This window comes from Onychostruthus taczanowskii, unplaced genomic scaffold (assembly GCF_017590055.1).
Source record: "Onychostruthus taczanowskii isolate IOZ18803 unplaced genomic scaffold, ASM1759005v1 scaffold45, whole genome shotgun sequence".
Classification (NCBI taxonomy): domain Eukaryota; kingdom Metazoa; phylum Chordata; class Aves; order Passeriformes; family Passeridae; genus Onychostruthus; species Onychostruthus taczanowskii.
Genome location: NW_024502014.1, coordinates 1,281,880 through 1,353,968, shown reverse-complemented (window position 1 = coordinate 1,353,968; position 72,089 = coordinate 1,281,880).

The window sequence follows — 72,089 nt, the reverse complement described above, 5'->3', positions numbered from 1 at the left end:
CCTCTTGATTTCACCAGGAAGGAAACAGAGTCAGGATAATTTTTCAGGTATTTTCCTAGTTGTTCCAAAGCACAGACAAGAGTACAAAAGTGCAGCACACTAAAGTACTGCCTCATTGTGTGGGGCCCTTAAGAGCTACTGTGACAATAACTGCTGCTGAAAAGTTTCATGCTTGGCTTTGGCTGTGGAAATCTGACAAGACCAGCAAAATGTCATCTGCTAGAAAACACAGAGGTTTTATAATGTCCTTCCAACAAGCTGGCCACTGCTGGAGAGGGCAGAAAACATCTGAATGTTTTTGAGGGAGTAGCAGCGAGCTGTCATCTGTACTCCTCATGCTGAGGGTAGATCAGAACCAGGACTCATCTTCATCACTCACAAAAAGAGCCCCATGGAAGATGCTCTCTCTTCCTGTCTTTGCATTCCCCAGGACAGGCTTCCCTGACTTCAATCATCTTCATTGTGATACTTGGCTCCAATCCTGTATACGTGGACATTGTCTTAGCACTCATCCTCATTTGATGACTCCTACTTATGCTTTCAGTTAGGAAATTTAAAGAGTATTTGAGATTCTCAGCTAGTGTACATTGATGTAGACCTGTAAGCTTGTCATCTTTATCATATCCGCTCCTCCATGCCTCTATTAGAGGAAGTGGGAATGATGAAACCACCTGTAAAATGCTTTGATGAAAAATGCTTGCAAGAAGTGAGTATTTTATTATTTTGACAACTTTTTCCAGCTGATAATATCCATGAGCATTTCAGTATGTTTCACTTCACCTATTCAAAATGGGGAGAGATCTGGGGTATAAGGAAGGAAGAAGCAATTTATTACTAAATCTGGTCATTCCTCCTTAATAATGATATACAAAGGACTGGACTTTTTGACAAAGTATAACTGGAGAAAAGACATGTTTTCACCAGATGCATAGAACACAAACCAAGGTACTGTTGAGGTATTTGTCAAGAGATAATTTGGGATACTAAGTGTGCATTTATGGTGCTTGCTTTTTGCTTGAGGATTTTTTTTTCTCCCTGAGAGGAGAATAAAATATCTTTAGGGCCATCTAACTGTTTTCAAAAGGATTTCAGACTGTTTAGACTGTGTTTGAATTATCAAGTTCATGCTGCCCCAGGCCTAAATGTTATACCAGGTGGTGAGGCAGGAATCTATAGGAATATAATGTTTTCTAGTCACATTTTGATTAAATTTTGGAAGAAAAATTTTTATTGGGGAATTATTTCAGTTTTTTGAAATTGAAAAGCATCTTTTTTACAGAATATTGTGTTAGAGCTCTCATATCTGGAACAGACTGATTATATTGGCTATTCACTACTCTAAAAATCAAAACACTTTATTCTGATGTTCTGTAATCTTACTTCTAGAAACGGAACAGAGAAATTACTACAGCTTTACATTTAAAATAAAACATCAACAGATAAAGTGCATGAATAATTGTGAGTGTGGCAAAAAGTGAATCAAGCTGAGGGTTGAGAATATTTCATAAAATATTGAAAGCCTGCAACTCATGCATGCTGCATTACAGTGTATGTAGTTAAGTTTCTGTACTGACTGGCACCTCAGACCAAAGTGTTTATATATCTGGCAGCCTTTAGAAAGCATATGAGGCATTAGGTCTTAACCTTATCGCACTTATTTTAATGATTATATTTTTATGTTTAATTTAACTATAAATCATGTTAGTGGAGTTTTGACTGCTGTGTCAGAGAGCTTAAAAACTGAGCTCAAGTTATTTCAAAAGCTCTGAATTTGTCTAGCTGTGATGTTTAGTCAGTGTGATCCACTCAAGTGTGGAGCTGTCAGACAGGACACCAGCGGATGGTGCTTAATCTGCTCAGTTTGGAAGGGAAGTCGGACTCCGAGTATGAAGTTAAGTTTTTGATCTATCTTAGTTACTGTTAAATAGCCAATTTATGGATTTGTTAAGAGCATTAAGGGAGCCACAATGGCCTACAAAACACTGTGCCATGCCATAGTGCATTTTCTAGTCAGCTCTCCATGGAGTGTTTGCTTTTGCTGTATGGGAAATGGTTGTTTCAGTTTAGTTTATTCACTCTGGTGTCTCATACAGTGCTGGGTAAATACTTCAAAAACCACACTGGCAAATGTTGGTTCAGATGAATCCTGCACACCCATATAAGCAATCATGAGGCTTTCTGTTTGCTTTCTTTGCCACAGGCATTCACACATTCAGTTTCTGTGTAGTCCAAGAAATATAAATTTAGAATGACTCTGTCGTTTTTGCTGGAGCATTCTTGTAGATGCAAAGTCACCCTCTGCCTTCTTGTCTCTGCTGATGTGCTCTTGATCACCTCCCTGTCTGATCACCTTCCCCACACAAATTAAAAATAAAAATCTTCCTGGGGAACCCTGAAGAGTTTATGGTCAAGGCAATGACCAGACTGAGGTGAACCACTGGTAATGTTATTTTCTCTCAGCAATTTCTCACCATGCAAATGACACACATTCAACAGGCAGATTTTTTTTTTCCTCATAGATCATGAATACGCAAATCTGTGCACCAGGTTAGGAAATAAGATAACGTGCAGGACATTGGTGGCATTGCTTGAGCAGGAAAAGCCTGTTTAGCTGATTTTTTGGGAATGTGTTTTTTGTGGCAGAGGTTCAGATTCAAATCAGTTTTCCTGACAGGCTATTCCAACAATGTTCCAGGAGAAACTGAAGCACAACCATCATGGTATCTTCAAGGAAAACAAGAAAAATATCTTCCCCATCTTTTTGTAAAAATTGTCTAAAAGTTCTTGCATTTAAGAATAAATGAGTCAAGAAATGTCATGAGCCTGAATTTGGGTTTTATTTTGCTTCATTGGTTGGCTTGCTTCCTTCACCCAACCTGCTCTGAGCCTTTTGAAAACTGCCAGCTCTGAACTCCCACCTATGGGACAGCAAAACTCCACACAGCAGATTCAAATGGTGTTTTTATCAAATCTTAGTGCTTGTTGGAAGTTTGGTCTGGAAAATATTTTTTCTGAGTTTGGACAAACAGTATTTTCACCAGTGAAAGCCATTGGTTTATACAGCCTAAAAGGACCTCTCCCTACAGCAAACCTTTTGCAAAGGCATACAAGGTTTATTAACCATCCAACCCACTATCACAGTTAGAGATAATGTTACACAATCGTGGTGGACCGTGCATAAATACAGTGTCTGAAAAATTCTTGCTTCTACCACACATAAAAGGATTTTTACCTGAAAGTAAATGAAATATTTGTTTTCATTTTGATTCATAAAAGTACTTGCAAGATTTTAAAATGGCACTTGAAATTGCTGGAAGTTGGCCTCTTTCCTAATCAGTCTTTATTTTTCATTCTTATAAGTTACAGGATATTGTCTATGAAAAAATTATACATGATCCTCATCTCCAGGCATGTTTTTTCCAGGGAGAAACCAGTAGAACATTTACAGTAATTAACATATTTCTGTCTTCTCATTTTGTTAATGATATCTCTTTGAAGGCTGTGCAGTAATTACTGCCCACAGACGTATGTACTCTGAAATAAATTAATGACCAGTGACCAATAATGATTATAGATGTAATCATCCATTGTGGAATATAGGTTAAAATAGATACTAGGAACAGTGTTGGAAACAAAAGTAAACTGCACTGTTAAGCACTGCTGAAACTACTTTAGAAATTGATCAGAAAAATTTAGAGTTGCTTATTTTATAATCCTATGTTAATTTTACTATTTGTTCAATTTTTATTTCTAAAACATTTCCTCAACAGACTGATACAGTAATAAGCAAAAAAGCTAATCTTACACCACCTATGTATTTTTGGTTAAACCTATTTTCGAGATATGAGTTTATTGTTAAATGTTCTTATTGGATAGATGAATTTTCAAACCAGAATTAGAACTTAAATTTAATTTCATATAAGCATAAGTCTGAGAATCTCAACCCCTAACTTCTTTTTTGGCAATTTCACTTGTTAAAAAATACTGCAGATGAAAAAAATCTCCTGCCTGTGCATGTTCAATTTTGAAATGATATTTGTATACAGATTTGAAAGGATTAAAGATGGAGTCTCCAATAGATTAATATTTTCTTGCCATTCAAAGAAAGCATAAAACATACACCCAAAGTTTCTTAAAAATAAAAATTTAATAAAGCAAGCTCTTGCTTTTTGTTTAAGGCAGCAATTTATTTTTAAAATAGAGTTTTAAAAAATCTAGTGGCAATTCTGTAAAAACTTCTCTGATTGAGAGCATGATTCCTTCTCAAACAGCATAGTTTAGAAGCCTTGTTGAAATCCAATAATTTGGTTGTTCACCAGTAGGAAATAGACATCTTAAACATCTTAAATATTTGACCCTTTGGCCTTGCAAAGCACATTTTCACTTTAGCAAACTTTAATATGCCCAGGGTGGTTTGGATTAACATTTGTAGTGTGCTTACCTGTCTTTAGGCATCTTGGGTTAAAGAAATACAGCTTTAGAAAGTAGGCTCACCTGGGGGAATTCTGTACTTTGTACCATACAGCAATAGGCAGTGTAAAAGTGGCCCTTTTCTTAAATCTTCAGCCTTCTCATCTTTGAAACCATGAATTTTGGAGGTATGTGTGAAAGAAGAGATGAATACCCATTGAATTTTGACCCGAGACCTTTATATTCTTAAATTTACCCAAATCAATGGATTTAGTTGCATTTGAGCATTAGTTAAGATACACTATCTCACAGTGGGTCAGATTCTGATTTTTCTTTCTAAGTTAATGCCAGCATAAATAGAAAACATGCACTGCAAGTGAACAATATGGGAGAGGGGGACTCTATAAAATCCAAATGTGCGTACGAGCAGCCACAAGTCCATTATCTGAAGTGGTTATGTCATCTTACACCAGCAGAAAACTCAGCCCCTCTACGTTTGATTCCTAAATCTCACCTTACATCAGATGTTCAAAGGTTCAGATGAATAAGATATGTCTCTGTACAGTGTGTTTTAAATTAAAAGCTAGTGAAAAGCATGTCTCTCGATTTCTGGATGACAGTCTTGGAAAATGTGTTTCCACTGGCAGCTGCCCTCTTCCTTCTTGCCTCCACCCTCACCTAGAAACCAGCATCCAGCAATGTCAGAGCTGATACACTCCACAAAACCAGTAACCTCGCTTTGCTGCTTCTTCCCTGGCTTGTTCTGGGTGCTGAGAGGTGGCTTTGAAAGGGCAGCATGTACAGGGCAGAAATATTTCTTGAGGGTATGGGAGGTTGTTCTCTCGTCTGAAGGAAACCGCGACTTCCAACTGATTTTAATTTTATTTTTAATGTTCATGGGAACCAGCCTTACATGCCTGACTGAATTCAGAGTTTGGATTTTTGGCAGGTTTTTATTTGAGCCCAGCTTGGCTGTTTTTCAAAATGTCCAGATTGCTCACATTAAATCTGAATAAGCACTACCCACTAGTTTAATCAGAGTCATCTGGTATACCTCTAATTAGCGTTAGTTAAAGTTGAAATTCTTAATAACACAAAATGCAGCATTCTTGGGATGTATTTTGTAAACTAAGTGTAAAAATTGTCGGAGAGAAAATATCTTTTGCAGTATTATTCAAAAATTGGAATACATGAATAATGATGACAATAAAAAATGGTAACAAAATAAGGCTAAGTTCCCAAAAAATACCATCTTTATCCATTTAGGCATGCATACACATATACAGTATTTTTTGCTACAAATGCATTTATGAACTTTATTTGTTGTCCCTGCTAATACAATAATTGACTGTAACTGTATATTGTGCACAAATCAGTAAAACATGTACGCATCTGGGAGTATTTCAGCAATTAAATAAGCATGTGACACTGTGGGTTCAGATGTAAATTGTTTCCTGGTCTTAACCCATTGCAATAAATGATATGTAAACAAAGTGTTATAAAAGTATCTTTCCGTTTGAGTTCAATCCATGTTTTGCCTGAGCCAGGGACAGACCATTACTGTGTTACTGTAGGCTGGCAAAAATGAAGCTTGAAAATTAATATACTTGTGCAGTTATTGGCTCCTAAAGGATCAAGACCCCCTACAAATTTAATTTTTTGTATTATGATCTATACCTATGTGGGGCTTGTTTATGTGGAATTTTCCCCTGAATTCTTGCCTTTGAAGATGTTTTAACTTTTATTATGTCAAGACATAATAAAATTTAAATTAAAACAGCAAGCTCTCCAGTTTGATTGTTTTATTAAAGTGTTTCCCCAAATCAATAATGCTAGATTTGACTTTGATTTTTCAGGTGTCTCTTCTAAATCTTAAAGAACTGGTGAACTCTTATATTTTGTAGATGAGCTATTGTTTTTACATTTGTAATGTAACAATAGTGCAAAAAGCATCTGTTTTCTCAGATTTATGTCTTCAGATGCTCTTGTTCTTCAATCATTCTTCAATTGATACTCTGGACATAGAAATATAATTTGTATTTTTTTTTGGACACATTTCAGTTTCACTGTTCAAAGATTCAATGGATTGTGATTACAGAGGTGTTTTTTTTTTTTTTTTTTTTTTTTTTTTTTTTTTTTTTTTTTTTTTTCCAAGGGCATCTGTTCTTAGCCACAGCTGAGGATGGGGCCCACTGAGCTGACTGGAAGGATCCACCTAGAATTTGTTGAATTAAGTCCTTGCACCTGGATATAATTGTCATGCTGCTGTGCTGGGGTTTTCTTAAGCTACTGGTAAAACAAATTAGCTCAATTTAAAGTGGCATCCAGTAGGGAAGCAACAACTCACCTCATATAATGTTTTTCAAATAATTATTTTTCTATTGCCAGTTTTGCTTCATGAGTATTTTCCTAAAGGCAGGATGAATTGTTAGATATTTTTTTTTAAAGTTAAATGCAAGAAGCAAAAAAAGCATTTTATTCTGTGTATCTGCTGAGTTACAAGTACCAGAGTGCTATGTGATTATTGATTTGTGTGACTGTCTTACATAAATATGTGTATAAATAATATATAAATATACATTAAAAAGAAGGCAACAGCAGATATAATGCATTTAAAAATGCTGTATCACAACACCATCTTTACCCTTCCAAAACCTCCAAAGCAGTCTCTGCACAGACACTTCATGTCCTTTTTGCCAGATTTAGCACTATAATGTTATAACTGCTGCTACATTTGGGAAAGATTCATGCAAGTTTGTTTTTTTGTTGAACAGTAGACAAAGGTAGCCGTTTATGTCTGACATGGGAATTTGTATAAATACCATGGGATCTCATTTCCTTATGTATTTTAGAGCTGTTTGAACTTGGCAACAAAATTCACAAGCTTCCTGGAAGGTCCACAAAGGTTCACTGCCTCAGTTGGACACACAGTGGCAGGACTTCACATGAATCCCTGGAATGTGTGCATCTGTGTTAGCTTCAGCTTTTCATAATATCCTCCAAATGTAGACTCTGGGGGAAAACAATGAAAAATCACCTCTGCAGCTGAGCATTTCAGGATGACTTCTGAAATGGAAGAAATAGTACTTTTACTGGTGCTCTAAACATTGCTGTTATTTTGTTGGTAGGTGATGTGCTAATTTGGAGAAGAGTTCACTATGTTCACCATGCATGGAGGGTGCTTTTGGATGTGCATCTGGAATAATCCCAGCTTCAGCTGTGCCCAAAGATGCTGCTGTTTTGACTTGGTCATGTCACTGTGGATACCAACTTAAATTGCTAAGACGCTTCTCAGTTGGCTGAAAAATAACATGGACTAAAGCTGCTTTTTGTTTTTCAAATTTTAAAGTAAATTTAAGAATATAAAAGGAGTCTTGGTCATCCTCTTGGATATTGTGGCAGAAATATAGATGTACACAGTATTATAAAGCATCCTCTAAGCTGCACTCTCTTTTAATATTGGGAAGACTCAAATGCAGCAGGAATGTGAATTAGGAAAGCAGTTCTTTTCTAAAGAATGGGCAAAATATCCAGAGATCAAAAGTTACATGTAGAAGCTGCTGCCAGTCCTTCAGCTGTGCTGTGAATCTCAAATTTTGGAGAGTGTATGCACACAGTGGCAGGGGCAAGCAGGGAGATTTCTGTGGCTCTCGGGAGCAGTTTAACTCGTGCAAGCATCAGCTCAGGGTGTTCTGTGTGTGTCACCAGTTCTGTGACCTGCAGAGCTGCTCTGTGGCCCCGAGGCCAGTGGGGAAGTGCTAAATGCAGGCTGTCCTGCATGAAGGCAACTTTCAAACAGCAGCTGATTCCAAACTCAATACACTTTAAGGGTGTAGCACAGTTGGCTGTTTTTAAATCACCTCTTTTATTAAAAAATAATTTGTTTTTTAACTGCTGAGTCCGATTCTTGCTTGCAGTGCAGCCTGTTTTGTCCAACCCAGCAGTGTAACAGGCATGGATTTGCCACTGGTGCTCTGGCTGAAGGCTCTGCACAGACCTGGGGTGCAGAAAATTCACAGAGCGAAAGGGGCCAGCACATAAAGTAACACTGAGTTATTACCCCTCTTCTGTGGAAGAGCAGGTCATGGGAGAGAGCTGCCGTACCCTAACCCATTGTGCTGGTGCTCACCCAGAGCAAAGTTTTTCTTCCAACTGACATAGCCCTGAATCAATGCATACGAGCAGGAAAGCAAGTTGCTTTCATATAATATTCCTTTTTATAAGTTCATTTTTCATGAGCTTCAGGGGAAAGAAGAAACCTTCGGTCTTCCCTCAGAGAAGAGGTTGTAACAGCTGTGGCTGGTGTAAAGGTTGCCTCGAATTCTTTCTGTGCTCCCACTCCTGTCCTGGCTTCCAGGGAGGAGAGAGTAAGAAAACACCAGTAGCAAAAAAGGTTTAGTATTTTTTTTTTCTTATGCAATGATAATCCTAGGACTACACTTAGAGAGAAACTTCCAGTGGGAAATTAAGCTAAACTGAAAAGCATAACAAAACCCAAATGATCTAGACTGCAAGAATTCCTCCAGTGTTTTGTTCTTTAACGCTTATTAACAGAGACAATACCAAACCCTTTTTGTTATAGCATGGATTTTAGTCTAGCAAACTCCATGTCATATCTTCTAATTTAATTATTGAACTCACAATGTCAATAAATGTACAGACATGACTAATAGCATTCTCTTACAAGTTCATTACAGAGTAATAGATGTGGTTTTTAAAAACTGATATTTTTTCCTTTGTGTTACAGAATGTTTGTAATATAAATGAACTCTCACATCCTGTCTTCTTTTTCTCTTTACCCTCTTTTAATTTCTTTTTAGATTTGATTCATAGAAAAATGTGAGTGCTGGGTGCTATTGATTTGGGTCATCTGCATGCAATTCAAAAGAAAAAGATGACTTTTTTTTTTAAACTGCCTGTCAAATAATTGGGAGAGGTGTAGAAATTAGTGGATTTATGCATAAACCAGAAAAGTTCAGGTGAAAGAATGGACCTCTTTTATCATTGTAGAAAGAATCTATCTTCAATAATTAACAGTCAGACTATCCCCACACTGTTTCCTCATGACATCTGAGAACTGCTGCACTTCTTGAACCAATAGCTGCTATACAGCAACCAGCATCAATCCTGAATGAAAAAATTGTCCCAACTGCTGGTGAATGGCACTCAGTGGGTTTCCCATTGAACTGTGCTGCGAAACAATGATGCACATTGGTAAATCACTGTGTGTGCCTTTCAGTTCTTATGCATATCCCATACTGGACAGCTTCCATTCACTCTGGCACCCACTGCAAACAAATGTAAGTATGCATCAGAGATGAAAGTGAAAATGCATATGTTAAATCCCAAATGGAAGCAGAAGAGTGTAATATATACATAGTTGCTTAGCAACAAACATGTTTTGGCCACAGGAATGGTGACATCAGTCAGAGGAGCGAGAGGGAAGCTGCTCTAGCCTCCTTGTCTCTCTCCCTAGAAGCTTCAGAAAGGTCTTTTCTTATTTCTTTCAGAGCAAAAGGGCGAGGGCTATTGTAGCCATTTGTTTATGCTGTTAATGCCCCAGCCTGTAGGACAATCAGGCTGGGAGCAGGGAAATCTGTTTTCCCTCTGGATGTCTGCGGCAATGGCGCAGGCCCTCCTGAGCAGGCAGGTGCTCCCACCCTCGCTGCACGGCTCGTGCACAGCCCCTCTTGACCAAAACACTCCAGCAGGAGAAATGAGATCTGAAAATACAAACTTCTGCAAATAAAACACATTTTTGGTATTACTCACTCTGCCTTTGACCCTATTATGTCCTCCATGCTCCTGTCACAGGTCTCTATTGTGACCCTTTCAAGCTCCTTTTATTTTACTGATATTTCACATTCATTGGGCTCTAAGTTTTTTTAGGAAAGCAAGAAATGTTGATTTCAGTAAATCACACACTGTCTATGGCTAGTGGACAGGTATTTATTAATTCCTCTCATTTCAGATGGTTTGAATATCTTTTGTCTCTTTTCCCCCTTCCTGCACTGTCCTGCCCTCTGCAAAGGGAGGCAAAGGAGGCACCTGGTGAATCCTGGTTCCAGCAATGCGCACCCCTCCATGCAAGTGCCTCCTACAGACACAAGTGTAACTCACACACACTGTGCCTCACGTTTTCAGCAGCCTGGCTGCTCCCCTGGCCCACCTTGCATGTATAGAGAAATTACATCTCAGGGATCAATTCCATCTGCCACTTTGGATTGCTGCAGACAGATCCCTGTATACACTATTATTCAGTACTTCCTTTTAATTTGAGGTAATTCATGTGTTGGATCCCCAGTGGGGGAAAGAACATATCAGGCATGCACTTCTCTTTGCAAAGACAGCTTTCTTGACCATGTGAGAGATGTGTAGGAATGCAAAATATACTGAAGAACTCAAGGGAAATTAAAATAATAGATGAAAGCAGGCTTAAAGGACAATTATGGTAAAACAAGGTATTTATTTCCATTCATGGATCTTCTATGTAGGTAGTTTTGTTTGCTCTCATTTTCGGTGAATATATAGAGCCCCTTTTTCACACACTAGCACATATCAAACTGACAAGGTATTACCAATAATATACCACTTACTATCAGATAAGTTTTGGGACAAATGTTCATCACTCTGAAAATATGGTAGAACTTGAGAAAAGGTGTGGCAGTGCAAATGAGATCCTTCTGGCAGGGTGGATCAAACCAGAAGGGAAAGACAAAAGACTGGAAAACAGGAAAAAGTCTGTCATTGATTCTTTCTGGAGAGCTAGAATATATTCTTCTCTTCAAATGCCAAGAAAAAGCACCAGGAAGTATATAGTTTATGTCCTCAGCAAACAGTTGAGGTGAATTCTTGTCTTCATTTTCAGCCTGTCACTGTAAGCAGTTCTCTAATATGGCTTTCAGCCTCAGTGGCAGTCCTGGGTGATCCTACAGCAATTAAGTGAACATACGGATCAGAAGTTCATGGCTGGCTCCTCAGTTTCACCAAAGGTGAAAGTGGGCTCCCATATCTAAATTTTGTGAAGCTGGCAGCTTCAGCAATGAACTAAAATTGGTTGTCTGAAATTCCCCTCAAGAAATTCTCCTACCATACTATGGCACTATCTCCCTGTAAATAAACTCTTCTTTTTTAATTTGTGAAATGAATGACTATATAGCTGAAATATAATTAAAACCCAAAATAGATGCTTTAGAGGCCTGTTAGATTGCTGGCACTTTAAATGTGAATAATAAAAATTTTTAGTGGTAATTGTTGTCATTGAGTAACATGAGATTTTACAATTCACATTAATTACTGAACTCTAATTTATTTCCCAATGTATACATTCTAGTTTATATCTCTGTGACCCTACTCTTTAAATGTAGGCTCAATCAGTTGTCAAGAGTTGGCTTTCTTAGAACTATAATTTATAATTTTCCGAATGGAAAAATAGGACATTTTCCTACTCCTATTTTCTTATAGTTAACCACAAATGGGCAGATAGTTTCCTTTTTAAAAAGATACATCTCCTTGTTAAGGAAAGATTATGATTCTATCCATGCTTTTAGCAGTTGTGTTGTGAAGCTCTAATCAAGTGTCTGTAAAAGATATTGAAAGTTCTTAACGAGTTCATATCTCTAAGAGTAAAGTTTGAGTTTGAAGAGTAATAGTGAGAGAAAAGATGGAATGGAACCATGCAAGTTCAGAGTTTGAGTCAGTTTTCACGAGTTAAGGACACTTTCATGTCACTTGGAGTCATGAGGATTTCCTTAGCAGCTCTAATGGTCCAGGGACATGACTGGGGAACTTGGCTTTAAGCAAGACTTCTGAGACTCTTTCACTATGCACAGAGGCCTCATCAAGAATTATTAAATGTCTGATAAGAAAAATTGCAAATACCACAAACCCCGTTTAACTTCTCCCTCTCTTGACAAGTCTTGGCAAATTCATAGAAAAAGCTAAGAAAACACAGTTTTGGTGAAACCTTCCAAAAGATGTGTATTTTCCCACTTGGAAAAATATATTTGGAGATCAATTATCAATGAGACACTGCTCAAATAGAAATCTGTACCAAGCAGGATCCTGTGTTGTGATCTGTGCTCACTGCCTCGTGTCAATGGTGTCCTGGGGGCAAGAACCAATTGTAATCATTACAACCACAAGGAATGGCAGCCTGGAAAACTGCAGGTACGTTGGATAGTGGAACTGGAAATCAGATTGGAGAAGTGATTAGAAAAAACGTTATTCATCGTGGAGAGAAAATAAAAGGTACTTACTGAATATATAGAGGAAAAGTTGGCAGCAGAAGTGAGGGTAAAGTAGTTGATTCTAAAGAAAACAATACAGAAGTTAAGAGGGGTTCAACCTGCATTTAAGTCTTCAATGATACAATGTTGTGAAAAAGAAAATGTACTATTGAGAATTTTTTTAAATGAATGTAACTGGAAGACAGGTGTGTATGTCCTTCTACCTTCCTCAGCACGGGCAAGCTTTGGGCATTACTTTCCTAAAAGGACACGAAGGAAAGGAGAGAATCCTGAGCCAAGTGGTCAGAACCAGAGAAATTGGAAAGATGGGGGCTGTTTACAGTGTACAGAAGGGAGCTCAAAAATCTTCAAGTACCCAAAAAAGGTGCTGAAGAGAGGAAAGAAAAGAATGAACATTATCCCCCCTGAATTGATAAGAAAATATAAACTTAGATTACTCAAAGAAAAATTTAGGTTAGGCGTTATAAAAGTCATAATTAAAAAACAGGTCAGATGGCATTGGGAAAATGTGTGCATTTCCACTTCTGAAGGACTTTACAAAGTGGTTAAATAAACAGCTGTCAAAAATAGCACAGGTACAGTTGAATTTTGACCTCTTAAAATCTGTTTCAGCTCTGCTTTCTGTTATTTTCTCCAAGTGGATTCTGCCTCTTGGATGTTTGTTGGTAAAGCCAGCAATCAAAATAATAATGTAGAAGCAGAGGCCTGTAAACACAGAGGATCTGGTATGGTTTCCAGTCATGTCATTCAGCCTCTGGTGGAAAGTGCCAAGATATGTGCTTTGGAAGGCTCGTAGGGCACATAGCTGCATGTCAGCCTATTTCAATTAGCGTGTTGAAATGGCGGATTACACATCTCTATAAAAATTAAATTGGTCTCATCCCTGAAATTATAAAAAGCCTGAGGATCCAATGGAAGAATGAAATCTTGAGCACCTCGATTTCAGCGGCCACTGGAATGAGTTGTGCCACTGTTTCCGTGGCACCCCACTGCCATTGCTTGTCCTCTCTGAATGTCCCCTCTCCCACAGTGTGGGGTCACAGAGACAGCGAAGCACGGATGCAGAGCAGTCCCTCACAGATGGCTTTCTGCTTGGGGTGTGTTAGCTGCTGAGATGTCAGGGAGCCCTGGGAGCCTTGGTTCTGCAGTTTTCTGAAGAGAGGCTTGCTCTCTTAAGTGCCTGTATTCAGACTATTTAAACTTGCAGTTTAGATGATTTTGAGTGTTTAATTGTACAACTGTCCCCTCTGCAATACTGAGCTTGTGGCACCCTGTAAGTCACCATGCATTCACTGTCATCCAGGGCCCCAGCTAGGAGGGCCCATTTCGCTTGTGTGCTTGGTCATTTCCCTCTTTTGAGTCTTCTCCTTCCACCCCACCTGTGTCTCATGCCACCAGCCAACACATTTGCTTCCCCCAAGCTCTCAGGGAATCTATAATGAGATCTGTATGAGACTGAAAAATTTCTCAGATTTTCTTTTCTTCATGCCATTTAAGGGGGCTGTCAGTGTCCTTGAAACTTTTGGTCACCACTGGTCCCTTCTACCTGTGCTGTAGGTGGGTAGCAGCCCTGGGCAGAGACTCAGCCTTTTGTGTATCCATTCCTGAGGCAGCCAAGTCTTTCCTGGTGGCCTCTTTGTCCCCAGTGAGCCTGCAGTGATGGGTGAGTGGGTCATGGACAGGCTCTGAGAGCCACAGAGCTCCACACTGCTGTCCAGAGGGAGAATGGCCTCTGACAGACCTTCCCACCCTGTGTTGGGTGGTGACTAATCCTGTGGGGAAAGCAAAGGCAGGGAAAAGATTGGCAAAGTTCACACAGCTTCCCTGGGGAGGGAGCTTAGCCTTCCATGTGTGGATCCATGCTCTGTACATGAATACAGTGACATTTCTATCTCTCTAACGTCTCCTCCTAAAACTGCTCCAGGATGTCTTGCTTGTCGGATGTGGGTGGATCTGGCATTGCATTTCTTGTGGACCAAGGCACAGAGTTCTTGGGAAATGGTCTCAGGAGTTGTTATTTCCATAACTCTCATTCTCCAGGGACTGGGGGAAGTGGGGACAGGAAGAATTGTGAGAGTAGCTATTATAAAAAGAAAAAAAAAAAAAGAAAAAAACAAACCAAAAAACTGTTTTCTCTGATGCTGCATGCTTGAGCTCTAAAAGTACTGTCTTCTAGATGTCTATAGAAGTCACTGAATTTGTTGGCTCAGCTTTTAATTCTTCTCGTGGTGAGAAAGACACTGAAAGGGTGGGGAGACAATTCCAACAACTTCTACCAGCAGTCCTTAGGCCTGGCTCACCCCTCACTCCCCCTTTGCCCTCCCTCTCAGCCCCAGTGCCACACCAGCCAGCACGGGCAGCGCAAAGAGGTTTTGCACAGTGCCAGAGTGGCTGCAGTGCCAGGGAGGGACGGCAGCCACACCACAGAGCTCTTGAGACCCAGCTCTAGGTGACAGGAGGGAATCACAAAAGCTGCGTGTGCAGGCTGGGTCCTCTGTGCTTACCCCTGTGCTGGGTTTTGATTGACAGACGAGAAACAAAAAGCAAACATATTTTAGGAGGTGCAAAGAAGTAGTGGCAGCAGACCCAAGGTTCAGGGGCTTTTCTGGACTGCAGTCCAGTTTCCAAGAGAGGAGCAATGGTGGGATGGCAACTGATTGAATTGCCCCCCTGCCTGATATTTTCTTTGCTTTTCTTTGCTCTTTTTTCACCAGAGAAAAACATTTGGTGTGGGTGCTTCTGAAATGAAAGGCTTGGAGGCCTGTCTTCTGGCCTCCAACAAAATAATTTGTATTTGTAAAAATTTCTGGGTAAATGAAACTTCTGCATTACTAAAGACAATATCAATGTGCATGAAACAAAATTAATTTCAAATTGAACTTTTTGAAATGAAAATGTTCTTTATAGATAAAGTCAGAATAAAATGCTTTGAAACTTTTCTGCTTGGTTTCGTTTAGGAAGTGTAGTACAGCTGAAATGGACCTATTCCTCCAGGAGTTTTTTATTTTGAAAAAGCAACTTTTACTACCTGAAAAGCACTGCCCCCCTCCAGTTAGAAGCCTAACAGCACTACTGGTTTGTGGTGGGAATTTTCTGAGGTGCATAAATAACTTGGGTAGTTATTTGAACACTTTACCCAGAACCAGATTTATCATATTTAATGTCTTAAATATTGGTGGAACAACTCATATTAAATCCCGTGTACTATAATTTTTTCCTGATCAATTCCATATTTATAGCATTAATCATTTCTCTGCAGTTAATTAAGAGAATTGATGGCTCTCAGGCTTCCTTAAGCTGATTCTTTAAATAAATATATCAAACAAGATCTCCATTACCCAAATCAGACTCCGTCACAATAGCTGTACAGGGGCCAAAGGGACAGGAGCACAGATCCAGAGAGCATCCACAGGGACTTGACAAACAAAAAAGTGATATTTCAAGCTTGTGTCTCAGTGGAATGGGGAAATAATAGCAATATAATCAAGGGAGTGTTTGTGTAGCCCTTATGGTTTAAAAACCTTTTGCCTCAGCCGCGCTAATACTCTGAAACAAGGATGCTGATTATATGACCAATTGTTTGGCATGTGTTCCTAAACTGGTTTATAATTACCAAATTAATCTCTCTGAGGTATTAAAAGCCTATTTGCACAATCTTTGTAAAACTAAAAGGGAAGTGAAGCACTTTACCTGTGTTGATACAGAGCCCTGCAAATAGCAACTATTTGTTTTTGTAGCTGTTGTGGCTCTGGGAACAAGTAAATATAAACAGCAGGAAACACAAATACAGAGGCAGTGCAATTGGAGGCTGTCAGGAAGCAGTATGGTGGCTTCAGGAGCTGAATTCGGCTTGAAATAAGCTTTGTCTCAGTATGCGTAAGAGGCTTTGGCACTGTATCAGACCTCTGGGGAAGCCACTCAGCAGGGTGGGGATTACTATAGTTTGTGCTTCCCAATTCACAGCAAACTTGCTTCTCTGTCATACCCGTGCATTAACTCTCTGTGTCCCACCTCGGCGCTTTTTGTGGGGATTTGTTTGCTTTCTCGCGGGCAGCCTGACATCTGCTCGGAGAGGAGCGCGGCGGGCGCGGAGCGGAGCGGCTGCGGAGCCGGGCGGGCACGGAGGGATGGAGGAAGCAGGGAGGCAGGCACAAAGATGGCTAATTTTGCCAGGCTGGGTGGTTCTCCTCCGCAATGCATGTGCTGTAGCTGCTCTGACAATACCATCTAAAATGCAAATGAATTATGCCTGCGTGGAAGAGCTGGCGGTGAGGGTTTTGTAGACCTGCTGCTGGCATAAACTTCCTCCTAATGGGGTTTTTTTTTTCTCTCTCTCTGTGTGAACACATGGACTCCGCTCTCTCTTTTGAGGTTTCACAAGGGTTAATTCTCTCTTAGCTGTGGGAATATTTTTCGTTAGGAGCAACTCGATGGTTATTCCTAACACATGACTATCAAAGAGTCAGATTAGCCGAGGGGGAGGGGAAAGACTCCTGAGTTTGCACTTCCTGTCTCTTAATAAAGCTGAGATTCCAGAAGTATTTAATATCATTGTGGTTTACATAGGAAATTGTCTGAACACTTTTAGTAAGTAACTGAATATATGGCTGCTATATTGAATACCGTTTGTCCACAGTCATTTTTCTTTCGGTTATGTTAGATATCTAGAAAAAGTAGTAAAAGCGGGATCTTGTTACGGTGCACAGCTAAATGAGGAACTATAAAAATACAGTTTTAAAAATTTAAATATTTAAAATGTATTGAGAAATGTGAGGTGCACCAGTACTAAAAAAACAACAGCAATTGTTTTATATGCACTGCTAAGGCAATAAAATGTGGATTCCTTATGTAGGTCCAAATGTAGCAGCTGGATTTGGCTTTATGAACCATGAAAAATAGTTCCCATCTGGAAGTTGATGTTGAATAAAGATGCAACAGTAAGGCTGCATCTTACATGTAACATTTATACGTTTCCAACTCAATACAGCACTAGTACTGGAGAGGAAAGAGTGAGGGAAAGGGATATGGGAATATACAAATCAGAAGCCTCTGGCCAACATTTTAATGTGCATTCTCTAATTTAAGAGCCTCAGGTTTTGGCTGCTGGGTTGGGTTTTTTTGATTGTTGTTTGTTTTGGTTTGGTTTTTTTTTTCTTTTTTCAGAAAAACCCTACCAATAGTCAATGGTGTACAAATAAAAAAGGCTTCTGAATGTCTCGCACCACACTCACTGCTTCAAAGATCATTGTCGCCATTTCCCTGTCAAATAAGCAGGAAAGTGATAATGTTACTATTCTCTGATATTCATCCCCCCAAGAGTCCTTACAGCCTCCCCACCTATCAAATTGGCATTTAAAAGTACATTCATGGGGCCTGCAAATCAGGAATTCTGTTTCAAAGTGGCTGGCCCCTTGCTCTTTACCTGCACCCTGCCATGAGCAATGTTTGCAACACGCAAATTCCTCATTTTCATATTCCAAACTCCCAGTCATAAGATGCCCAGGAGATCCTACTTCCTCTCACACAAAAATATAAAGGTCAGGTTTAGAGATCTTTTAACAAAATCTGACCCCAGACAAAACTCTATTAATTCTTAAAAGATTTTGTCAGATTTGTGATGCCCCAAAGTTTTTAAAAATTCAAATTGCATACAAGCATAGTCCATGCTAAAACCTTACACTGCAAATTAGGTTGTAAATTCTTATTAATAACATAAGGCAACAAAAAGTCAATAAAGGAATGAAGTTGGAACATTTTATTGGCTCTTTTTTGCTTCCTCGAGCAAGAATTATTTCTAATGCAAGATGAAGTGTTAGGAGACGTGATGATCCCCTTTTTGCCTAGAAGATGTTGTGAGGTTTCTTTAACTGCAAGACTTTCATGGTGGCCCCAGTGCTGCAGTGCATCTGGCTGAAAAGATTTCCTGTATTTTCTAAAAGGGTGCTGTTATTGTTTCTGCTGCTCTGGTTGTTTCCATGAGCCTTTAAAACGAAACCAGGTCCCACACCAATTTGTGAGGCAGACATTTTAAATGTTGGGAAAACTTTAAAATCAAAGTTGGATTTTGCAGGCATTCATTGTCATCAGACCATGGGAATCTTGAAATACCTTTAATCCACATTTACCTTTCATTTGAAATAACAACACACCCCCAGTGCTTGCAAACTGTATTCCTTTAACATAGGAAATAAGAACCACATATGTTTAATATACTGACATGTGCAGCACTCACTTGGTACATGTGGCCCACTGATGTGATCATAGGCTTTCCTCAAGTTAGCTCTTCACATCAGAAGGTAGTGTCACCCTTTCACCTCTGGATATCCTGAGATCCCACACCTACACTACTCCTGCCTATTCTGATCCCCTGCTCAGGGTAGCACTAGGGCACTAGTAATGGAGAGGAGAAGAGAAAGAGGGAGGGGGTGATGGAAATATAGCAGAAGCCCCATAGCAACACTTTGATGTGTATTCTCTAATTTTGAAGTCTTAGGATTTGAGTGCTTGTTTTGTTTTAGTTTTAGTTTTTTCTTTCTGTAGGATAACCCTACTACCAACAGTCACTGTACAAGTAAAAGGACTTTGAATGTCTTCCACCACATACCTTCCTCCAAAGCCCATTGTCTTCCTCTCTGTGTCAGTTAAATAAGAAAGTCATGTCCCTGTTTTGTGATATTATACCGCTCAAGCATTCCTACAGCCTCTCCACCCATGCTTGGGGAAGGCTCTGGAGGTTTGTCCCAGGAAGGTGTGTGGCACAAGGGAGGCCACAACCCCTTTGACAGAAGTTTTGCCACAGCCTGAATGTCTGCCATAGCCTTTTTTGATGAAGTTTCTGAAGCTGAACTGAATGATGTGTTTGTGTGCTGGTGTTTAACTCTAGCAGTCTATTTTCCATGCAGGGATCTCCTCAGGCTGGAATCCAGACAGCTTGTCTGAGCACAGAGAAAACACTCTCCTTCGCTCCTCAAAATATTAGGCAAAGGCACTGTATATGCAGCTCCTGGGATAAAAGCATCCCTAATGGTGAGTGTGGTCTGAAATTAGCATGATGGACCTGCTTCAAGGGGGATTCACACTTGTAGGTTTAGTGTACCCACAGCAGCCCAGCCCCTGAAGGGAAGGGGTCGTGGGCTGTGTCTGTCACCTGAGGGTGGCACTGGGCTGGGGCAGGTGGGCAGCAGAGGCAAAGGGCAGAATGAAGGCAAATTTGTGGCTGCAGAGTGGGAACAGGGAGGTCAGAGGAACCAGTGAGGCTTGAGGAGGGAGGAGAGGCCTAACAGCATCCCTCACTCCGTGCCCTCCATCGTGGGACTGTCCCAGCTCTGCACTGCAGCCCCTGCACATGCTCTGTGCCCCTTGGCCTGGGAGGATGAGGGCAGCCAGACTGTTGGATGGAGGGCACATTTCTGTTCTGTCTGCCAGTCAGTGGGCTGCAAGTCTTCAGCTTCCCTTGGCCTGGCAGGAAGAGGAAGAGCACAGGGCTGCATCCACAGGAATGGGATTTTCAGGGCTAAGGATCCAGTTCCTCTCTTCTCTGCCCAAAGCAGAGCAGATGATAACCATTGCCTACTTTGTCTATGCCTTGAGTATGCTCTGGATTCAGTACAAAGACCATAAACGTTCATTAACTTCCCTGTCCAGCCTCCATGAAAAGATTCCCAACACCTGGAGTAAGCCTATAATGTTGGCTATGGCATACAGAAAGGTTGCTGCCTCTCTCAACTGTGTGTATACATTTATTGTTCAAGTTAGTTTTTGTAATTAAAATGGCATTAAAGAAATTAAATAGCTAGGCTTTCAAGTCACAGACCCATTTTTGTCCTTAAACTTGCAGGGGAAAAAAAAAGATTTTTGAATGGAGGAGTTTTCTATTCTCATTTGCAGAATCTCCAGCCTTTTCATTGTTTAATTCACGTGCATGCAAATGTAGGGATTATGCAAGCCTTGGCAGGGCATGCTCTGGAAGTTGCATCCACTGCTGAACAATTTGAGGAGCTAGGTTTCATGGAGTTTGGCAATCCCTTCCAAAAGTGCTGAATCTAGGCCAGGATTTAGGATAGACTTGCATGGTGCTATTGGAAAGCATAGGTTGTGTGCAGTTAGCCTGGGAGCTGGAGAGCAGAGCTACAGACCTGCTTCTGTCCGGTGGCCTTCATAAAGATTCCCATTTATATTCATTACTGCAAGCAAGTCCTGCCTCTAATCTATCGCAGGGGACACTACAGATATATTATTTCTTTGTAGTCTCAAAATGCTCAGATGGTTTTTAACCTTATTAAATCTAAACCCCTTAAATGTGCTTCTGAAGCAAAAGTTTTAGCAATAAGCCTTCCAAAAAGTGCAAGATTTACAAAGCAGATTTATGGATGTGTGGTGAGTTAAGTAGCGTTTCTCTCAGAGTATCATTTGCCAAAATTAGAGGAAATTCCCTACTTCAGCTGAACAGGGAGCATTAGGAATGTGTATTGTGCTGGTAGATCACACTGTTAGTGCTCTAAGAAGCAAGACAACAACGTGTTAATCTACCTAGATGATGTTCTGATGGTTGTTGCATTTCAGGAAATAATAAAACTTTGAATTACGGAATGCTTCAAAGTCCTCAGGATTTCACATTTACTCTATGAGAATAAAATTGGTCATAACCTCCCAGAGTCTCTATCTCTCCAAGAAAACAATTATTTCAAAAGGTTAAACCACACTCACATGTGCTGTGGCTCCATGCAGCTATGTGATTGTTTCTAAGTGTGCAGGTACTGTCTTGGTGTTTACAAGTAAAGGATCAGGCAGAGCGTTTCAGAGCCGCTGTGGTACATGGTGCAGCATCATGGCCATTTACTTCACACGAAAAAAAGGCACACAGGTGCAGAAGTTGTAGGTATTGATGAGTCTGAAACTAATAAACAGATCCTCCTAGTCAGTTTAGGATTTTTTTTGGTCAGAAATGATATAAATAATGGTTAGCTGAATGAGAACACTCAGTGTTACTAAAATAATATGCTATCAGGTTTTTGCTATATTGTGTAATAACTAAGCGGACTTTTTGGCTACAGAAAGAGGAAACACTGCATAGACTGGACTTTGATTTCAGCATTTGGTAAACAGTATGATAATGCAGATGTTTGTTCATTTTTTATCTACATTTTGGGGCCACATGTTTTCAGTCAAGATTTGGAGACTCATTTTCTGAGTTAGCTGTTTTCTTCTAACTGGATTCTTTAAATTATGATTTTAGACAGACACAGCTGGAAACTAAGGGGGAACTGCCTAAGACCATCTCTACACTCAGTAGTTAATTTTATTGTATCAGTAAAAGCAAAATTCTATGAGAGTATAGAATTAAAAGCCAATCAATGGAGGAAAAAAGTGACCTTAGAAGCACCAGTGTCAGTATCTCAGAGGCAGGAATTCCCCTTTCTGTATTCTAGGCAAAAAAATTCTAGAGTGGAGCCTTCTCCCAGCACCTGGCCTGGGATAGGAGCATGTATTCTGGCAATTTGGCTAAATAAGCAAGCTGAAAAATGAGCAAATCTACACTGTAAAATCCTGTAGCCAGATGCAACAGGAAAGCAAATTTATCTGTCTCTAGGCAGATTGGTACAAAATGCAGTTGAGGGATATTTTTTCCCTAGACAGAGAAAGAAAAATTTGGACGAGCGTTTACTCCATCTGCCTGTTTTGGACAATGGTGTTCAAGGTGACCAGGAAACACTTCAAAATAACATACAAGTGTTCCTCTGGAGGAATTTCTGTAAGTTTTAAGTGCATTAAGTTCCTAAATGGTGGATACTGATTTTATATCAAGGAATGTGTCTCCTAACAATGTGGTGCTACTGACAACAGGTCTCATCAGCGTCTTCCATACAGCAGTCACTGATAATTCCAGGGAGAAGAGATTTCCTTGAGTAACAGTGATTTATAATATGAATCCATTCAAAGTAAATTATTTCTGTAGCTTTTATATTAAGTGGAAATGTGTTAAATACAGTATGAACCAATTGTTCAAATGGATTTTTAATATGCATTTATATAAATGTGAAGAGTTCCCAAAAATTAATTAACAGAAAGTTTGAAGTTAGGTCTGTATTTATTTGAGGTTTCATTAAAGTACTAGAAGTTGAAATTTCCACTTTTGAAACTGTATTCTGGGCTGTAAGCTTTTAACTTGGAAGTAGATCTCTCTGGAGTGAAGTCTGTATGACTTGAGGGAGAATCTTGTTCTAAATATGTATTGCTTTGAGAGCAATAGATATCCTTGGTTTGGTTTGGTGATAACTTCTCAAATACTTTGAAGAAAGAAGTCTCGGGGTACATTGGCACTTGGCAGAAGAGGAACTGTGAAGGCACAAAATATTGTAGTGTCAGGCTCTTGGTCTCTTTCAGGTGATATCCAAAATGCACGAGGGGTAAAACAGCAGACTGCCAGAGTGATTAATCAGTGGAAGCCAAGGACACAGATTCATGTGTGACCTGCAGAAAACCCATGGATGTACCCAGCTGCCTTCAAGCAGAAGTAACCCCTGGGGGGAAAGGCAGGGTGCATGTCTCTACTGCTCACCCCAGAGATAGCTTTAAGCTGTTCCCAGCTCCCCTCTATTGGGGTCTGTGCTTCCCAGGAGAAGGTTAGTTGCACTTCAGGCAAGAAAACCCCAAAGACACAGGCTTTGCTGTGGGGATTCCCTGCTGTGGAAGCCCTTCAGACACCAATATCTGTCTTCTTTCCTATATGGAAACTTAGGAAAGGGTTGAAATATATCTGAGGGAATTCTGCCAGATATTCATGTATCTACATTTTCTACTCACTCAAGGGGAGCAGTGGTAACCAATGTACTAAAAGTCTTCAAATGCTGACAAATACAATTTAGCTTTGAAGGCTGCCAGCAATTCTATGGTAGTAAATCCCATTTGCAATCAAAGGGTGAGTCATTAGCCTTGACATTTGAGAAATGGAGATTACTATGAATTTATGAAAAAGGTTCCCTAAAATGTTTCCTTAGCAACTGCTGCTGAGGAGCCTGGGGCATCTCTCAGGTCCCCAGGCTCAGGAAAGCCAGCAGCGGTGGAGCAGATGGTTTCCTATCCACTTGCTGTATGTAGTGCTAAGGGTTCACTATCCCTTTCTGCTCAAGTCTTGTCCAAGTGAGGAAAAAATGGTGTTTTCTTATGATCAGTTATCTTTACTGAGCTGCCTTAATGCTGCTGGAACTGTTGCAATGGACACAGCTTATTATACAACTCAGGGTCCTGAACAGTATCCTACACAGTGCTATGAGCAACTTGACCAGTTCCAAACATGACCCCAAGTGAAGTGATATGGCACCTTGTTACCACCATGAGAAGCATACTGTTTTATTTTAAAAGGGTTTTGTAAAAAAAAAAAAAAAAAAAAAAAAAAAAAAAAAAAAAAAAAAAAAATTAGAGACAGCTTATAGTTTTCCATTTGTCCTCTGTTCCTGAAATGCTCTTAAGTCCTCTACTCAATCTTTTACTTATAGCTGTGAGTTTTTCTTCTAGGTCAAGAGGTCAAGAAGATAGAGTAATGAAGACCTTCCATCTACAGGAAACAACAGAATATTTCTTGAATTGCTGTAAAATCACAACCATCAACAATATTGTATATTTTGTAACTTAGTCAGTAAATTTAATCTCAACATATTTAGTTTGGTTAAGCCAGAGAAAAGTACTTTTCTCTTAGTTAAGTAGGATCCCTAGATGGCTGCCACATCAACAAAAAAGGTGAGAGACCTCAAGATGAATAGTGGGAAGGTGGGAATGGGGGAGAAGAGAGCACCATGTGGAGAGACCTGGGTGCTCCTTGGAAAGGCAAAGGGGATGGAGGTAGAAGGCACTGGGGTTATACAGAAGGAGAAATCTCTTGGGCGTACTACAGCAACAGTGCCTTGCTGCAGTCAGGTAGGCTGTGAAACCAGAGATGAGTCCCAAGAGAAGCTGGATGATTGCAAAGCCATGGAGGAATGTCCTTACGGCATCTGCATGGACCAGTACAGAAAGTTTCTTCTGGACTTAGGGAACAGGTCTTAGTGAAGAAATGTGCAGCACCTCACCAGCACATACTGTATTTTTTCTTGTTGTTGTTGTATTAAATTAATTCCTTTAGTAAAGTAAATTTTAATTTTCTGTTTCCAGTAGTCAATATTCTATTTGCATGACTTCCTATGGTGGTAACATCTCACGAGTTTCATGTATATGTGATTTTTTTTTTTCTTCAGGGTTTTTCAGATCTGAGTGAGACCAATAAAAAACTTAACAGCTTCTAAAGAAAATATAGTACTGCTGGTGTAATCCACAATCCAAATATGAGCACAGTTCTTAGCAATTCTACTGCAGAATATTTTCAGGGGAGTGGTTTCACTTCATGACATTCTTACAAAAATATGAAGAATATTATTTTTTTCCAATGGAAAGAAATCCTTTCTTTTCTCCTCTGTGAAACAAGACACTCCCCACGTTTCTATTGCTCCTGTGCTGTACATCCACTGAGAATGGCCTGTCATTCTGCAAACTCTCATGTATTTTACAGAGTCAACATTGCTATTCATCTCATGCGACCGCAGCCAATCTCAGCTGCCAGGTGAAACACGACGTTGAAACAGAGAAACCGTCTCAAAGAAATACAGGCTCTCAAAGCGTGAATGGCTCTGTGGATCAAAGAAGGCATTTTGAATTACACCTGGAAATGAAGCAGAGAGCGGCCGAATCCCCGGAGTGGGCGCAGGGTCGGAAGGAGGAGCGGTGGCGGTCCCAGCCTCGCCGGTGAGGCTCTTGCAGGTCGGCTCTGAGCGCATCGGAGATGATTGGGAGCAGCTGCAAGCTGAGCCCAGTGCAGTGCTCCCAATACATTCCAGATGATGAATATGATGCAGGCTTACTGGAAAAGAAATATATTTCTGAAGAGAAAAACAATTACTTCTCAAAGCAAGACAATGAAGCTGAACCGATGCTACATGGGCATAAAATAGAACAGAACTTTTGGGCAATGGCTTTAGCTTCTAATAAATCACCCACCTGGAGATACTTTTGCAGAGTGAGCTTGGATGTATCAGACGCCAAATATTTTCAGAGGTATATAAAGATGAAAAATTAGGCATTTAAACCTTTATTTCTTCCCAAAGGGACAGATACTTTGTCGTGTCATAGACTCCGATTTTCATGTTAGCAGAAAGGTGCCCTTGACAGTGCAAACAACGCGTGAGCTGTCTCGTGGAAGTTATGTAAAAAAGGCTTGGAAACACCACTTGATACAGTGGGTTTCACTGGCTGAATCTTCAGAGAGGACTTCAACGAAATTTGCAAAAACATGTCAAAAGTTAAGTGGTGAAAATCAGCTTAAATGCCTAATTTTAATTTTGTTTGTGCTCTTTGTTTTTTCATTGTGGAGGGAGGGAAGAAGCTGTCTTTTTTCTCCCTGTCCTTTCATTTTGTTTGGGAGAAAATGGATGTTGGTAAAAAGAAGAGAGCTCTGGCAGGGACTGGAAAGAGGTTGTTTATTCTGTTTTGTTTTCTTTAGAAAGGGGCAACTCTTCTAAAACTGGTGATGATCCAGTTAAAGGGGGACTCCGGGTGGGGAAGAGAAAAGAAAACTAATAATCAGCCTCTAAATGACAAGTTTTCTCTTGAACAAAAGAGCAACAGGAGGCAGTGCAGGCAGGGGGTCAGTGCCCAGGGGTAACATGACCAAAACAATGGCTGGAGAATGTGTGTAGCTTTTGCCACTCCAGAAGCTGCTGCCCCAGTGCCTTCACTGAGGGACTGCAAGGATCAAACCAATGCTGGGCAAGTGTGGCGCCACTTCTGGAGTCCTCCAAAGAGGGGGCAATGACTGACTGTGGGAAATGCAAGCAGGAATTCAAGAATTGCGAGGGAATCGCCCCAGTGCTGAATGACAGGTGTGATTGAACAGCCCCAGCCAACAAGGCAGAGCCCTACCAGCAGCGGGGCTAAAGGTGGGGTTTAAAGTGACTTCAGTTAAAGATGGAGACACTTGGCAGTGTCTTTGCTTCTCTTGCACTTGGTTAATTTCCTGGTGGGGAAAACCAGTGCTGGATAAACTGAAGCGAGATGATTTTACACTGTTATGAGTATTCACGCAGAAGTTCATTCTGGTTTAGACTAAATTGGTTTTAATTTCAATTCATGTAGCTTCTGTGTGGACGAGGCCTATGGCTTGCCATTTTGCAGCAATGGTGAATTTATAGCATATGTGCTGCAAATGGACTATCATGCAAATTCTCCTGGTATTTGCTCCAAGTCCAGTTCCAGCTGTCGTGGAGATGGAGGAACAGAATAGACCACTCACATGGCCTCCCATGTAATGCAGATTGGATCTATTGTCAGTCAGATGGACTGGTGGTGTGGGAGCAGTGTGAAGCCAGTTCTTTCACTACATGGTGTGTAAAGCAATGAGGCAGACAAAAGCTGGATTTAAATTAAGGAATATTTCTGCCAAATTTCGTTCTCTGAAGCAGAAAAATAAAACACTTAATGTGTCTGGCAATGTTTATTCTGCGCACAGGGTTTTAGCTGATCATAAAAGAAGAGCTACGTGTGAACATTATCTGGCAACTTCATCATATTCTGAGGAGATGAGAGAGTATGATTCCACCATGGCCTGAAAAAGTATTAGACTGAGAAAGGGGAAACAATTTGGCAAGAAAATAAGATGGCAAGAGAAAAAGAAAAAAAATAGGTTCTTTTCGATTAGGTAGGAATTACCAGTTATAATCACAGCAAAATCCTCTGTGCCACAAAAGCTCCATTTTGAAAGTCCTTGATGTCCTCAGTGTCCTGCTCGGTGGCCAGAGGCTTCCCACTTTTCCTTCTTGCTGCTTATTCAAAGAAAGGCAAGACCTGAATGGTTGGAAAATACACATGCTGCTCATGCAGTAACTGCATGTGCATGAAAATAAAAGAATTCCTTGCCTGTGCACCATGGGTATCTGTGCTGATAAGGAGGCAGTAACTCCCATTACATGCATATTTGAAGACTTGGCCCTGAATTCTTCTGGTATTCCATGACTTTTCCACTGTATCTTCTTAGAGGTTTGTGTTCCAATCATCCAATACCTTGACAGAAATAGAAGACTGTGTTAAAAATAATCCAAAGAAATAATACTGGACCGTTTTTAATTCCAAATGATTGAAAGAGCAAGTATCAGCTAATGTGAATGAAAACATAGTTGTGTAATCCAAGTAAGAAGAATGTTAAGAATAACAACTTTGTAACTGGATTTGGAAAAATAAACAATTCTTTCCTTTTTTTTGCATAATAAATATGGTGTGGGTAGCAAAAAATAACATTTTATGAATGCTGTAACATGTTTTTATTTCTTCTGGTTCTAAACAGCATTTGCTTCTTGAAATTAAATGGAATCTGATTGAGGTTCCTTTCAGAGACTTGTCTGGTACAAGGTAATGCATTGACTACCCTATTGATATTGTAATTTTTCTATTATACATAGAAATTCTCATATTGCAAGTTGCTGGGGCCCTTGATATTTCACAAATTTGGGATCATTAAGAATGTTTTCCATGTCAGAGCTATACTAATTGTGACTGTGTTGATGACATCCACCATTCTACTTAAATTGAAAATTGCTGCTTACTAAAGAAGTTGGACCCTGAGCTTAAGTCCTTGGTGACTGATTTGATTAGTCCATTTGAGTGAGAATAGGGCAACACAGGGGCTATGTTAATGGAACTTAAACAATAGGCCATCACTAATCAGAGACCTCAAGGTTGAAGTGAGGTTAATTGTTATGCGGGTGGTATTTGAAAAGAAGTGTTGGCTGGTGTAATGCACTATGGGACTGTAGCATTTGAACATGCAGCCCTAAGGCCAGAGGTTTTGTTTAGTTTCCCAATGAAATTTAAAGCTACATTATGTACATCTCTAAACAACAGCCTATATGCTACTGCCTTTTGATACATCACAAGAGCAACAGCTAATTGATAACAGAAATGAGCCCCTAGGCACAAAATTCAGATCCAAATCTGGTACTGGATTTTAATCCCTTTCTAAACTTGGTGAGGTGGGAATTGATTGAGTTTTGATTAAGCCCTTCATGAAATGCACATACAAGATTCAAATGGCTGCCCTGTCCCCAAAAGTTTAGAATATTCTAAATTCAGTTTCAATTTAGTCCTAGAGTGCACATTTGGTGGAAACATATGACTACAATGTCAATGCAAAAATATTTTGGCTTAATTGGGAAGAACTGTTATTGGTACTGCTGTGCAAACAGGGGATTTTATATCTCAACGTGAGTGGCACAAGTTCTAGCTAGATTTCTGCAGAAATGCATCTTGTGTGAAAATATTGGTATTTCGTCCTCCAGAAACTGTGAACCTGTAGAGATGAAGTCCCAATCTTTGTGAAAATAGCCTTAAAGGGCACGGAGAGTCTTAGTGATCCCATGGAAAGGGAGGCTGCAAACTTGGCAGACATTACATGTACTATAGACATTAAATTAGCCTGCAATTTACTGCAATAGAAACAGATCTTGTAAACTGGATTGATACGTGCTTAGGCTCCTTACAACTCCATTTCATGTGGCTCACAGGACTTATTTTTAATTAAATAGAGTTTGGACCTCTGGCTTGAATGCCTCCACTGCACATGTGATGTAAAATTTTCTGTAAGGAATGTGTTAGCTGTGCACTGGAAGACTGGCTGGTGCTGCAGCCCTCCTGGTTGTGACTCCAGTACCACTTTGCTGCTGGCATATGGCTTTAGGCTTAGTTTCCTCCAAAGAAATCTGGTTTGCAACCACAGACTAGTGGATGAAGCTGCTCTGGTGTGAATGCTTTCAAGGAAATTAATGAGATGTACAAAAAAAATCAACCAAACTGGGGCAGGGTGCAATGAGGGAAGGGGAGCAGCTCCAAAATAATTCAGCAATAAATGCGACTATAGTTTCTTACAAAATGTGGAAAATAATGACAAAGGCAATAGGTGGGAACAAGAGACTTCTTCCTTCTTTTGCTGTAAATCAACCAACCATTTTTTTCAGAATGCAATTTTTTTACGAAACAAATTTTCCATTTTTGTGCATGTAAAGTGGCACTGGAGGAGGGGCAGGGAGAATGTGCCAGCACACATAAAATTCTAGTATGAGCATGGGAAATTAAGGACATTTTAACACAATCACATAAGGAATTTACAAGGTCCTAAGTCATGAATAAGTGCCTTATTCACAGGAAGCCAATATTTTGATGTATTCCCATGGCAGAAACAAAATGATGGGCAAGAAATGGACAGACACATAATACACACTCCAGTTGTCCTCTGCAGTCAGTGCCTTTCCCTAAAAAGAATCCTTTCTCTATTTTCATTTCTTCTATCTAAATAATCACTCCTCCCGAGCATACCCAACATTAGCAAAGTCTTTCCAATGTGATCAGAGGAGTTACTTGGTGCTGTAGACAGAGCAGCTGGGGGCCTTACAAAAACCACTGATTCAAAGTATTTTAGCATAGTATCCCACACACCAAATAACTACTTAAATGAAAGTTTAATTGCAGCCCCTAGGGAAGGATGGAGGAAGGGTCAAACTGTTAGACACATGTGCTTTGTTCTTTGTAACAAAAGCCTTTGAGCATAAGTAAATGAACTCTGAAAAATAAAACGAAATTGTGTTTTGATGTTTTGGATATCGACTGTATGGGAGGAGAACACAGAAAAGGAAATGAGGAGCAAGTTAAAGAAAAGCAGTTTGCTATCTACTGCACCATTTACATTTGCTTTAAAAATCCCAATAGTGTTCAAACTACCTGCTTATTTTTACTCTGGGCAAATTCAGGGCTCAGGGTTAATCTGGCAGGGATTTGTTCACTTGCCTGTGTATTACTGCATCTATTGCAATGTTTAAAAAAATCATCTCTTTTGGGTAGTGTCTGAAGCTCCACACTTCCACAAGGACAGAATGTGCTCGGAGCTGTACAGATGCAGAAATAGGGTCCTATTCTCAAAGAGCTGAATGTTCACAAAAGGACCCAGCAGCCGACAGGTGGTTGCAGACTGGTTTTCTCAACAAGCATCCAGCCCAGCCAAGCGTGCCCTGCTGAAGATTTGTCCCATTGAAGTCAGATGAGAGTATTTTCAAGTTCAAATGAGCTTGAAAATTGCAAGGGACATTTCTCACTGTGGAGGCACTTTTTTTTCTGAAAAAAAAAAGAGAGCAGAACTGTGCCTCCTGAAGACATGAACTCCTTCTCCCCTGCATAAGGCAGGTGGTATGAAGAATGGGGCGGAAATGCATTTAGCAGAACAGGTGGCTTGTTCTCATTGGGATTAAATCTTTCAGGTCTGCCTTTTGCTTTGGAAACTACCCTTGCTTTCCATTCACATGGCCTCAGGGTGAGTCTGTCTTCTGTTTCTCTGTGATGCTGTGAATTATCATTCTAAATATCATTAGTGTTTGAGTTTCTTCCGCAACTTTTCACTCTGCCTACAAGTCACTGAGCTGGCTTTCACAGAGACATTCAGGAGAACTTAGACTGCCTTGGTTATCTGATCAAGTGCCACTAATTCAACAACTATGGAGATGCCAATTATATCTCTTTGGAATGTATTCTGGATTCCGATCCCTCTATTTATGCAATTCCACTCCTTTGGCTTTAAAGATGTACACAAACAAGTGTTATCCATGGCAACTGATGGAATAAATAGACTTTGGAACTTGGAGCTTTCTCAACTCTATAACGTGCAACAGCCCCAATGCCAGAGCCTGAGTTCAGAAAGCTCCCCATATATAAGACATTTTTATGGCTGCCTTCTGTAGGGCTCTCTTATTTTAAGTGGAAAATTTGGGTTCTGAGTTTGTGTTCCAGCAGTTTTACCACTGTTCCCCTGGCAATGAGTGAGGTACAAACCATCTGCCATTGTTATGTACTGTGTGTTCTCACTCCTGTGTCACTCCAGCCTTTAACCTCACTCTGCTTTCAGATGTGGGGATACCACAGGAAAGGTTCTTGGAGCTGTCATTCGCTATCTAGATCCATCTCATTACGCTGGAAACTACAGCCTCAGCCAGAACTCCCATGGGATTCAGGGGGAGATCTGATAGTGCTGAATAACTGCATGGCTTGGCCCATGTTTTCATACTGAAAGAGTGACAAGAGAGGCATTACATTTAACGTCCTCACACGAAAGAAGAATTCTATAGTGTACATGAGCCATCCTGAAAGTTTTCTACCTTACTTTCTTTTGCAAAAAGCTTCAAAATAGAATCATTTAAATGTAACAGACATCAGGAGTTTATTTAAGGATTTATTTTAATTTGGGGATGATAAAAATTTTCAGTAGTGTTACATCTTTTAAAAAAAACAACAGTAACTTAAGAGATATCCTTCTGATTCACAGCTGAACTCTCAGTTTCCTCAGTGCACACTCACCAGAGCTTTGATTCATTGTCCAATGTCAGTAAAAGCTTTCAGATGTTTTAACTAACTAAATATAAAAATTCTTCTTTCAAATCTAGATACCTTTTTTGAGGCTGGTTTTGGCTGAATAATCTTATTTTTATACCACAATCAACACAAGCCCAGTAATGAAACAATTTGTAGCTGCTGAACTGTACTTGTTGTTACTTTCTTCTCTCTCATGTGTCTGTTTTCAGGTAGTACAAAACCCCTCCCTAAGCAAGCCAAGTTTAAAAATCCCCCAAGGTTTTCAAATCAGCCTTCAAAGATATCTTTTTATCCCCAAATTGCAATCTAAAAGTTAAACAAACTTTTCCCTGGGGTGAAGTAAGCTCACACTGGACAGCAGACATTGCTAAACATGCCAGTGTGCCTGCTATATGGCCAAAGTGTTTATTCAACAGAAGCTTGGACGACAGCCACCACATCAATGTCACAGCCTCTCAGCACATGCGAAGAAAATACATGTGATACATAGCAAATTAGGTGTCCTGCTCTGGAAGGAGTGGAATGGGATTGATTTGCCACTTTTAGCAATGCTCTTTTACTGTCAGCTTGGCTTTGAGAAAAGCATTAAAGATTCTTGTCACAGATGTTTCTTTCATAAACTGTTGTGGGAGAATGACATTCTGCAAAAATGGTTTACTACTCTGCTTTCTTCTCCTGGGAAAACAAAGTGCGCTAGTCAGCCCAGCCAAATGGGCTCAAGGAACGCTCTTCAGTTATACCACAATAGCATTAAGGATCATGACATTTACAGAGCTGATCTTAGAAGCTCTCTTGGCAAATGTACAGTGTAGAGGTATTTATCCAAAGTGTGTGCCATTGAGGGTTTTTTTTTTTTTTTTCCGTCTTGCATTAGTTCAGTAGGGTAAAACTGGCCGGTTGGGTGTTCAAAACAGGGGAGATAAAAAGGACTGAGCTTGCACACTGTGTATTAAGTGAATGGTTCACACCGCATTTGAGTAATTAATCACCTTTAAACAAAGCAAAAGAAAAAAAAAAAAGGAAGGGGAAAAAAGAGGGAAATCTACTACAGTAGTTAACATATGAAGCCTCACTAGAATTTACTCAAAGTTACCGGATTGCATAAAATATAGCTGTAAGATGAAATAACTTTTTAGATCACAGAGCAAGTCTTTGACCAAAGAAGCATAATTTTAATTGCTTATATCTAGCTGAGAGAGATGGGAGAAAGGAAAGACAATGAATCTATTATTTTTAGGCCATAAAGTTTACTTGAAAACATTTTGAGAATGCAAATTTTCTTACTAAAAGTCAAAAGGTTTTGTAGAAGTATTTGCTATGCTGTAAAAAAGAGTTACTATAGCAACAGCAACATCATATAGAATCTATGACTTGTAAAGCACCTTCTGGAGGGAACAAGTTATCCACATGTCACATTAATTTTCATACTTTATATAAAGTGAAATAAGCAAAAAAATCCCATAATATCCAGGTTTGTCTCCTTTTGCAATGTTTACTTAAAGCAATGTTTTTTTCTCTGTGCAGGCCTATATTTGAACAGTAATTTAAATTCTAGGGGTTTGGTATTTCAAATGCACCTCTTGTTGTTCTCCATACAGCTCTCTGAGCTACTGAACTAATTCCTGCTAGAATAAAGCACCACTAGGGGAACATGAAAGAAATTCCAAGTTTGCTGTGATTATAAGCAGGATGACTGCTTTGCAGAAAGGAGCAACTCTTTGTGTTTGCACAGCCTCAGCACAAACCTCAAGATGTGATCTTGGGCTGCCCAGAATTGCTGCTGCTGAGCAGGGACTGTTGCTGGAGTGATTGTGCCGAGGGAGAGGGAGAAGAGGTTTGCAGCTTCTCTCTTTCTTTTTTTTTTTTTTCCTGGGGCAGTGCTTAAATAACATCATCATTAATGGTGCCAAACTGCGTGAGGCTTGATATATAAAGAAATGCTCACTAAAATAGGAGTGCTTTGGGCAACAGCAAAAGAAGGCTATAGTAACTGCAGGCCTAGCAGCAAGGGGAATACTTAGAGGTGGAGTGTTTATTAGGAAGGTGTTGTACAGGTTTAGTGCAGTGTTGCACAGGTGTGTGATAAATTGATGAGACTTGGCTTTGCCACTAATGCAGTCTAGCACGCATCCGTTTAAAAAAAGTGGTTAAAAAAAGGTGATTTGAAGTTTCCAGAAGAGAAAATTATTGGAAGGCATACTTTCCCTGCCCAACCAGGTGGAAATCCCAAAGGGACTTCACTGTACTCCAACTTCTAGCACTGTACAGGTCTCTATCACCGGCTCTCTAAAAGAGTATCTTTCTTTCTGCAAGCAGATGTGGTTTACTTTGTTTTTAAATGTACTGCCTGGTGTCCTAGAGAAAGGACAGTAATAGACAGATTTTATTTAATTTGAAGCTGTGACCATGTGGTCCTGTCATTATGAACACAGTTATACTGAAAATATATGTTTTAGTTTCTTAGCTGGCTTGATTCCCAGATTGCAATGTGGTAAGACTTTTGATTTGAGATATTAATCAAATGACAAGAATTTCATGCAAGATTTGCTTCTATAGAGGGCCCGTGTAATCTATATCTTTCTTTTCTACACCATTAATGTATTCAGGGGAGCCACTTTTTTCTCCATCTAAATGTCAACAAGTCTGATTAAGTGTAAGCAAGAAATCAGTGTTCCTTCTTCAGTAGTATCTCAGCGCAAAGAGGACTTTCCAGAGGAGACAGTGTCATCACTTTTAGACAGACTCTTCCCCAAAACCAGCACTTCTGGAATTCTGTGACAGCTCAAGACCAGCTTGCAGACTGGGGTAAGGATAATTCCCTGGCTGCAGCCCACAAACCCCAGCCTTGGTGAAGAATCCCCCAGCCTGAAAATCAGTCTATAAACGCCTGTGAAATAGTTTCAGTGCACACTGACCCAGCTCCTGGGGAGCAGCAGCAAACAACAGCCCATGTCCTGCCCGTGCCTGCGCCGGGGGCAGGAAGAGCAAAGCGAGGTGTGCATTGCTCCTCCACAGCATGCATGAGACAACAGCTGACAGCATCTGACAGGCTGCAATCACAAGTACCTCCCGCACGTCCCTTGGGTCCTGGGTGACTTTGCCACGGGAGGACGGGCACCACGGCTCCCGTGTCTGTGGCACTGAGCTGCCCTGGCACCGCGTGCCCCGGGATGGGGCACTGGGCCTTTCCTAAAAAAAACTGCTGAATGTTTAAAATATGTTTGAATGTTTAAAATATGTTGCATGTGTCTGTGTGGAGAAAAAAAAAAAAAAAAAAAAAAAAAAGAGAAGAGGATAAGACTAGAGGCTTTGTTACTGAGCAGACCTGTCTGGTGACATGAAAGCTGTTAAAGCTGGATTTCTCCATGAACTTCAGTGATAACATCAGGCTCTAAGAGTCAAGGAAACACAGTGCTAGCATACTGCTGTTGACAAACCTGGAAAGAACTGGATCACTATTCAGAAGTCCTTTTTTCTGCCCCATATTTTGATTTTTCTTATAGTCTTCCCTTGTCTATATAATGACATTTCCTCAAAAAAAAATTTGAGTGGGACTGTCTGTCTTAAAAAGTGCTTGAAATTATTTTGTTAAATTAGTGATACAAGGCAGACACTGCTTGTCTGAAATTCCTTTCTGGATGTGGTTATTTTGTCAGGTAACAGAAAGGGGAGAAAATAGCTATTCAAAGGCTCTTGAATGATGTCACCACTGAAAATAGTGCAGGAGCATCTAAAATAATCTCAGTAATAACATCTGTCTTGTTGCTTTTCTTTTATTAGTTTATTCCATATCACCATTTTGTCTTCAGATTTATATTTGGTTAGCACTTAACATAACATATGATGTTGATAGAAAATTTTGATCCTTCATTTAGAAGAATGGTGTCTGTTTTTAAATAAAGTAAAATGAATTCTGCAAAAACACTGAAAATATCCACAGATGTTGTAAATTGTCTTTAATGAAGTTCATAAACTTGAATTAAAGTCCCAAGTGGCTGTGTAGTTTGTCTACAGTAATCTCTCTTTTTGCCTGTGAATGCTTATTCAGAAGGGATTTTCCTGAAGGTAGTATAACATCAGGAACAAATATTCTTTAGCTGAGGGCCCAAATTCTCACATACTGGCCTGAAGATCATTCCTCATAACAAATTACTCATTATTAGGCATTAATTATTGATTCATTTTTACAAGTTCCCCTCTTGCAGTCTGTCTATGCAAACAGCTGAATGTGAATTAAAAAACCCCATGATGAAACAGATACAAATACCCAGCGGTTGAACTTTGAAAGCTCTGCACTTGTTTACAGATTTACCGCTGACTCAGAGAAGAATAGACTGGGGCAAAAATTGCCTGTGCATAAATTTGCTTTCGAAACAGAAAGAATAAAGGATAAATGCAGCTGATAAATTGTTTCCAGTGAATGATGTAAATATACATCTACCTCAACTGTATTATCTTCATTGTTAAAGAAACCAGATTTGAGGGTTTTGCATCGCTATGTGTGCCTTTTGCTTTCCATGAAGCACTCACCACATGGCTGTTGAGTCTAATGCTAGCTGGAAAACCAGCATAAAGTCATAAATGATAGACATCTATATAGTAATGAAAAGGTCCAACCAATTGATGAGTGGGCATAATGCCATTCAAGCAGATGGGTCTGAACAGCAGCAGCCAAAACATCAAGTAAGTCCATCAAATGGAGATGTTGAGGCTGGGTACATTTCACAGCCAGCAACATTGAATGTTAAGACTGTGTAATTAGCAGAATATGACACTATTAAACTAGCTCTGGGCTGGATTAATTTGGAAAAATCTAATAAATACCTTCCATATTATAGGAGGGAGGGCCCGAAAAGATGCTCGCCTTTACTAGGATATGACAGATGGAAGTCAGCATTTCCAAGTTGGGAGTTTGAGGTTTCCCTTTCAAGCAGATTCATAGCACAGTGCTGTATTTAGGTATTTCCAAGGCCATCTAAGGGTAAACCCTTGCTTGCCTAAAATGTATGTCATGCTACTGTTATGGAAGAGGCTTCTTCCTACAGGAAGGTCACACCTAGCAAGAACAAAGCTCTTGCTCCTAGCTAACATTTGCAGAATAGCAAAGTGTCCAAACACAGCGTTTAGTGATTAAAGGTTAACTTAATATGCATCTTAATTTAGTCACCCAATAAGAGAGTTAAAATAAGAAAATGTGACTTTAGCTAAATGAATTGTGAAAATTATATCTGTTAACCCTACAGGAATTCAAATTATATTTCAATTTCATAAATTTGCTGCCCCGGAAACTGTGAATTACTCTGCTTTTCTAACACAAAGCATATTTTCTATGAGATTAATGGGAAATGTGCATTGTTTATAATAAATCAGATTTCATAAATTAGCTGTGATCATATTCTGGTTTCTATTTGCATGCTTAGGTTTTTATGCCTCCCAGGGACACAGAGAAAACTACTGCTCAGATACTAGCCAAAATGGCAAAAAGATGCACAGTTACTTTGAAATTGCCACCCTGCCAAGGTTCTTTCTTGGAATGGGCGCTTTGGACTTCGCTTATGGCTTTCCTGGAGCAGCGCTAGGAAGAACAGTCTCAGTGATATCTCCCCCTGCTGCACTGTCCAGAAGAAAGTTCCAAGGCCTTAATGAGTGAGTTACAGTGAAACCTTACGGAAAAATCATGAGTGGTCCATTGAAGAGTGCTTTTAGGAAGAAATTGAGTGCCCAGAGTGTGTTGGTCAGATGGGAGGAACCAGAGCCTTGTGTGCAGTCACAGACCCTCACTGTGGCTGGAATAGCTGCGCCATGAGGGGAGGTTTTGCGAGTGGAGTGATGTGATGGATGTATAAAAACTCTCCCGGGGGAGCAGCAGGTCAGGGGTTGCCTTGATGAGGAGCAATGTGTCAGATGAGAGGATATCCTCTGTGGGATGGGCACTACACTGGCTGGGAGCTGGAGGGCCGGGGGGAAGGGTGTCAGTGACGTGTTGTCATGGGGGGAGTGCACTGAAGACTGACCAGGCCTGGTAAAGGGCTGAAGTGCAGATCAGAATCCAGCGTTTTCCACTAGCCCAGGAGATCTGTGTGGTGCTACATGGAAGGGAAAGAGGTCTCAGGCACTCTGAGGCATTGAGCAGACCTCTGTTTCCCTTATGACCAGTTCCTGACAGAATTTGGTCCTCTGGCCAAAGAGTGTAGCCAGACCAACACGCAAGGTCTGTTGCACTGGATGCTTGTTCTCACTGCCCTGAGAACTTGATGAAGAGTGAGGGACGAGCTACACTGAGAACTAAAAAGGCATCATTACTAAGAACAGCAGCAAAAACCAAAAAAGCAAAGAAGTTTATTCCTCTTTATGTTTTAATGTTTTCCTCCTCCACCCCCAACATTTATGTATATCCTTAGTCATTTAATAGGCTTATAATGTCACCATGGGAAAGCAAGATGATATAGCCACAGTGCACATTAATAGACCACTAATCACAAAGCAGCAAGAGTTTGGTTGACCTGAGGATATTCCAGCAAATGGTGAATATTTACATTTTTCATTATTTGTGTGGCATTATGTTCACATGTAATTTTCAGAAGCAAAAGCCAAATCCCGGTTTGGCCCTAAAATGACCTGTTGAAAATGAATTAACAAGGCTGCTCTCAAAGGTGGTTTTACAATTTAAGGTGGGATGTGACAAAAACAAACCAAGAACAGCATGGTGCAGTCTTTATGGATGATGGTATGTTACTATTAGTTTTTGCTAGAAACTGGAAGCTTGAGAAACCAGAGGAAAAAATTGTATTTTTTAAAATTCGTACGACATTGTTTAATTTGCACTACATTGTAGGTGGAGCTGAGGTGGGGAAAGTAAATCTTTCTTAATTTTTTCATCCATTAAACCAAACCAAAAATTCCTGAAAAAAGCATAATATTGTTACTGTAACCATACTGAAGGACATTTAACCTTTGTCTTTCTATTTGCCAGTCTACCTTTGGTGTAGTGATATTTTCATAGTGTCATTACCCAAATTTGTCTTAATAGCTGTAAAGCTTCATCCCATCCATTGTAGGTTATGCTAATCATGTGGTTTCTTCAAGAAATGCTTCACCTGGGTTGTGTGAAGGAGACTAAGGAGAATAAGGCAGAAGACTAATTTAGAGAAATTTGAAGAAAAAGGGAAACAAATAATCAAAATTAAAATTATGTAACATATTCAAGATTGCTTTAACAAATGTATTTGGAATGACTTTGGGTTTTGTCAGGATGATACATGTTTTAAACTGAAATGTTGATAAAGTCAGCTTTTATTTTGAATACTCAAGATGCAAGAGTAAAACCAACAATTTCTGTCTTCTCAAGACCCGAAACACACTGTTTGCCAAAGGTGGCCTAAGGGCTTCTCTGACTTGCTGCCACATTTCTCTTGAAATCATTAGTGGAGCTTCTATACAGGCTGTTTAGTATCTGGCTTGTGAAAAAACAGCACTGCCCTTCATTATTTTCTTTAAGAAAATACCCAGCTGCAGTATGTGAGCCATGTTGTTTGTTGATCTTTGTGAGTTTGGGAGAATTACCTTGCCAGTCCTGGCACCTGGCTTCATTCCTGGGAGCCATCCCAGGGTCAAAGCCTCTGTCCTGCTCTGGCTTGCTCAGCCCTGCCTTTGCCTCCCTAAGGCTCTCCTGCCTTGCCCAAACCTACTCTTTGGGATGCAACTCCTTCTAATGGCACAGTAAAATCTCATCAGAGACTGTCTTCTGAAAATGTTTAGCCACAAGCACACATAGCTGTTCCATCACTTCAATCTTTAACACAAAAAGTGCCTGGTTTGTATTAATGGACCTATAACAAGTGAGAAGTATTGTGTGAGCAGAGAAACAGTTTTCTCTGTCTCTGCCTTATTATTTCATTTGTGCTAAATAAAATGGGGCTAGCAGATGAGTTATTCATATGAAGGTTGGAAGAAATATCACTTTTAGTTCCAGAACCCCTGCAGATATTCACAAATTTTACTAAAATATTTTTGTAGATTCCTATTGTTTTTTTACTTAAAAATATGGCAGAACTGAACGAAATGGATAGGTCTCTTTCAAGAATAAAAAAAAATTCAATTTCATTGCCCAGCATGTAACATTTTTCTCTGTGTTTCAAATATGCTGTAAAACTAGATCTCCATGTCTTTCTAATAGAGAAACTTAGCACTTTGAAAAATCACAGTAAAATATGAGAACACTCTTGATGATTCAGCTCTCCATAGCTATACTATTATGATATTTTTCTACTTTGTTTGCTTTGTTTTGTTTTCAGCAAGTTTTGCTTTAGCTGCAGAGAAAATACAGGCTCTCCAGAATTAACTTGTGCTTTAAATCAAATATGGAATAAAAGCCACACATACAAGGATGTAGGTATATATGGCTGTTAAGCAGATAAATCCCTTCTGCCTTATGTGGTCCAGAGCTGGAGGCCCAGATGACTTTACATTTCCTGTAAAGGTTATTTAGGCTTACTAACACTTTTATCTAAGATCTGATATATCTCCTAACAGGAAACAGCAACAAGCAAGGAGAAAAAGTCCTGAAATGACTGATTTCCTTTGTTGGATACTCTGCTATAGGAACACCCTGATAAGACCTTGTCTATCAGAATCTGCTCAGAATTCCCCAGTGATCCGTGTTAGGAGCTGCATTTGGACTTTATCCTAGGTCAGCTTATTATGGCCTTTCTGTCTAAAGCATAAACTTTGTATAGTACAGTAGTCTGAGGAGTGGGAAAACATGCTGCTCATATCAAGAAGAAGCAGCTGTTAAGTTTGAATTACCTGGAATTAGGAATACCTTCAGGTCCATAATCTAGTTCCTAGGGAAAATTGAGAGTAATCACATTTCTTTTAAAAATTTAAGCATTTTAGAAAGTAAAACCAGTTTCTCTGTAAACACTATGATTTTACAACTACACTTAAACTCATTTTCCTGAATCCATGACCTGTTTTATTTAGTGGGAGGCACTTACTATCTGCTGAATTTTGATCTAAAATTTAGTAAGTGACCTTAAAAAAAAAGCATCTGCCTTCATACTTCTCATGAAGTTTCTTTGAATATGAACTCTGCTTGCAAGGGATAAGGATGACATTCATTGAATTTTTTAGGCAAAGCATAAAGACTCCCTTCAAAACACATTTAGTGCTTCATGCAACCAGGTCCTTTTAAAAATAAAATAAAATGCAAAATCTGGTTTGGGTTTGTGCTTTTAAAAGGGGTAGTTAAAGCAATTGCCTGCCTGTGGTAGTCCTGCCTTTACTGAGGCTGGGCAACAGTAAGTACAAATCCCACTTCATTATTCCTGCAGTGTCCTCTGAGCTTACAAAATATTATCCAGCAAAATGTGGGCAACCTCCAGACCCACTCTGTCCTTGTCTCAGCTGTGGCTGCCAAGGAGAAAGGCAGCTCTTGCCAGCAGTGGCATCAGAGGCCCTTTGGGAAATGATCTGAGACCGCTGCACTTGTTTTCTTTCAGCCGTTCCAACCTGTACAGCCATACCAAGCAAAGATCCTTAACTTGTCTGGCCTCTCAGTCCAACAGGGATTAAAGGACAAATAAGATGCTCCATTTCTTGCTTTTTTGAGGTGAATCATGTGGTGAGTGCTTAGTTAAGAGTTTGTTTTGCCTGAACAGCTGTGGATACTTAGCTGACTTTCTAGTTGTTTTTTTTAGCAGTCTGCCTGAGGGTTTACTGTAGGCTGTGTGTTTTCTTTTTGATGGGCTTTGGGATACCTGCCCATCCCAGCACTGGATGATGCCAGTCTCTCCAGCCCTGGATGCCTGAGCTGGCCCTCAGTGAGCTGCCTGCTTGGCTTTGTGCTGCTTTTCATAGGACTGCCTGGGCTAAGGTTGCTCTGACTGACCATCTGCTCCATCTCCCTCCATCAGCAGCTAATTTATTCAAATCTCAAGTAAACCTTGTTTTGCTTGTATTTTCTCTTCCATTGTTTCCATCTCCTCTCATTCCTGCACTGATTATTACTAAACACTCCACTAGCAATTGAGAACTGGAAGATGCTGTTCCAGTGAGAAGAAGAGGTTGGGTCCCACTGCTTTAAAGAAGAAACACACAGGGCATTTCCTAGAAAACATCAGACATTGTCTACTGCCCCAGCATCTCTGCTTGTGAGGGTGTAGTAGCTCCAAAAGGCTAAAAGAGTTTGGATTAGATTCCTGTACCAGAAGCCAATGCCAATAGGAAAAGGTCAATGGGACAAAAGAATAAAAAAGGAGTCAAACTCCTTATGGTCTTTTTGTGGAGTTTAAAAATCTACCGGTAGTTTCTAAGATATTCTAAGATAAGATTTCCAAGATATAATACTCTATGATGTGTCTAACTTATTACCCTGCTGGTTTACAGAGAAAACCACACTGCTGTGTAAACCTGGGAAATGATGAACCTGCTCTTGATTCAAACCTCCAGTGTGAGCAGAGGTGGTGACTCAGGGAGTGTATGTACATACCAGTCCTTGAGTTGTTCTGGGGAAAATGACAACTCAACGGCATGAATTTTAAAGTGACTGGATGCCAGTTCTCACAACTAGGACCAAAGATTTCCAGGATGGCAAAATGTGCCTTGGAAGGCAGTGACAGTGAGAGACCTGAGCCCCAGATAACCATGTCCCCATGACATTCAGTGCCATGTACCTCAGCCATGGCCTGAGCTATATAGGTCAAACTAAATGACTGCAATTCTTCTCTTTGTCTCAGGTTCTGTTAACTTGCTACTTAGAATGTGAATCTGTTTTTGAAATCAGAGGACATTGCATGTTAGCAGCAATGAATAGAGAGAGGGGCCAGTATTGTGAAATTTTTGTGGGAAAGGAAAAAAACATTTTCTAAATTTTAATTGAGAGGTCTCTATAATGAAAGACCATATATTTTTTAACATACAGATCACCTTCCTTCTCTTTTTCCAATAAATTTCCAACATCTTACAGATACAGAAAACTCATACTGTATATGTGTAAGGATTGTCTCCCTGGATACAGTTTTATTTTATCTACCATTGATCAGGTGACTAAGATTACATGAAGCTCCACAATGGTTACATGGAGATATGAATGTTGCATCCTAGACCTGAAATAGACTACAACAGTTTTTTTCTTATTCCCTGTTTCCCTTTATTTTTATTTCCCCACAGGAAGTGGTTTCACTTGAAGCAGAATATTTTTTATATGGCCTTATTTGAAAATTTGATGACAGTGATAAATCAGGAGACAAAAGGAAGTTTTGAACAAAGGTGCTTAGCATTTTTGTTGATTGTTTGAACTATGCGTGAGTGCACAGACCTTCCCCTCATTTTAAATCAGATAATATTCTCATACTGGGTGCAGCAACCACTTCCATTGCACTGCAAAACCGTGTAAGGAAGGATCTGGATATATGTTTATTTCCAGCTCCTAAATGCCGTGCAACCTAAAGAAACAACCATGACAAGGAAGTCTTTTTGTGGACAGACAGTGGCCCCAGACTGCAAACAGAGGAAGCTTTTACAGTATACATTTAGTTTTGTGTGCACACTTTTCAAGACCATTTCAGCCTAATAGTCTGAGTTGCATTACCTCGGAGGGTATTGTCATTAAGACTTAACGCATTCAGCTAATAAATTACAGTGATGTAGCAGCTTTTTGTCAAAAGATCCTGAAGTGCTTTACAAACTTTACAGTCCATGGATGCATGAATCACTTCGCCCACTATTGAAGTATGGCCAGGCTAGGGATGAATTGTGGCAGCTGTTTAACAGCACACAGCAGTTCAACACAATGGGTTTGGGAGAGCAAAGACAACATGCTCTCCCAGTGCCAGTCCAAGTAATTCAGAGGGACAGTGGAGAACACCTTGGGAGAGAAAGGCAGGGATTTCTCCCTCATGGACTAGTGCTAGGCATTGTTACTTGACTTTAGTGTCTGGGGTTGTGTCTCTCATCTTGTACCAAACCTGTTGCAAGAAAGTCCCCCATTGGAGCTATAAAGTCTGTGAACACACATGTAAGCATGGAGGGTCTTGAAGCCATCAAGGAAATTTGTGTAGGTAGAATTTTCCCAGCCAGACTGGAGCTAATCAGGATTTAGTGCTGCCTCAGTATGGAACGTACTAAAAATATGCAGTCTTGGTTTAGGCTGTTTAGGTTGGGAAATTGAGGGAAAAGCATCAGTTGCTCTCTGTACATATCTGTACATCTACTTGAACAGAACCCAGATCTTTAAAGAGTTAGATAGGAAATTAATTTAATTCCCACTCCCTTTCTGGTTACCAGCTGTCTTCTAACATAAAGTGATGGTCCCCATAAAGGCCTTCTGAAGAAACAAGCAATTTCCTGAATAAATCAAGTTATCCTTTCCTCCTTCCCTTTTTTCTCCCTTTCAGTGAATAGTATCTTTAGTGATGATCCTGAGCAGTCTTGTTACCAGCTGCTCTAATCTAGGGGGTTATGTCATTTCACCTTGATATTTCTTTCCCCATTGTTTTGCCTAAGTGCACAAAACAAAGCCTATGAGTGCACCTTGCAGGGCTCAGAGCAGAGGGAGAATTGTTTGCAGTGACACACATCAAACTAAGGCTGGCTTCTTCCATAGGAATAGATTTGTTTTTCCCTTGGAAAAAATACTTTTGGTTTTTAACTTCTGCAAAAGAGTGTTATTTCAAGAGTTTATTGTTTCATTTTCCCTTTTCTATATGGATCCATGAACACCAGAGAAAGTCAGTGTGAATGTGTGGGGTAAAAATAGTAGTGACTATTGACTTATACAGAGTTGTTTGCATTGGGTACTTAAAAGGTTGCTAATTCCTCCTGCTTAATAATGTGATATTTACATGATTGGAGACCCTAAATGTATAACCTTGTGAATTTCTATCCAACAGTTCACTTCAAAAATAGTAATTAAGAGGTCTCTACCTTCACTCTTAGTGCCTCATTGCAAATCTTCCTCTTCCTCATGGAGGTTTCTAGTGGGACTGCTCAGATGAGTCCACAGAGCTGGACCCTTGCAGCCCTAAACACAGTTATAAGCAGGAGGAAAAGACTTGAGAGAAGAAAGTCCACTGATTTCTTTAAGCTGTGAATCCCGCCCACAAAGAGTTAAAAATAAATGAGAATAATAGAGTATTATCCTACTTATTTTCTAAAGATTGCCAGAACTAATTCTAAAACTGAATATCAAACAAGGATTTTACACATAAAATTCTCTAGGTATTGTAACTAATTTTTTGCATCAACCCTGTGCTGAATAGAATCTTTTGCTTGTAAACACACTGAGCCTTAAAAGCAGTTTCTGTCATATTGCCCTGCATATCCCTATCTCTTTCATCACCATCCAAAAGGAAATACTTTAACTTCAGGCAATAAAAAGCTTTTAATTTAGACATAAGTTTACATGAGCTATCTTCATTACAGTGTGCAATGTAAAAAATGAGCAAATTTTGAATCATATTAAAAATTTAATTAGATAATTTCTGCTGTTTTGCCTGTTTTAAAATATATAATAAAACTTCAATAAATTATATTCTGGGTCATATCAGCTTCTTCTCAAGAAAATGAAGTTAAATCTTTGTAGTAACCAGCAGCTTAATTTTCATTAGGCTAGCTATTTGATAATTAGTCATGCACCATAAATCAAGTCCCCAAGTCTTCTCCAGGTTTCTTAATTGAAAATTATTGTTTCTTGGCTCTGTGGCTAAATGTGCAGCAAGTCTGAGGAGTGATAGATGCTGAATCTAGCACAAACAGTTTGAAACAGTCAGAACTTGATAGATCATTGCCCTGAAGGGGCTTGTAATGGTGGAGAGACTGTGAATTTCAAAATTAAAGGTTTGTTCTTAAAAATCAGAAGTGTAAAAGCTAGATGTAGTTTACCAAATAGCTCCTAACCTTCAGCCACTTTTCCTTTCATTGCTAGCTGGATTTCAGTTGCTTTTCTAGTGACAATTGTCAGGGGTTTATGTGTCTATATTTGAAAAGTTAAAATGTTGGCTTGGAAATACACAGGCCAAGAGTATTTGTGTTCTCTTTTGTTGGTGGTGTTCTTTTCCTGGTAAATCTCATGAACAAATATGGAAGTTGTTTCATTTTTGGCATTTTTAAACACTGAATGAAATGGTGGCAGTCCTCTCAGAGCCACTATGAGAGAACAGATGGGCCTGCTACGCATGCCTCAGGTCATAAAATAATTTCAGATATGATGCAATTGTAGCTAAGTAAAATACTTTTACAAAGTCAGAAATATATTACTTCACTGAATGAAGGGAGCCCTTTGTAATTTTTCTTTGACAGCCCAGCAGAATTGCACGGAGCTCAGCTTGTGTTTGCCATTCTGTAGATAAGGACAGCCACAGGGTTTTCTGCCATTCATGCCTTGCTTCCTCATGATCCAGTGGCCAAGACCTGATGCAGACCACAGCAGAAATGGTCCATAAATTTAAAAGCAGGAATCAATTGATGCTAAAAAAAACCAAAAACCCAACAAAACAACAAGAAAAAAACCAAACAAACCAGGCCTAAGATTTTTAGGTGAAAATCTCCAAACCGCGTTGGCAAATTCATGCTGAAAACCTTCTCACACCTTATTTAACTTGATGAACAAGCACAGACTTGGAGCTGATGAGGACATTTATTTGTTGCCACATACACCAAGTCTTGCACTGCAGTTGTTGTACCCCATAGCCCATGACAAGACAAAACAAAGCAGCACATTGGCCTCATGGGCAGAGGCTGCAGCCTAAACCAAGTGTGTCTGTCCTGCCCAGCCGTTCTGGGTCTCCCAGGGCTGCCAGAAGGAGCTGCTGAGCTGAGGGTGCAGCTGCTCCCCATGGATGCCCTGCACCGGGCACTGTGGTGCTTTACAGATGTATTTCTGCTGTTCTACATTCATCTCCTTCCAAGGTCAGCCTTGTACTGCCAGTTCCAGGAATTTGGTGTGTGCGTAATGGCTTTTTCAATGTGCTACTCCCAGAAAAGTCAGGGGTGAATGATGAGTAATTAAACTCTGAGGAGGGAGGGATTTAAAAGGCCACATTGTCAACTGGAAGAGAGTTTATTAAAATAATAATTGTATTTGTGGATCATGTTCTTTTTGGGGCCCTGAAATGACTGTGAATAATCTTATTTTTGTAGAGATTTATTCTTGGAAGGGAAAGTCGTTTGCCTAAAGGATATATTGATTTCATTCAGCTGTCACCATCCCTTTGTAAGATGTTACAGACAGAAAGCCAAATTCAGGCCCAACTTTGTTTTATTTTCGCATTATACCAAATCTAAATATGGTGCTGCTAATACAAATGAGAATTGTTTTCCAATCGATTGTTCCTGTTTCATACTGGAGTAGATTGCATCACCAGCTGGGTGAGGAGCAGTAGAGGATGGGGACAGCAGAGGACGAGGGAGAGAGCAGTGTCAGAGGGCATTTTTGGAGCCTGTCTCCAGGGAGGAGCTCCCTTCTGGTGGGCAGCACTGCTGAGGGGCTTCACACAGCCTGCGTGGGAGGAATGGAAGGTGGCCAAATCCAGTGTGGAATGAGCTTTCCATGAGCAGCCCCCTCACCTGCAGGCTGGCTGGGATGCAGGGAGCAGGCTTTGCACTGGGCTGTTCTGATACTCAGAGACACGAGCTGCAGCTCCCCACAACACAGGGATTGTGGTGCTGCAGAGTAAGAAACCAGGAAAGAGGATCCAGTGCAGCTGCTGTGTAAAACAGGAACTTGCCCCACTAATGCAAGGGAGCCGAGGTGTCAGGGCTGACATGCAGCCTCCACCAGCTCCCAGAGCTGTGGTGTGCACTGAAGCCGTGTGCTCTGGCCTGGCCATGGCTGCTCATTAATCAGGACCACTTTTGGTGGCTTCCTGCTCACAGTCTTTGTGGGCTGGAGGCCCTTTGTGCCCCTCTAGTCCGGCAGGAGTAACTAAATATTTTATCTGAGGGGTGGACAGACCAGAATTTACTCTGTTGGCACCTGGACTGAGCTGAAAGTGTGAAAATCAGTCTACGGATCACCCTGATACCACTGAGGTTTATGAGAGATCAGCAGATTTTTTTTTTAGACAGAATCATGGGAAGAGTTTGTGGCTGGATTTGTTGCAAAATAAAATCAGGCAAACTTTTAAAATCAGATTCTGATGCAAAATTGTAGCAGCATCAAACGATCAGTTCTTGGCATGTTTTGCATTTGCATTTATGAAAACAGTTTTTCTAGCTAGTGTGATTTTCACCTGTTAAAACATTAAAATAATAGTACTATCAGTTTTGTCCATCTTTTAGACTGGTACAAATAGACCCAAATTCAGAGTTGAAATGCCTCCTACTCTCCCATCCTTACAAACACACATACAAATAAAATGGAATGACTGGTGTTTAAGATTATATTTTAGTTGATTATCAATTGCTATGAACTTCACCTCTCATTTTAGTATCATCTTCTTCATGATACTAAAACTTCAGGACTACCAATAATATTTTCTTAAGGCACAAAAATGAAGACATTGTGCAATTTTTATTGTGGGGTTTGTTTTCAGGATGCAGAGTGTGTATATTCTATTTCACTAACATTTTACAGAACTATATATAGATACAAATAAGATAAAATCTTTTTCTCCCTCATACTTCAGTCAGAAGCAGAGCTTGTGCACGCAAACCAGAGAGGCGTGTGACTGAAATGGTAGCCGTGCGCCATTAAAATGAAAAAGATCATAAAATAAAAGTCCTGTAGCTATTGTTTCTCACAAGATGCAAGTTCATTGTCAATATATACATCTAGGTAGAATTAGTGTAATATATATGATGCAACAGCAACTAGTGGATAGATGAATTTGAGTGGGGCTGTGTTCTCCATGTAAGGAAGAGGCAGTGCTTACTCAAATGCTGTTAAAACTCCCTCATTTACAGCTCCTGGAGATGAAACATACAGCAGATTGCCTGTAACCATAGCAATTGGCTCTGACATGAAAGATCTCCAGCATAGAGGTAGTGGTAATGGCAGAAGCAGTGTGGAAGATAAAGGTGTACAGATAGAGACAGTACCAGGTGGAAGTGAACTAAAATAAGAGAAGACGAGGTGCCCTAGATGGATTTGGGCAGATGTGTGAGTTGGATGGGAAGGTTTGGGCTGGTGAGGTGCTGGGAGAGGGCAGGGACAGCTGAAGGGAAAGGTGAGGTTTTAGAGGTAGTCTGGTGTAGAGGACAAAATCAGAATAGGGCTGGCACAGAACATGGGGAAGATTATGCTGCTGGAGGCTGCTCCTCTCAGATTGTTGCCTTTCAGCAGGGCTAGATGGACTTCAGGGATCCCAGTCAGCTCATGGGAGGACTCCACACACGTTGCTAGCTCTTGATGATGGGCTGTGGTGTGATTCCTGGTGTCGAGGTGCAGCACTCAGAAAGATGTAGATATTCCATATCTCAAAGCAGTGCCAGAGTTGTAGACCTGCATTTTGGCGATGTGGGAGGAAAATGCCCAGAAGAAAAACTTGTGCTAAAAGGTGGGGGAGTTCAATTGCCTTGAGTTATAAGCACTGGTATAAATAAAATATCTAAGATATTTTATTGATGTCCATTTTTGGAGCTTTTGTTTTGGGAAATATCTAAAAGTTGTTTCTTCTTATTATTTCTGACAAAATTAAAGGGAACCACGTCTAAGAACAAAGGCCCTTGTACAGTGATCCATAGAATCATGGATGTGAGCAGCTTTTTAATAACAACAACAGCAACAATAACAACAACAACAATAATAATAATAATAAATAATGGAATTGCCCTATGAATTCCAGAGAAAAAAAAATCCATTTGCAAGAAGAAAACCATATCAATGAACTAAGGACTGCAGGTCAGGACTCTTTAGCTTCATATATGCAATTTACATCTATTCAAAATGAATTTATGGAATCATTAAAAAGATTGCAACCAAACCTCTCAAAATCCATTCAGGTAATTTTTCACAAAGACTTTTTCAGTTTTTACTGGGAAGAAAAATCTCACTAAAAGATCTTCAGTGTGATTAAGGTTTAAATCTCTCTGATTAGGGATAGCTTCATTTGAGCAACTGAAATGACATGTGGGTAAGGAGCACAGAATCCAGCAGCTCAGTCCCGGGTTGCAGAACTGTTCTCCAGGACTGAGCTGCCTTCCTAAGGGAGAGACTCAGCTCCCACAGCCTGTAAATCTACCACATTGTACAGAAAACATAACCCCCTTGGTCTCCCTCACCCTGCCTTTCCACTGCTTTTTCTTGGCTTATAAAAGTTATTTTTGGTCAGTCAGGCACATCTTTACAGAAGGCATAGTAAATATAAGATTTATACAGCTATGTGTCATCTTAAATCCACTCAACTCCCCAGGTAAAAAACAGGATCACAGCAGTGAACATTTTAATAAACAAGCAAAGACATTGCACAAAAAAAGGAGAACTGATAGAAAAAAAAATGTTACAGTTCAGCACCTCCTACCCAGGCTGGAGAAATGAGGCTGAGGCTTGCATTCACATTCCCATTCTGGTGTATTTACTGCCAGTGTTTGGTCCTAAATTAGAGCTGTAGGTGATCAGCTCTAATTCATTGTTTCACTCTCTGATTTTGAAGCAATCAGGAACTCGTGAAACCAGCTGACTTTGCAGGATTTGAAGGCTGAAATCTGATTAAACAAGGTTGCTGGATATTACCCATGGTCAAATCACTGGTTCATCTTTTCAGTGTATCTTTAGGAATGTATGATTGCCTGAGATATCTGCTGAGAGAGAGATTCTTTTATGTGTAAGAATTAGCTGGCACTGTTATTGCTAGTATCTGGCAGAGTTTCACTTTCTGCTATGATTTGTGCTTCTAAATTAAATTTGGTGTGGTGCTAGCAGCTTGGGATAAGCACCAATTATAAGTTTTGATAAAAAAAAAATCAAACTATAAATCTAAACCTGTCTGGACTACTAGGTAAAGATTTATTCAAAAATTTATCTACATGCACAATGTACCTCAGCCCTAGAAAATTCCTTTTTACATCATCATTTTGCAAATCTAGATACTCTTCAGATGCTTAAATTTTAACATCTGCTAAATAGGGTTAGCATCACTGTCAAATTGGAATGAGTCTTCAGTGACTGGATCCAAATCTGCAATCATCAACTGTCTAATTTGGTAATGGCAACTTCAGCAGAAGCAGAATCAAGACAGATAATTTCTTCCCTATCAAATTTATGTACGTTGTAACGTAATGAAAACATTCCCCAAGGGGATTTCCTTTGCTGTGCATAGCACATGATATCAGTTGAACACTTTTCTTACCGCTTTTTGTATCTTACCTACTGCTATTAGTGTCCTTGAAAAATACCCTGGCTTATATAGGTGCAAGGTGCTTTAAAGTCCTTCACTTGTAAATGTAAATATATATTTAATCTTAATTATTGGAAATACTATAGCTATCTTCCCTCCTTCACCAGATACTTTGCTATAAAAATGCATTCTACCTGGAAAACACTATAAGCTAAAGTAAAAATTTTTGTTTAAATACTGTGAATCCAGATATATCTGAGAGGTATTCCAATTCCTTTCAGGTGTTTAGGAAGTCAGTATTTAGAGATTAGGCATCCACTGGAAACTGCAGCTCTCTGGTAGAAGAGGTAAATTCCAATAGGGGGAAAAAACCCTAAGCTTTTCTGCAAGATGGGGTTACTTCTGAAATCTGTGGGGGCATCAATTTTCCACTCTCAGGTCAAACGGTAGTCAACACTGATGTCAGCCCACGCAAGCACATAGCAGTAATGACAGTGAGGCTCAGCCAGCAGTGCTCTTACCTCTTGGCTAGAAGGTCACAAGTTTAAGTCTCCCACCAGGACTTGGGCTGATTCTCAATGCTGACATGGCAGTGCAGCACTGGGGAGGTGTTGAACTGTTTGAGGTGCCGTCCTTCATGAGATGAGATGTTAATCCAAAATCCCTTTCCCCTGTCCCTGCTGCCTGTCTAGGCAATATTGGCGTGGCCCTTTTGTGAAAAGAGGCTGGCTAAGCCTCCTTCCCAGCCAAAACTGGCTGTCACATGCCAGGCTCGGCTGTCCAAGGCAGAGCACAGGCTATTGTGTTGTTGCACCCCCATTACTGTATTTAGTTAAGTACAATGGAAATATTGTTAAGCGTTTTAGGATACACAGGATATGAAGGGCTTAATGCAAAAGCCAAAATCTAAGGCAGTTTTCTAAATTCTATTGTTTATCATGTCTCTGTACACAGGCACACAAACACATTATATGTATATTTAGAAAGTGGGGCTCTGTTAAAAATTATATTCAGCTTGCACCCATTCCATTTATATTATGTTGAGCAATTATATTCCTTCCCTCAAACTGATTTTTTACCATTTTGAAATAAGAACTCTGCATTTAATATCACACATTCTTTATTAAAGAACCATATTGTTTAGCTTGTCATGATATAGAGTTGCTTTTCCATAAGTACATTAAGCATGGGTACTCAGGGGATATTTTCTTCAAAGCAAGTGGAAATTCTGGGAAGAAACGTGTTATAACAACTGTCTATGGTTAAGAATGAGAAATAGTAGAAAGCTTGGATGTTCCCTGAGGAATAGGGTGCTATATGTAGCATTGTGGAAATGCCATCTGAGGATGGTTATGAAGTAAAAGACTGCATGCTCCAATTTATTTAATTTCATTTTATCTTATTTTACTTTATTTCCCCTGACACATTGGCTAGAACTAGAGCGTTAAGTGTTCATTTTATTTACAGTACCACACTATTGATGAATACATGTGTACGTGACCTAAACCTCAGGAACTACATATAAAGAATTAATATGGAAAAGATTATGAGGTAGGTACAAGCTTGTACAATTCTTACATTATAATAATGTAAGAATTTTCCTCCCCCTCAAATTAGAAGCTCTACGATCTTCTGAAATGAAAGTACCTTTTTGAAAAAAAAAATAAAAAATTCAGGGAGTAAAACTTCAAAATAATGGAATCTCCTTTTTTTTTTTTTTTTTTTTTTTTTTAGCCCCCTTTGCATAATATGAAATCCTTAAACTCTTTCTGCAGCAGTCCTGCTGGCTTTCTGTTGCTTGATATTCTGACCATTTTTGAACCCTTGAACTCTGACAGAGAGGAGGGACTTGGAGAGGTTGTCATCTGATCTATGTAAGAAGGCAAAAGGAATAGCTTTCTCTTTAATAGCACTCTTTTCTGCTTAACAGTTGGTGGGAGATTAAAATGATCTAGGTGGATAAGGCAGGTTAAAGGTCAAGGGACACCATGACTCCCCCTCTTCCCCACATGTCAAAATATAGACAGGTCATTAGAAGTTAAAATTTTGTACCCCTTTCCAAAATATTTCAGTTTATATATTATGATTTCTATTATTTATGCTCTCATTTTTATTGTAAATTCCAATTCTTGAGGGGGACTGGACCCCTACTAGGCTACTGTCCAGCCTGCATAGTCATCAGGTGCTGACATTCTGAGTTTCAGCCATATTAATTGCTGGATAAAGGCTATAATCCCCTCTCTTTGAAGCCCAAGACTGATTTTTAGGCAGTACTTCAAAAGCAGCACACAACTGAAGAGGCATATTTCCTACTAGCACTGAATCAACATGATTTACTCTGTTTGCATTCGTCTACATACGCCGTGCATATTTGGCTGCACAACAAAAAGGTGTGAGCTGGCTGTAATGTAGTCTAAGGAGAGGTTTTTACTCTCCTGAAGTTGATGCATGACCTCATCTGAGACACACCGTTCCAGATCTTTGCTTTAAGCATCATTAGAAAAGTATAAACTCCTATATCATGCTTTTGTTACCAATGAAAAATCTTGCCTTACGTTGCTAGAATTTTTTTCCCCCCGCAACATCATATTAAAACTATAATTTAGAGTGAGGCTGTTTCTTAAGCTGTGAATAAATAAGGCCTGTGTTTTGTAAAAGCAAACCTTTTGCGAAACATGGATTTTAATATCTTAAATACTGCAGCTTCTTAATTAAATGAAGCTGTGATCCAGCAGCAAATATCCATTATTAAGAATAAATAAACATATTGTTTAGCTTGTTTTCGGGAAAAGGAAATGGGTGAAGAGGCCTTTGAATTGTAAACAAATTTGTAGCAATTGCAGAGCTCATGGCTGAGTGTGGCGTGTTCCTCTCTCGTGGCTGTGCCCCTTTTTGCGGCGGGGTGTGCTTGGCTCCTGGCTGGCTGTCCACAGAGCCGCGCTACGGGGACTTTCTCATCCAGGATTTGCCAAATATACTTAGTGTTATGTTTGAGAAAGATTAACAATATTTCAGATCAAAGGAGAATCCTGCTGCACGGTCTTACAAGATTGTCATTCACTTCCATTATGGCTCATTTGCACAAGATTTTCATGTAATGTGCGCCATTGTTTTGATGGCAGTGATTTGACATAAAGACAGGGCCAAAATGCATCTCGGAGCCCCACTCCACAGGCTGGGGGGTAGCTGGGGGGCAAAGAGCTTGCCAATCATAAAATGCAACTTTGTCTCAGTTATATTAAAGCCTTTATCAGGTGGAAAACTTTTGAATGAGCGTCAGTTCAAGGAGAAAAACTATCAATGGCTGGTTTTTATTAGAATGTAGGTGCTGTTTTAGCCAGATAAAGTTTTGGTTAATGGGGAATACAAACCTTATGCAAAGAGCAGTTTTTGGTCAGCCACATATTCTGATGGGTTTTTGCTTCTTAGAAATGTGCAATTTGTTTTGCAAATGTTGGAGAGCCCCATGGCAGGAGTGACACATGGGAGATTTATTTCTCCCAAAATTTATTGTTTAAACTAGTAGCTTCCTTTTAAAAATCAGATTTTCCAGGTGGATGCTTTCAGACACTTTAAAATGCAGAAGCATTAGACTGTAGTGCAATATAGGGGTCAATAAAATTTATTAGAGAAGAAAAGTAAAGTACATCACATAATCTTCTTCAATTCTTGTCTTTCAAGTAATAACTTTTTAGGTAAGGTCAGATTTTATGGGTAAATAAATGCTGAACTTAATAAAATCCTTGAGCAGTTTAGTTTGATTTAAAGTCACAACCTGGAACTGGACAAAGCCTGTTGCTTTGGCTTTAATACACCCTGTTGAGCTTAGGTAGCACAGGAAACTCAGTACAGGAGCTGATCCAGGATGTCTGATGCCTGATTCTGTAATTCCCACTGAGGTCGAACTTCCAGTGACTCCAGAAAAGGACTGCAGGATGACCATCCTTTCCTGCCCAGCCAAATGCCTTAGCTAGAATTGTTCAAGTTTAAACCAAAATTTCAGCTGTAACTGTAAGTTTCCTGGCTTTCTGTGGGTCTAAATTGTTGTTAAGTTTTTTTACCTTTTTTTTTTTCCCACTCTTTTTTTTAGGCATGGTAGTTCTTTTCCATCAGTGGGGGGAAAAGAGAAAACGTGAATGCATGAGATGTAGAATATTGTATAGGGATTTAGAAAACAATTTACTTCAAAGAACAAATGATGTCTTTAAAGCTGTTAGCTACGTGTGTGGAGGTATAATGCTAAGAAATGCATACGTAAAACTCAAAAGAAAAGTTATTGTGCAGAAGATTATTTCAAGATATAAATGGTATATTTTACTGATCTTTGTGGGTATAAGTAGTTAATAATTTGTTATGGGCAAAACACCTGAAACAGCTAGGTATGAACTGCAAAGAATATTTCAGAAAGAAAGAAATGCTGAAGAATGCCACCAAAGTGATGTGTTTCAAATTGTTTTCACACTTTGCATTGCAAGTTACACTTAAACACATCTGGTGTGCTTTTAAAATGAAAATAACTGAAATATCCTTATATGAAAATGTGTGATGGAAGGAACCTTGTGGCTGGGTTATGAAATCTTGGTAAATGGACTGTAAAGTGGAAACAGTGAAAAACATTTCACTTTGGTGACGATAGCTGGCATCTCCCTTCTAGACTGCCACGAAAAGGATTTATTTCAGGAAACTCATCACATACTGTGGAAGGTAGCATCTGACATTTTATGGAAATCCTGACATTTTATGGAAATTTTAAAAATACAAACATTAAACTGGTGGATCCCTGTTTTTCTCCCTGCTCAGGAAATGCTTGCAGAATACACGAACAACAGCGCCCTCTGCACCTGAAAGCCCTCCGGTTATTAAACCCAGACGTTCCTACGTGCTGGAGGAGCCTTTAATTTCAATTACTGCTTTTTTCAGCTGCTGGTAGGTATAGCTGGGCAGCGGGGGAGGGGTGAGAATATTCAGCTGTGTTTTTAAGTACTATGTAACTTTATAATATTACCTGAAAGATTCAGCATCCTTAGGTACAAAATTTACAGCAGTACATAATTTAAAGTTACGTAGAAAAAAACCAAGCACAAAACAGCATCAGATATGTCGCACTTTTGCATTCCCTACAGCATAATTTAGATCCCTAGTGCTGCACTTTTGCATTCCCTACAGCATAATTTAGTTCCCCAGTGTGTCATTAACAGTGAAGTACATCACAGTCTGGAGTTTTGTTTTAGTACAGGCTGGCTGTATTGTTTTAATAATTTTTGAGTCTTTAAATATTAGACAGAGAATCAGAATTCTCTGTTTCTTGTAGTGCTAAAAGGTTTGTTCTGAGGCGTTTCCAGAAACCAGTAGTAAAACCAGAGACTGGTATGACAGGATTTCAGGATTTTTTAGCCATAATAATGCATTTAAAATTGGAGAACTAGCTATTTTTGCAAGGCTCAAAATAGAGTTATGCAAAGAAATAATTATTACAAAAATGTATTAAGTTGAAATAAGTATTTAATTTTCCTATGATAATACATGTAAGAAAAAGGTCCTGTATGAAAAGTTCTCGCATAATTTTTCTAGATGATCAAAAAGAATAAAAATTAATTTCTATGTGCTATTCATATAAGCTATTAGTACAGCTGAGATGCTAATTAAGCCCATAATATACTTTGCTTATTTCTATAAAAGGCATTAGATGAGCTGTCCAAAAAACTCCCAGCAGAAACATTATATTTGTCTTAAATTAAAGCAGCAGTTTTTAGATACTTTCCACCACAATTTATTTCTTCAAACCACAGGCAGTGAAATATTAGAATTACATATGTATATATTATATATATATCCATGAAGTATAGGAATGTATCAGGATACTTTGAATTTTATAAAAATAGATTATCTTTTTTTCCAGTTTTTTCACTGGGAATAATTTCTTTGCTTTTTCTCATCCCTTCCTTAGTCAATAATTCCTTATATTTAATACAAAAGAATCTCCAAATCACAAATTTTGTGTCTGAAATATGAGTTTTAGAAATGTTCAGGGTTATTTCTACACAGATTACAGTTTATAGATATAAAGAAAAAAATGTGTGGATTGTATGGAAACTATTATAAAGGACTCTTTTTATAAAATTACAGTAGCAAAGTTAACACCAAAGAGTGGTACTCTCTTACTTTAATAGAATGGAAGTAGATCTACATCTGCAACATAATATTAATGTGACAAAATTTGTTTTGAAAATTTACTCATTTAAGAAAGGCAAATTGTCTTTATCACAGCAATTAAGAAGCAGAAAAGTAGAAAGCCTAAAATCATATTGCTTCTGAATATGAAACAAATACTTTTTAAGAAAATTCACAGACATATCTGAATGCTAATGTAAGCTTAGATTATTGATGTGAAAGGGATTTAACAATCAGAAAACAATACATCTTTGTTACATTTCTACTTTTAAGCAATTTAAGATGCTGCTTGGAAAGATATGAAGTCTCAGGAAATTTTCAAAGACAAAGCACTAATGGCTCTTAATATCACTGCGTTCATTTTAAGAGCAAATTAAAAAAGAACGGTGCAAATAATTGTTTCATATGTTCTTTGCTTGTGACTGCTGTAATCATCCAGGCTGATTTACAAATGTAGACTTGAAGGTTTCTCAGCTTCCTGCAGTGTAGAAGACTGTTACTTTGGCACTCACACTCATGCCCTTGTAATCACCACTCAAAACTGTGCCCTGGTACTTCCAATTCCCAGTGTCTTGATTGAACACCTCATTCTGTGCTAACAAGGTGTCCAAGGTATTTGAACAGGGGCTGCAGTCAGAAAATTGTTAATGGTTTCACTCATTAAGAGTTGCTGCACTAGTTTTGGTAATTTGGTAACTGTCTAAATTGCAAGTTGATTTTTTTCCTTCATTTTAAATAATGATGCTAAAATTTGAGACCAGGAACACTAACAGCTAAAAAACCCCAGAAGGGTGCTTAAATCACTGTATTTGTATTAAAGCAAAGGGTTTTCATAGCAGAAAAGGCATGATTTTATTTTTGAGGTTATGTTTTAAAATTATTGAGAAATGCATAAACAAGTATTAAATAGAAATCTAAGGACAGAAAATGCATAAAAAGGGAACAGTAAAGTGTAAAACAGCTTGAAGATCTTAAAGAAATTATTTAAGAAGCAAAGCTAATATAAAAATTACAAACAAAAATGTAAGAAAGAATTTGCCTTGGGCTTGGATGTACATTTTTGGTAATTGGGACGAAATTTTTTAAATCAAAAAGATTTATAGCTACAGGAAACTGTAGTATATGTACCTGAAAAATGCCTTAGGAATCTTTAATATTTTTTTTGCTGTATTGCAAGCTAAGCAGAAAATAAGCCAAGATCAATGGGCCTGATCCTGCAATCCATACTCAAATAAGAACCTTGTTCTTTTTCACTTTTCTATCTTGCCGAGAGCAGCATTTAGAAAGAAACGTATATTCTGGGGAAAAAAGCAGTAAAGTATTATTAAAATTCATTAAAAAATTATGTCAAAGAGATTTTACTGTAATCCTCACCGTCATCTGGGATCAGTAAGTTACTTTCTTGAAGTAGGAATATTAAAGCAGGGAGTAGGTTCTGTTTTCAGACAACATTTTACACCAAGAAAATTTTCCCCATGGAGATTTGATATTTGAAGTGGAAAGAAAACTTTTCTGAAAAAAAAAAGAAAATCATAGTTTGCAGGTTTTTATGTACTAAAAGTTTAAGCCACCCCTAAAAACTTGCAATCTACTCCTTTAAAAAGGGGATTAAAATTCAGAGAGTTGGCCTCCGCTGCATCTTTTGGCCAGGTTTTGTGGTTTTTCAATTACATATATACATATCTTTACAAATAATCTCTCTGTGGCTGTGAAAGTTGCACACACAAACGAAGGGAAACGAAAGGAAACGCTAACACTGGCCACACAGAAAGCTCTCTCAAAAGCACACTATAAACAAACTGAGGAGATATTTTTTTCCCCGTTGTTTTTCTTCCATTAATTTCAAATATTCTTTGTAACTTTAGAAAGCAAACTACTTTCCAGCACAAGTGCGGATAATATCTTTGTGGTAGGTGGTTTGAGCTTGTTCTTTACCGAACAAGTATACACTTTAATAAAAATCATACCGGAAAATGTAAAAATAATATTGTATATATTCTGCCAGATTTGAAATATGATATGATTTGGCCTTCACAGGAATATTCTAACCAGCAGGCAATACTCATCTGATTTTGTTTGAGCAGGATCTCTCATACAGCTCCTTTAACCACTGCACTTTCATAAAGTTATGCTACCCACATCATTTGTCTCTCAGCTGGCTGGGATATCTCTCCAAGGTACACAGCTTTGCTCACGATGAAAAAAAAGATTGCAAGCGGAGGAGCAAAATGAGAGCGGTGTTTACAAGGCTGCCACAGTTTGCTGAGATGTGCTCTGAGCAAACAAGTAAACGTGAGCTGTTGAACAGAGCACGCTGCTTGAACATTAGAGAAGTGCAACATGTCACTGAGTTTTACTTTAATTCCTATCTTTATTTAGATTGATGTTTCTAAAAATTTTTGGCATTTCTATTTATTTAATAATGGGAATTATACTGATGTCTAAAAGGAAAATGGTCTATTAATATATCAATGTATCCGTTGTTTTCTGTCTGCCTATTTTACTCTTTGACTGCAGCTGCAGTGGGTGTGAATAAATAAATATATTTTAGAAGAAAATATTTTTGAGTTTTGTTGTGTGATTGATGAATTTTTGAGCTAGACAGTGGAGGGGTTTTTCCTTTTATTACTTAGGTCATTTCTCTGGAGCTGATTGTGAAGATAAACTCCTATCTGTATAAATTGAAAACTTCTCTTTTTTGAGCTGAAAGTTGAATAGAGACCATGACTTTTGCATGGAAAAATTACAGAAATAATGGCCCCTGGCTGTGGAGGCATTTTTTTGTTTTTCATGAATCAGGCACAAAGTTATTTAAATTAATTCTGGTCTCATCACCCTAATAGAATATCATTACTGATCTTTAGAAAAAATATTAGAAATCAGCAGTGTGTGGATGCAATAGCAATAGCTGTTTGACCAATTTCCCCAAACAATTTTTTCTTTATTGAAAAGCAAGACTACTGATGACAATACTCACTCATGATGCACATACTTCATGCATTTCACACATTATCTTTTTATGTCAATTGCATGGATCTAAAGTACTAACTACTCTTTTGCTTCATGATCAATAAGGGCTAATTTATTTACAGTCTTTTGAAAGTAGACATTAAAGAAAAAATCAGAAGAAGAAACTCCGTTAATATTTCCATGTAATTTAAAAAATATATGACAAAATAAAAAATTTTACTACCCAGGCTTAGTCTATGACTATGCCCCACCTAAAAGGTTCTGCTCTTCTGATTGGATCCACTACTACTCATACTCAGGTATGATTACATGGACTGCAAGAGAACAGATTTAATTTCTCTGTGGCTGCTGCCTAACAGAATGCAGAATATTAGGTACCACAGCTACAGCCATTTAAGTGCTAATACTTCCTTAAACCTGAGTATTTTGTTATTTTTTCCCCTCCTGCTTCTGACACTGTCACCTCTGTACTGAGACTTCTGTACTTCACCAATTCCTGTTTCAAATGTGTGAAATGTCCCTGAAATGAGAACCCTTCCCCTGAATGTTCTGGGTTGGTCCCTCTGCCAAGGCATGAGGAAGCCTGAGGTGGTGTGAGGCAGTGGATCCATCCCAGATCTGGCACGCTCTCCAGTGGCCCATTTCTGCCTAGTAGTTACTGAGCATGGGCTTCCTACATAACTCCTCTGCTCCTTGATTAGGTGGGAGACAGATTTTGCTGATCCCAGGTGTATCCTGCCCTGAGAAAAAGGGCATTCTGTGATTCAAAGTAAGGGCAGAATCCACACTTTTAAGACACTTCTGAATGAAAAAGGCTGATGCCTTACCTTAACAATGCAGCAGCTGAAAGATAGCCAAAAGCTATCCTAGCACTGCCAGAAGACAGGACATTCTTTCTGACAATTGTCAATTCTATAGAAATTTGTCACTAACCAGAGCAGAAAGAGAACTGAGGTCTTCTTCAGAGGCTCCACTCATGTCCTCATCCCACAGCTCAGCACCGTGCTCCTCCCATCCAGCTCTGCCAGCCATGATTGTGCTGAGAAGTGCTGAATTTCCCAGGCACAGGCACAATGAAGGAGCAGGGACAATGGGTAATGATGAGAAAGCTTCTTGTCACTAAGAGGAAGCACCTTTCAAAACTTCCTCATGCCTCCTCTGCAGCACAAGACAAAAAGGGCTGAGGAGAATAGTGAGAGGGAGGGTTTCAGTGGTGAGTAGGTGGCTCTAATGCAGCTAAGCCCAATCCTTAGTGAGGAAGTGCAGCAAGCATTTAGGTTCAGCATTATCCTCACTGGTAGCTTCAGCTCTCCCTTTATTCCAGTATCAGATTTCCCTGCACTTCCTGTCTTACTTACCACTTTATTGGTTCATACACAGCACTCAGCATGTGCTTTGTAAAAATGGATCACACAAGATGATGTGGATTTAAATAGGTGCAGTGACTTTTTCAACTGTTGATGGATTCTTCTTGACTGTGGTCAAAAACCTCTATTTTCCAGCTGGAATTAATGGTGGCAATGGAATTCATTACTGGGAAATTTCTTACTGGAATCAGAATGCTGTTCAAATCCATCTGCGTTTTCCATGTTGATTGTTTATTTCACATAGGCTTTATTTTCCTCCCCCATGTAATATCAAAGATGTGGGCATGATATTCCAGCATAGGAACATCAAGTCCATCAAAAGTATCCATAAAAACCTTTGCAGCAACTGGTTGAGCCATGGCAATTTCTTTGATCCATACCACAGTGATGAACAAGTTCAATATAATAAGTAAACAATGGCTTATCCATCCTGAAAAAACACCATTTGGATAGATAGGAAATAGTTCAGAACTGTCATGGTCCATTGCTTTTTTCCCCCATTAAATTCTTAAATTATATGCATTTTACATTAGGGAAGTCCTTCCCAATCCTTCATGAGTCCATCTTCCACTTAGGAAAAAAAGAGCTGTGGGTCTTTTTGAAGTTTTTGGGGCGTCAGGAGCACTTCAGCTTTACTGGCAGGTTTCATTGTCTGTCAGGGGGATGAGTATCACTATAATGATTTGCTATAATCAGAGGAAATGAGGTTCTGGGTGATGTGGGCAGTGGGGTCATTCATGAGGTGCCATTCATGAGTTGAATTCAGTCATGAATATGTGTGCATCTTTGTTTACTAAGTTTTTCACCATCATTGCTAATTATATCCTGTTTTGCCTTGTGCTTATCCTTATCCACCTTGCGCTCATCCTTATCCACCTTGTGCTCTGCCTCTCCTTAATGAATACACCCTTCAAGTCCATTCTACTACATGCCAGCCCATCTTTGGCCAACATGTACCTAAGATTTTTAAAAAAAAATAAGTTTTCTCACTATTGTGAAATAGAATAGCAGAAAACTTCCATGAAATTATTTTATTCTATCTGAAATCAACAACAGAGCTCCCAGTTGAAGTTAGTTAAGACCTATTGTTGATTTCCTCTTCTGGTAATATAAGTGATGTGTTTTTTCATCAGCAATTTTTTTTTTTTTTATGTGGATGGTTTTGTATGTTATATCTGAAAGGAATAAAAAGCAAAGACAATATCATTTAGAAAAAGTGTGACTCTGTGGGTACAGAAAATGTTTGAATTTTTTCAATCTTGGTAATAAACCTGGAATATATTTATTAATGCATCCCAGATAAGCAATTTCTATTGTGATGTGTTCTTTCAGAGAACTGTACTATGGAAAATTGAGAATAATGGGCCGTGTCATGCCTTCAGTCCATGTGCAGAACTCACACTGATGTCAATAGGAGCTTCCTTCACAAACCAAGGCCTATATATGACCCATAGAGTAACTAGTAGAAGTTCCCCATACATAACTACAAAATTAATGGAGCATTGTAATCCATTTTGAGATCTAATGAAATACACCATGATTTAAATTGCAATTAAACAGAGAGATGTCAATAGGCATTGATGAGTTTCCACATGAAGACAGAAACATTCCTGCTACAAACCTACAGCTTTTGATGGGTAGTGGCTCACAGACTCTAAAAACACATTTTCTCAAAGCATTATTAATTAAGCATCGCAGGAAGCTTAAACATGTGAATTATATCTTTAGTTGTAAAACATAATTTCTAAATCTAAGACTTGATTCATTCTGGAAAGATTACAGAATCCCATGTGATGGAATTCAACATTTCTTAACTGCCTTACATTTAGAAATTGAAAATCATAAACATTAAGTTATGCTTTTGTATCAGGGGGAGGTTGGAAAGTTGTAGAGTTCAGGTGATTCAGAAAGATGTTGTTTAAAGTTCATATACTTCATGGTGTTTCATCTGTCCATGACTTTTTAAATTATTTAATGTGATAAAATATTCTGCTTTTGTGTTTGTGTGAGAAATGTCATGAAATAATTAGGGTGTGTGTATTTCACAGCACAGAGAGACCAAGTTTCATTACAACAGTGTTTAAACTACACCAGAACTTTTGAATCCCACAGTAATATTAATCTTCTAGTGCTCTGAAATATTTCATTCCCTGCTTCCTACCCTCATAAAAATACACAGAGAGCTGTGGCTTATCTTTGAAATTACCCATTGACATAAAATATGAGGAGTATTATTTTCAACTGTGTTTCAAGGAAGTGTTTCTCAGGATGCTTACTAGGCAGAGCAGTTCTGGTCTTTAGGCAGGAGCTCCCGTGATCCTTCCCAGAAATCGACCTCCCTGCTTGCCCTTGCCCCATAGACTGATGCCTTCTGACAGCACCTGGCTGCTGGGAACTGACTTTCTTATTTCTTCAAACAATAGTTCTTCACCTATTTTGCATAATTCTGCAAAATAGTGAGGATGCCATTCTCTGTTGTAATGTAATTATCTCTCACTTAAATAGAAAAGTCCTGGCCAGTATGCTGGAGACTCAAGGCTTCAGCAAATCCACAGTGTCCTGAAGACCTGCAATTTTCCAGTGAAGAAAGAGCAGAGTTTGCTGTACTCCAAATGAAGTAAATGAGGGATCCATTCTCCTAAGACTACTTGCAAACCCTATCAAAATTTCATTTGGTTTTCAGAATTTTTTTTTTGGTGTAATTATATGGACTAGACTTTACATATATTCCTTTTATAAATAAAGTAGGGTATGTTAGAGTGATATTATAAGTATGAAGTATAAAATACATTTCTTATTACAAAACCACCAATGGTTATTTTAAAAAATCCAAACCACATAGAAAGGCCCAAGAGAATTTACAATAGAATTTTGAAGGAATTTTGAGATTGACCAAATGATTTTGCATTTGGGATTTTTTGACATCTGCTGATTGTTTTGTTTTGTTCAGCTGTTGGTTGGGTTTTTTTCTGTGGCTTCTCTACCAGTTATCTTGCCAGAAGGTTTATCTATGAGAAGGCTGGATGTTTTCACAAAGCAGTAGGTCTCATTTACTCCACGACAACACCTCCATTTAACATCCCACCTTAGAAAGGAGATGAATACTTTGCAACTGCATCACTCTGGGTTGAAGTTTATCTCTACACAACATATAAATGCTCCCTGGAAACTATTTAAACCAGGAGTACATATAAAAGCTGTTTTTTCTTATTGTTTCCTGACTTTCTGGACACTAACCAAGACCAGCGAATTCTTAAATCCTACGAATGATTTCAGCCATCTGTAAGTTATAAAAGAACTCTGTTCACCCTCAAATACCTGAGCTGATTTCTATTCTATTGCAGGTTGTTCCACTGTTGAGCCTGCTTTGGTCTGAAACAGGTTTTGGTTTTTTTTTTTCCCCTTCTTCCTTTGTCTGCTTTTACAGCTTACACCTTCCCTATGAGAATAGTATGAGATGACAAGAAAAGGTTTCTGACCTCACCATCCTCTACTTCCCCCACACTGCATTTGGAAGGGTAATTTTTAAAACTCCACCAGTGTAGCCTGGACACAGCAGTCCCAGTAAGGGCTACAGGGAGAAAGAGCCAGGATCAGGGGTTTGTTGCTTACATTTTCTTTTTTTAACCCTTTCCCCCTGCCACCCTAACAGACAGGTGATTTTTCATCTTACCTTTTTTCTTTGATCAAGATGTAGTCATCTGCATAATAGAACAGAGTTTTGGTCTAGTAAAATGTGAAGCTCAACTTCGGAAGAACTACTGTTTTCTATTAAATGAAGTAACACTTTTTCATCACCACAATCAGTGGATTTTTTTTTTCCAATGTCAAGCTTGCTAAGAATATTTAGAATAATATTTTTCTGGACTGAAACTCTCTGTTCCCAGACTCTTCTCCCTTTTACTCCTGTGAACATAGTGCTATACTGTATGTCAATTTGGTCTTGTTTGTGGGTTCATTTTCCCCTCCATTAGAACAGCATTTCTCTCTTTTTTTTTCCTTCTTCTGATATTGTTCAAAGGCTTCTTGTGATGCCTTGAAAAAAGTTATTGATTGTTAGATCATTTCTCTCATTCATTCAGATGTTTTCTGGTCCCCAGATGGAAACATCACAGCTGCTGCTCTGGAATTCACTATCGACTTCTGTCTCTGGATTATCAGAGCCCCTAGCAAAAAAGCCTGATTCCAGGCACCCTCTTTCCCTCTGTTGAGACTTAAAGCTGTTATCCTTCCAGCTCAAAGGAAGTCCTAGTGCCTGTTTATGGCCAGAGTCTGGAGCAGTAAGGTCCTATGATTACTTTCTTTGAGCTATTTTTCTAGTGCACCTTTTTTCTTATATGATTTTTCAGCTCTTCAGTAGGAGCACCAGATCTCAGACACCAGTCTGATTTCCTGCCTCCCTCTGCTGTTATTTATGTGATGGTCATTTGTTATATGTTTGAGGGCCAGAATCAACTGACAAATTAATATTTTTAAAATTCAGCCTTTTCTGACCAGCAGCCATCTGCTCAGACAAAGAATAAAGTGGGAAGGATTGCCATGTTTTAAATATTTTTCACCCAATCTCTCAAGGAAAGCCTCTTTTTTTAAATTCAAAGAGTTGTTATGATTCAAAGAAAATGCTTATTCTACAGACTGTTTCCTTTCCATTAAAGTTTATTTATACCACCCTCCTTGTCTGAGGGTATAATTATGAATGATCTAAGCCTGTACTGAAAATCTTAAATTAAAAAATACATCTGTTGCAAGGATTTTCTCACCAGAAACCTTGAAAATGTTATCCTGTCTGTGCATCCATATATCTGTCTGTCTCTCTGTAGGTTATGGCTATCCTTTATATGTTCCAGAAGTAAGTGGGATTAGATCACTTGCTTCGTACTTTAACTGCTGTAGACACTCATGAAAGGAATAAAACAATGTGGAAAACTGAATACGTTTTATATTTATTTATAGTCACCTTTCAATCACATTTTCACGTGTTAACAACAAAAGGGATTAGATTGTATCATTCTTCCCCTTCTAGATTTAGAAATAAACATAAGTGTAAAAAACATTATTTAAATGGAAAAAGTTATGTTTAGAAAGAAAAGAGAATTATAGCATGAATGGCATGAACTGCAGCAGTGTTCAGCCACAGCAAGGTGTTTTCCTGACAACAAAGGGCAATTGCTTCAGCCCAACTTTTCAGCATACCTCAGGAAGCATCGGTGAAACACATTTATTTTTAATTAAGGCCAATTCTGTCCCAACATTTGCTTTAAATATGAGGACCAAAGAGCATCAGAAAAGGACATTATTTCTGCAGTCCTTTGAAGCTGCTGCCTCCTGATATGTAGCTCCAGGGAGGGCAACACCACACGGACAGTGGATTCATAGCAAAATCTCCATTTGGCAGAAGATATCCAGACAGCACTTTTCTCAGTTGGATTTCACCTGACTAATAATCTTATTTTTCATTTTTTAAACATTACAATGAAGTGAGTCCATTAAGATGCCATAACGTTAATTAACATTGTCATAAGTTCTTTCATTTCACTTGCATGCATTTTTCAAAGGTACATTGTGGAAATGATTCTTTTACCCTGCCATTTGCCTATATATCATCTCATGCTAGTACTGAAAGGTTAAATGTTATAATTTATGCTAATTTTAATTTTCCCTACTGCAATAGGCAGTACAAATCAAGCAGCAGCAATTGATTATACATCACTGACAGTATAAAACAGAGCAAACATACAGGTCTGTCAATGAAAGGCCTGTGCCAGGTTAGTCATAGTTAGGTTGTTATGGCCTCTTGAGAACACCAGTCAAAGCTGAGCAATAACGATGATATGAATATTTATTTTGTGCATAATTTTGGATCCAAGCCATATCAATAAATAATTTTCCATGGTACTTTTGTGCCTCAAGAAGTTTGATGGAAAGGCTGTGTGCCTCTTGAAAAATTTTGTGCAATAAATACCAGATATACTTTTGGGCTTTGGCTTTTCAGAGAAGGCCCTGATGTTGTAGAGGTCAGGCAGAGTTTCACTGGAGTATGTTCTTGTAAGAGAATATGTACGTTACAATTACAGGAGAAGGAAGAAACGAAGGCCTGGCTTAGGCCATCAAAAAGCAGAAAATGTATCACTAGCTTGATATCATCTGGCAGCTAATTTGTTCCCTTGTTGCTGCCATAAAGAGTATCTTTGGAGCTGAGGAATGATACAGATTTTCAAAGAACCAGGATAAACACCTAAATTGTTAATTTCAAAGCAACACATCACCCTGGCTTAGACTGCTTCAAGGCTCATTTTGCTGTTGCTCTGCTGCTCCAAAACTAGCATTTTCTCCACAAACGTAGCTTCTCCCTAGATAGCAGGCACTTATTTTCATGGATATTCCCTTGAAAGACAGGCTGAGATGACTCAAAGCTCCTGGACACAGAAGAAAATGCCATTTGGAGGAAAACAGAAATGACCCCTGTAGCTGTTGGAAGTACAGGAGACACAGTCTGGGCTGGGAAATGTGGTCAAGTGTCTCAAGAGCTTTTCTGCTCCTGAACACTCCTCAGCCTGGGTAAAAGTCATGTGGGCACCTTGCTGGAAAGATCCTGGTAAGTGCAGAGCGTTGCAGTCTTGCTGGTACATGCAAGATGACAGTCAATGCCACAATGCTTATGGTAGAAGGAAATGGAGCATTGACAATGGGATTAGGGAATTATTGCCTGACTTGAGGCCAAGTGGGTAACCCTATGAGACAAAGACAATTACACTGATCACAGAAGATGGGAAGGAGATTCTTGCAACAAGACAACAATAACTGAAAAGCAAGTGTTGCAATATATTTTTTTCAAAAAATAATTGATAAATTTCAACATAAAAATCCTGTTGACTTTTAATTGGAAGTCAGTTTGAGTGGTTTCAGCACTGTAACTACAATAGCCATTCTTGCTGATTTTTATGTCTCCAAAACTTATTCAATGTTTTTGTGACAAAGCTTAAAATAGAAATAGGGATTTAGCTTGTCCGCACATCAGCTTTGCATTACAACATGATTTCTGTTAGAGACATATTTGTGAATAATGTCATTGTACCAAAAGATTAGAATGCTGCTTTTCAAATTCAGTGCTTTAATTTAAAGAAGACACCATTTTTTTTTTCATGTAGCTATTGCTTCTTGATTTAGAATTAGTGAAACACTGGTTACTTTAACCCAGATGGTTTCTTCCCCACCCATAAGGATTGGTTACTTTAGCACAGATGTCTCTTTTTCTTCCATAAGGCATATTAGAAGGAAAACAAAGATTCACATTTAAGCAATAAATAATAACAAATACCACCCCTATTGGCTTAGATATGTCCAAATCCAAAACCACAGCTTAAAGTTACTTTAAAGTGTGGAGGACCACAGCTTAGAGGTCTTTCATTTTGCTTTTTTAAAAAAGGTTTTACTTTGTTGACATTTTTTGCACAGTTTCAATTGATCTTTATTGAAAAAGAATAAGGATGGAGCAGACTGACAATTTTATTTGACAGATGATTAATAACTTTTCTTAGATCTGGCCCGAAGTGTAACCACAAAGTGTTTGATAAGGGATGGATAAAATATGGTTTGCAGGCAGTAGAGAGTTTAAGGGACATAAAATGGCTGAATGGCAATCTTAAAAATGCAAGGTAGAGAGCCATGAGGTCATGTTAGCAGGGCTCTAGTGCCCTTTCATCCCAGGGTTACTCCAACTTTTCTTCTGATTGCTCTTGGCTCATGGTGGAAGAGTCTCCCTTGGTGCACGTGTGGAAACGTCTGTTTATGAACAGATATTGTCTGTTGTCAGTTTAGGAACAGATCTCTTCTTTGTCCATGGGACAGTGGCTCAGCCTCATCTCCTAAAGGCTCCGTGTGGGGTTCAAAGCACCGAGGCTGAGTTTGAGATCAGCACAGGCTCTGTGGTGACTCCCTGGAGCCGTTTGGGCCAGCCTGCTTCCTCTTGCTATAAGGAACTCTTCTCCCCTTCCCTGTCGAGCACCACACCAAAATGTTTTCCTTGAAACTCCCCTAAAGATTCAGCTCCTTGCTTTTCTCCAAAAGGAGGGTGATCTGGCCCAAAGTAAGCTTGAGTAAGCAATTGAAAACAAAATTCTTTTATGGTAACAATTTTTCTCAGTCTTTTTAGCCCAGTCCAGGTTTCGTTACTGTGGGGAAAATTTGGTTGTAAGGATTTATATTATGTTTATTTAATTAGTAATTTCTGTAAATGAAAAATTAATTCTGTTACTTGTGGTGATGTGTCATGCCAGGAATAACATTTTGCATCTATGGCTTAACACAATACACCATTTTAAAAGACATTTTCCTAAAATTTAATTTTAGATTTGGGACTATGGAGCATTTAACTTACCTTCAGGAGGATATTTTGAATAAAAATAACAAGAAACTGCTTTACTAGAATATCAACCATGCTTGACTGATATTAACCATATGAAAAAATGTATGGGACATATAAAATTCACATAAGAACTACAGTTAAGCCTACTCATATTTTTCTTTTAAAATGGATGTCCAAACTTTAAAAGTCTGTATGTTATTCTTCTTAAGATCCAAATATATTTTTGGAGACTGAGTTCCTACTGTTTGCAATAATGAACACCTCATGGATGGCAGGGGGAAAAAAAAAATCAACTTTCCTTAATGCTACTGTTTGCTAAAGGGAGAGTAAAAAAAAAAAATTATAACAAGATATCCCCTATAGTAGAACTACACTTCCCCCCCCCCCCCCCCCCCCCATCTCTGGATGGAGAATGGAGAGTTTCAGGGAAGTCTTCTCTCCTCCACCTCCTGTTTTCTTGTCTTGTACTCTGGAGGTTTGCCCCAGAGCAAATCCAAGGGACTCAGTGGGGTGTTAAGGCTGAGGAAGCCGAAGTAGCTGCTTTCTCCCTGAGTGCCAGTGAGCAAGGACTGACCAGAGTCAATGATGAGCATCCTTCGTGACTAAACTGAGTGCTGGGTGCTGCCCAAGCAGTCAGTCCAGGGCATTCTGCCTGCTGGAGCCTGTGGAAACTGGGGACAGCGCACGGAACTGGTCTGATACTGGTGTGACAGCCCCTCACAGCGCAGCGTACTGGCACCCCAGGATATACTCTGCCTTGTTAGCTGTCCTGTATTGTCTTCTGTAAATATAGTGAGTAATGCAAAAAGCATTTACTAATGAGGCTTAAAATTTTCCCTCAAATGATACTCTCACATATTTACATGCTTGTGGTTTGCTGCCATTATATGCACCAAGTTTTGGCCTATCCCCTTCATTCATGCTCTCTGGGAAACATGCTCCTTTGAGAGAGTCATGGATAATTTTGTTCTCCCCGTTTTAGCAGGATTCTCCTTCACTAGCTGCATGCCAGTTGTCTTAGAAATGCTGGTTTAACTGGCTGAGAAGTGTGAGGGTTTTTTGGAGCTAGGGCCTCTAGCAGTGGCACATGCACCTCGTGTGTGTCTGAGGGCGAACATGACGCCTGAAGACAGCCTGTTTCAGGCCTCGGTGAGCGGCACCCTACCCCCAAATGTCAGAGGTTACATTTCAAGGACCGGCTCCACTCCTTGGGTTGCCGACCCCTGGTGATATGAAGTCTGCTTGGAGCAAGGTCACAGCAGCACAAACCACCTGCCCATCACCCGGTGCCAGGGCCGGGAGCCAGGTGAGCCTGTGCCAAAAGCACAGGAGCCAGGAGGGGAATGGGAGGGGAGAGGCCCAGGCAGAGGCTGCTGCAGCCCGGCCCTGGCCAGCCTCCACTGGCAGCGGTCCTGGGGAGCCAGGATGAGTTTTGCAGAGCTGCCTTTCCCCTTCACTGGAGTCCCTGCAAGAGGCTGAGGGCATCATGCCTGCAGCTGCTTTTGTGGGTGAACTTGCTGTTTCCAGAGGCCTGGCTGCAGCGAGGTATCTAACATGTCATAAACACAGGCTTAAGTTCTTAAGGATTAAAGCAAAAGTTAGATAATCTGATTCTCCAAACAGCAGCAGAGGATGGAGTGAACAGCTGTCTGAAGCTGCTGTGGCATGGCACAACTGGCTGGGAGGTGCTAGAGATGGAGCTGGAGGGGCTGACTTGCAGCATGCCTAGAGGTGACCATGAATAAACCAGAGGGTACCACACCCTTCTCCTCTTCCTCAGTATTTTGAGGACCAAGCTGTGACCTAACACAGGAGTTACAGTTTCTACAAAGTACACAGCTGCTGCTTGTTTTGC